Source organism: Arvicola amphibius, chromosome 6 (assembly GCF_903992535.2).
Source record: "Arvicola amphibius chromosome 6, mArvAmp1.2, whole genome shotgun sequence".
Taxonomy (NCBI): Eukaryota; Metazoa; Chordata; class Mammalia; order Rodentia; family Cricetidae; genus Arvicola; species Arvicola amphibius.
The window spans coordinates 108,797,514-108,869,602 of record NC_052052.2 but is presented as its reverse complement, the minus strand read 5'-3'; the positions used below and the strand labels follow the sequence as shown (position 1 = coordinate 108,869,602).

Below are 72,089 nucleotides of genomic sequence, written 5' to 3'. Positions count from 1 at the left end.
CGTGGCCTCTTTCTCTTTCTAAACTGTTGTTTTAGATTAATTTTCTGTGCAAATGTTTTGGCTGCATATATGTCTGTGCACCATATGCATGCAGTGCCTGTGGAGGATAGAAAAGGTTGTTAGATCACTAGAACTGGAGTTACAGGTGAACTGCCGTGTACCTGCTGGGAATAAAATCCTGGTCCCTGAAGAGCAAACAAATAAATGCTCATAAACCACTGAAGATATCTCCTGCTGCATTGCCTTCCTTTTCTTTCGGCAATTTTACCATACAAAGTAATTAAGTCCTATCATATTTCTTCAGTCTTGCCCTTTGGATATTTCTGACATGATAAGGCATAGGCCAGACAATATGGCCATTGGCATGCCATACATATCCTTGTAAAAAATTACAAATAAGAAATACATGAGTTCAAAGTTTAAAAAGTAATTCGCTTATCTTAAAATCAAAATATCAAAGATTTTAAAACATGAAATTCCTTCCAGGTTTGTAAACTGTTGCTTTTGTTCACTTCATTTCAGAGCACCTTCTGGACCACTATGCTTTAAACCTAATGTACATTAGCAAAGACCAGCATTTCACACCTGCCATTTTCACCATCATGATGTTGCAATGTCCGTCCAGTGCCCAGAGTTGGGAGTGGTGCATTGGATGCTTTATTTAACTCAGGCGCAGCATTTGCTGTGAAATACTGACCACTCCCAAAACAGAATTGCAGTCATCCTAGGACTTTTACTTTGTTTCTCATCTACACAAATATTCTACATGCTAATTTTCTTAAGTCTGGCATTTTGGGGGTATGGGGAAAATATCCTAGAATATAGAGCTAAAAAGAGGAACCCTCTCTCCTTCCAATCAGCATCAAATCAAGGAAGCTGACAGAGTTTCAGGCTGGTGACTTTGATCTCTTCTACCAGCCCAAGGCACGGTGAAGCAATTGAAAAACGATCACAAAATTAGACTTTGACACAGGACAAAGCCAAACTATCTCCTTCCTCCTATGTAGTATAGCTCTAGTCTAGAGAAACAAAACTCCGTGAGTCCCACTGAGTCCCATGGGAATGGGTGATTTGACAGCTTTATCTCCCCCATCCTCCCTTAGGCTATTTTCTCCCGAGCCCTCCACTGCAACACCATTGTTCTTACCTCTTCAGGTTTGTATGTGCCAAAGCCCAGTGCTGGAATGAAGTGGCCATCACTTAGCTTCACGCGCTGCTGGTTGGAACTCATAGTTTATCACTCTTCTGTCTAAGCAGGTTCTGATTCTCCTGCAGCCTTTGTGGAACAGTGAATATGCAAAAGCCTTATGTCAACTTTCTGGCTAATGGATAACCAGAAGCCCAGAAACTCTAATGGGTATCCTGGGTTACTGTCTGGTTAATGATTAAACAATCCTTCTGCCTGTCTAATGGCTAACCAGTGACATTACCTGTTTAACAGTTAGCCAACAGAGAAGGGAGGAGTAGGAAATTTAAAACACTACTTCACAGGTCATTTGGTTTCATTCAGAAATATCAAAGATATTTCTGTAGTGAATCACTATATAGTCATAATTTCTTTTAGTAAAATTTTTCTTTAAACTATAACAATTACTGTAAGATATTGCAATTAAGTGAACAATTAGTAATTGCTTTCTACATAGAAACCTATTCTCTTGTGGTTATGGATGTCTCAAGTCTCTGCTAGTTTCCAGCTCAGCAGCACTCTTAGTTCTTGTGCTCCTAAAAGAGACAATATGAAATACTTCACACCAACTGAGCAAACAGGCTAGCACTGAATTTTAGCAAACAAGGAAACAAGAACAGACTTCAAAATAAGAGCAGACCAAGCTTGGCGACAGTGGCCTTGTTTCTTACAGGCACGCTCTCCTCTCTGTTACCTCTTCATCTATATTTTCTTCAGTTAGGGTACTTTTAGGAAAAAGCCTGTATCTCTTAGATTTTACCCCAATTTCAGTCTAAGAAGCAAGGAGTGGAGTTTAAATAGTCCCAAAGTTGAAAAGAAAAAAAGTGACAGCAAAGGGCACTACTCCCTTGTGAGAAAATTCCGGAGGACTGTTTGAGATTATCCAGGCAGAGACAACCGCTCCTGCATGTTGTTCTTTATGACCTGTTGTTTAAGGGTCCTTGACACTGGCGCATTGAGACTGAACACTACCAAATATTATCATATCTTATTCCGTCCAGCTACACCATCTGCACAACCTTCCAAGGGCTCTGAGTTGTCCCAATTAAAATAACCACTCCAGTGATACAGTAACTATAAGTGTGCATTGGTGGAATACATACTTTGGTGGTAACAAACAACTAACTAATTGGCCTTAAAACTCAATCAACAGTGGGGAAAACAGTCCTGAAACCAGAAACCTAGCCAACTACCCAGTACTAGTGAAGCCATGGCTTTTGGAGAAGAACCTAAGTCATTATAACAACATTTTAAATTTCTGTTCTTAGATTCAAAGACAAGTGTGATCCTCAGTCCTTCCTCATCAGGGAAATGTCTCTAGGCAGCAGGCAGAGGTCTTTACAGAAAATCACAACTAATCAAAATGTCCATTTGTGGAGTCCAGTCCCAACTGATACATCTACAACATGGCCCCTGGACCTAAGGCTCAGGGATAACCGATTACTCTCTATATCCTGATGTGGAGAGACCATTGGTCAGTTCACCCCCTGTTCAACAATAGACTTTTGAAATCTTTCGGGGAAGAGAGGACGCAACTCATCTGGCTAGCTCTTCCTGGGTGAGGGCATTGTCATAAGGAACGTCTGGATAAGAGATCACAGAGTCCTCCAAAGAATGAAGTTTAGAGACTCTTTAATAGAAAAAAGTAAAGATAAGGGGCAAAGGTTAGCATCACTTGGTCACTCTCAGTTAAAGTTTTGGGTTGTTGAGCCTGAAGATATCAGTTGTACAACGATGCTAAGTGAACAAGAACCAGAGACACAAGACAAAAATCAAACCGTCAATGTTGTGGGAGACTGTTGGTATAAGAAACATGCAATTTTTTTATTTGAAAATTCTAAGAAAGACATAGGTCATTTGGTGCAATCAAGCTATGATGTGTCTGGATCTGGTCCAGAAGAGGTGCCGCACTACCTTTTGCATAACTACTTGAAAAGTAATCTGTTAGTTCATGGAACAAAGAAATCTGATTGCCCACTAAAGGAGGAGCAAGGAATCAAATAATATCATAGTAAATGAGAGGCTAACCAGGGCCGAAATGCTTTTATGGAAGTTAAGACAGGATTTATCTGAGGAGGCCAGAGGGGAAAGTGAATGTGTCATTAAGACACTTCCCATAAGGATAATTTCAGTAGCAGGAGCTGTGGAGCATAGTCCACAGATTTGCTTATCTCAACCTTGGTTCCCTTAGAAAAGAAAGCACAGTGGGTAATTGTTTATTGCTCCAGTGTGGTCCTCCCCTTCTCATTCTGAGTCTTTCTGAAACATAAGGCTGAAAAATTATCCTGAGCTGTGGATCCAGCTGTTCTACAGCCTTTTGAACACTATTCCTTTTATACTAGCTAAAACCAGTCATCTGGTTTTTATATGTCTTTATATGTGTTTGGAAGCAGAGGGGTTCCCTGGCTCAACTAGATCAAACAACAATCTTAGTTGGAGCAGATAGCATTATTTTGTTTTATGCACTGTGGAGCATTTAAGACCACATGAGAGGTCAAATAATTAAGCTCCTTAAAGAGTCAGAGAATCTCCTAGAGACTTTTAATTGTTTATACTTTCCTCTATCAACTGTGCCATCTGAAGGAATGGGGAAGTTTTTTGCTGACCATACAGCTCAACATAGAAGCACAGAGAAAACTCTCTTTTCTTTGACTCTACATATAGTCTATGTGCAGCTTAGAGTTCAGTAGTTGGAAATTCTAAGGCCTCTCCAATTACAAGGACAGGTAACTTACCAGAGAAGCCAAACATTCAGAATGGTTCCTTTTCCTTCTGTGCTCTGGCTGACTTGGGAAGATAAGGTTCAAAACACTAGCTATCCTTCTAGACATCCCATTCTTGTTGAGTAAGCCTTCAAAGTTAGGTTTTCAGCATCCAGGAGGAAAGTTTTCTCCATCTTGTGCAGTGACACATGATTTTTTTTATGGCTAACCTTTCTGTGGCAGGCAAAATTTAGATGAGAACAGATTTTTAACAATTAAGGCAGAAAATATAATTATCTTGATTAAACATAATTTTTTCTCTAACCCAAACTTTATGAATGATACAAACCAAATAATTTTACACTGAGCTAAGCCCAGGCTTTATATCAGTGCACTGAATTCTGGTCTTAGAAATTTTAGCAACCAGCGAGCCGCACGGTGGCTCATCGTGTAAGGTGCCAGCGATTGTGTGTGTGTGTCCGCAAGTTCGAATCCCATGTGTCTGTGTGCTGCTTGTGCAAACCGTGTGTGTGTGTCCCTCCCTCCCACAGCTTCTTGTGGGAAAAAAAAGAAAGAAATTTTAGCAACCTTTACTTATCATATACATGCCTTCTGTAAATCCCCTCTCCACAAATCTTTGTAACTTGCATCCTACTTTATAGTCTCTCCTTCCTAATTACGGAGTCTTTTCTAATTCCCTTCCTTTACTTAAAACAGTAACATAAACAAATATATCAACTTACTCAAAAGGAACTGAACCCAAATTATTTCCATAGGTTAACCCATAGTACTAGCCCACATGTTCTTAAACTATAAGATTCTTGTCTGTGGTAACTCCTAGGCAGACTTAATCTCTGCTTGGATAATTTAAAAAAATTTACATAATTTTTCTTGGTCTCATATGATTCTGAGGGTTTCAAAATGTTGGATTCTGGCAAGGCCAGGCTATGATAGGAACTTCCAAGGACCTCAAACAGTGAACTATCAAACAAGAAAGGGCATGAAAAAAAGCACACCCAGCCAAAACCGTGTGTATGCTAACCTTGCAGTTGTGGTTTGAGACACAAAATGTGGCTGTTCCAATGAAGGACTGTGAAAGATTGCAAATGGTTTCTTTTTCATAGGGGACTAACGCAGGAAAGAGAAACCACTAGTGCCTACTGCACAAGAGACTTGCCTTAAGTGAGAGCAGGCTGCACCCAGGAACCTTACCCTAGTTCTAACTCGCAAAGCTTTTCCCCGACATTAGAAATGGGCAATAACAAGCAATAGAAACAGGCCTTTCTCCCCTCAGAGAAAGGAAAAACACTAAACACTCCTAAACAAGGAAAAACTGCTTGGGAAGAGATTCGATGTTGAAGGCTTACCACCTGACTTTTTTAAATTTCAAATAGTTTAATGATCTCCACATTGCAACAAGACCAGATTGTACTCAATTTCATTCTCCACAGAATTTTTGAATCACTATCAAGTCTGCAAGTGCTAAAGCAGATGAGCTCACATGAATAAATGCTTGGAATTGGGATCTAATTTGCAGTTTTTGCAGAAGTTGGAGTTCTCCTTTAACTGCACACATGTGGATGAAGGAAACTTTTCTCATTTTTCCTTTTCATCTGCAAAGTAGATCAAGCAGGACAGGGATGTAATTAACATGAAAGGCTTAAACATAAAGGACCTCATTGCATTTGTCATCCCTGAAGAGCATGTCAATAACTGCAGCATGGATTCTGGATTTAGGCTCCATTCAGAGATCAAGTCTTTACACCTCTGGTTCTTAAAAGAGCCAGACAGTAATGAAAAAGAAAAAAAACAAACAAAAAAACCAAGTTGCCTTCTTTTGAGAGTGACTGGGTTAAATCTGTCCCACTTCTTTAAGATCAGGGGGGCATCTGATGAGGTGAGGATGGTCCTGATTCCCCAACAGAAGGAACATGAATCAGAAAGGTAAGCAGCATTTCAGATGAAGTGTCCCTCATATCCTATGCATCGTCTAGTCTCCAGGGGCAGTCATGTGTTCCTTAATAGTCTAGTCTCCAAGGGGCAGACATGCTTTTCTTTAGGTATCACTGGAGAATTTTCATCTAGAGACTGAACAATGATCAATCTCTGGGTCATCCTTTTAAGATACCCACCATTCTCAACTCTCTCCCTTCATTCTTGGGCTGTACTCCAGATAACACCAGCCCAGTTTGATCCTAAGCTCTATCTATAACCAAGGAGTTTCTCCCAGATAATTTTGTCCCCTTTTCAATTAAACCTGGTGTTTGAGCTTGCTGACAACACAGCTGGTGCCAATCAGCAAACAACAGAGTCATACAGTGTCCCTGCTTTGTTTAGGGGTAAGGACTTCATATAGGCTTTATAAAGAATGCACACAAGCTGGGAGCATGACTCAGTGGCATAGTGCATACCTCATATGTACAGGGACCTGGGCTCAATTCAAAATACAAGATGCAAAAAAAATTTTTGCATTTCAATGCCAAAGAAAAACAGTTTCTTTGGATCTGTGAGGGGGCTTGGCCTGTAAAGGTACTTTCTGTGCAAGTCTGGGGACCTGAAATTGACCTCCAGAAATTACCTAAAGGTGGGAGCAGAAAAACAATTTGCAGAACTATATTTATACCTCTCAATGAATGCCATTACATATGTACCCCACAAACATTATGTACATTCAAACACACACATAAAATAGCAACAACAGTAATAATAATTTTAAAAGTATTTTTTAAAGACAACCGAAGAATCCCAGCAATAGGGGCAAGGATCCCCATGAAAGCGATGAGGGTGGTTTAGGGTCACTTCCTGCCAACAGTCTTCATGTTTTCCAAGGCCATACTAGGGTTTCATAAGAAAAGAAGGCTGCTTGGTTAAAAAGACATCCTGTTCTGCAGCCCTCAGAACAAGGATCCTCTAAATTCATCCTTAGAGTTTTGCAACTTCTCCAGATAGCCAAGTGCCACATCAGAATAATCAGCTCAGGGGACTCCAGTGTCTTTCCAGGACATATTAGAGCAAGCAAAAGAGTTTCATCTCGGCAATACCATGGGAAAGAGTGCAAGACAAGGTTCTTGACCATTCCAAGTTATCGTTAATGCTCACACAAGCAAGAACCAAGACACAGCTGCCGTTTCAGCTTTTTTGGGTCAAAGAAAAGAACGAAACCAACAGGTTGGATGGCAGTGGCAATTAAACCAGGGTACAAACAGTGACCGAGAAGTGGGGGAGGAGAGAGGGGAGCCATTTAAGCTAAATGATTCTTAGAGCAGAAAAAGCAACAAGAGGAAAAAGTTTCAGTACTCTTAGGAACTAGGAAAGAAGCGAAACAATACACTTGCCAAGTCAGAGCAGAGTCCTTGCCAAAAGTGTTGGGAGGAGAATGCCTCTCTGTGCCCTTTAGCTAAAGAAAGTGGACCTGTATTGAGCACCAGATGTCCTGCAGCAGGTCTCCAGTTCTCCAGTCTCAACTCTAGCTTCAGTCTTGTTTATTCTGAATTCCAAAGTGAAGAACACACAACACAGAGAGCAGCCAAGAGTTTCATTTTAGAGGACAAGGCAGTAAGAACTCTCTTCAGAATAAGAGCTGGCTGAGCCCAGCTGCACAACCTGGCAACGGGCAGGCAGGGACTTTTATTTGTCCTCTTTTTATAACACTTGCCCTCCCTCCTCCAGGGTGGGTCCTTCTAGGAAAGAGGCCGGCTTTTCTCAGGACCCCATTTTGCTAGGATTTCCACCTAAGATAGAGAAGGTTCAAAAATATGTACAGGATTTTAATTACCCATAAAATAGAAAAGTTCACTGTGTATGCTTCCCTGAAAATGCCAAATGAAGATGACTCAGCTTCCACCACCTATTGTAATTTATGTTTTGTTTGTGGGTGCAGGCATGGGCCAGTACTTCCCTGAGCTAACCTCTTTAAGCCTGAAGTTTATGTGTGTTTAATTTTCAAAGCTTTTTACTATGATGAAGAATCTACCTTATCACACAACACAAGAAACAATGAGCTATTATTACAGTCCTAGGAGAAACTAGGATATTCTACAAAGATGCTTTTGTCCTTCCAGGGTTATTAGACTATTGAAACAACAGACCTTAAGAAATTAGATTATCCCTAGGAATTTTGAACCTGGAGAAAAAAAGGCTGTGATGACAGGACAACCAAACAACCAAATTGTCCACAGGAGAAAGATTTATGATGTAATAGAACATTTTTCAGGAGGAATTGGGCCCACAAGGCACCACATCTTGACCACAGTACCTAGTTGTACATACTGCACACTATGGGAGTGGTTATTTCAGCTGGGACCACTCAGAACCCCGTTGGGATACACAGATAGTGGTGCTGGACGAAACACATGTGTGCCATGAAAAGTTAACAATTTTAGGTGGATGACACCACTCAAAAACCTTTCAAGTTTTGCATCCTTGAATCATAGACTACAATAAATATACAAAGAATTAGGTAACGCTGTACACCATAACTATTTAAAGGTGTTTATTTATTCATCCAGTTATTTATTCATTTATTTTGGAGCTAAATTTAAAATCTTTGAAATTTTACATTTCTTACAAGCTTCTCTTTAAAACAGCATCAATGACCATTAATAAGTTTTATTTGCTTCATACACAAGTGCAACCCACATGTATAATAGCTCCATTTAAACAGAGCTACAAAAATAGACATTATAATGTTTCAGCCCAAACAGAAATTTAAATGTCCTTAGCCATTTAAAATGTGGGAAAAGTTTAACAAAAAATGTTAAACATCTATTATAGTAGAACATAAATATTTTAAACTTGGGGTTTTGTCTTAACAACTTTGGTATAAATAGATCAATTCCTAAGAATATCGATTTGCTTTAAATATAATGAATAGGAAAAATATAAGACTAACCTTTTAATTACAAACAACCTAACACATATAAATGTACTCCTATGTGCTTTCATCTTTATAAACCACCCATAGCTCAACTGTGTTAAACTTCTGTATTGTTGAGAATTTTTATAACATTTGAGATATATTATATAAAATCATGTACATGCTATTTTATATATTACATTAATATGGCTTATTGAGACACTAAATATAAACATAAAATTAAAACACCAAATATAATATATTAAAATATTTTATATATACATATATGTGCTATTTCCTCTTCAAACCATCATTTATCTTCTTTAGATCTTGATATTTAGAATCGTAAGTAAAAACTAAATAAAATTTGATGTTTTAAATCAAAATATTCTGATATTATTCGGCAAATAACACATGAAAATCTTTAGATTTGCAACTGTGTCTGCAATTGAAATTTTGACTTTTGGTAGTTTCCTAGATACTTATATTTATATAAACTCATATTTATTTGCCAGACTAATTACAGATGTATCTGTAGATGGCTGTTTCATCCATTCTTTAAGAAAAATAATATATCTGGGATATGAAAGTCTAAGTCTGAAACTCCCTGTCTGAAACAGTAGCTCAGAAGTCACCGCATATGACATGGGAACAAGGAGAGTGTGACATTGACGTTTATACTGTCTTTCCAAGGGAGAAAGATTGGAAAGACATTGACAGTCACATAGTAAGTGATAGGGTAACAGAACATCTAAGAAACACAGGCAGACTGAAATATGTGACCCACAGGAAGTCAGAAGGTAAGGTACTCACTGCTGTAGGTACTCATTTGCTGTAGCAAATTCCTAGTGAGAGAGGATGCATAAGACTTAGCTAAGCCTCCTTGTCAGAGAAAAGAGCCTGACAGTCTTGCTGAAGGGTAAGCTCACAGCTCCTGAAAGCCTTGAATCCAGTCGTACATTCTGGTAAGACGTAACTTCTCTGATGTGATGATTTTGGCCAGCAACTATCATGACGGTGAATCTCTGTTTACTGTCGAGCCATGCTGGTGACCTAATAACAGGGAACAATCTCACCTTGAGAATCCTGGAGCCTTGGTGAGATGGGAAAAGGAGTTAGTCACAAAGAAGAGGCAATCCTGGTGTAATTCTAGTGGAAGGTTTGGCTCAGACTCTGAAGGTCATGGTGAGAAATCAACATCATCCTCAGTAGCTAGATGCCGGTTCCATCCCCTTATCTAAACATGTTATAGACCGAAGCCTTACATCACCAGGTGGCCTGCCTCTGCTGCTACCTATGCCAGTTGCAGTGCACTATCAATGGGACTGAGAACTATGAAGCACCAGCAAAGTATTTGACTTCCTCTCCTCATCCCTCCTGCAGCGTGTCAAGGGCTGAGTGCGATTTGAAAGTGTATAGTGATCTATATATACAGATGTCAGTGCTGTGTTCACTTCTTTCACCCCCAGTGCAAATGGGAGAAACTCCTACCTAGAATATTAGTCATTCCTGAAGTGTACAAGGTAGGGAGTCCTGAGAATGGGAAAGAATCTGCCTGGCCCCATGCTGCAATGTTAAGTGTAGCCAAGAGAGGATTTTCATGGTCCACAGAGAAAAGAAGCAGAAAAGCACTGATAAATATGTCACACTTAGTTGGCTGAACAACAAAGTCTAACTAGTAGGAAAACCAAGAGAAAACCAAGAGAGTCCAGCTTGAAGTGACCCCCACCCCTCTACCTGACCAAATAAAAATTAAGAGAAGTAAGAAAGAACACTAATGCTTTGTCTTTTCTTTTCTAATTTATTTCTCTCTTTCTCTTATTACTATATATTTGTAGTATTTTAATTTATTTTGTTCTTTGAAAAAATGTTTATATTTTTATTTTCATTCTTTTTAGGTTTATTTGTTTTTTTACACTGAACAAATCAAGATAGATAATGGTCCAGCACATGTCTCTAGGAAAATGAAACCATTTTTGCTTATTAAGATATTAAGCATATTACAGGTATAACACATAAACCTACAGTTCAGGCAGTTATAGAAAGATCAAATCAAACTATAAACAATATCTTAAGCAAACTGAAAGAGGTGGAAATGACCCCAGAAATAAATTATATAATGATTTATTAACCTGGAACTTTCTTAACACTAGTGAGAAAGGGACAACAGCAACAGAGGGAAATTGGTTAATAGCAAAGTCTTCTGGATTAAATCAATTGGTTTATTTCAAGGGGGGGAAATTTTATAGGCTCAGGGATCCCTTTGAAAAAAAAGGAAAAATTGCATAAGATAATAGATTAGTATGAGCATACTCACACTAATAATAATAGTGAGTAATAGAGTGAATACTTGTGAGTTATTATATATAGGCAATTACATTGGTACAGATTCTTGTATATTGATACAAATTAAATTTTATTGAAAATTATATGCATGCATGCTTCTACCTCTGCTTAAATCATTTTTATATATTGATATATATTTATCACATTGCAATGTACATTTCTACCTCTAATCAATATACATTGTTTATATTTTGAGGTCATTGTCCTCACTTGTTGCACATTTGTTTATTGTATAATATTCTAATATGAACTCTTAGTCTTTAAGATATATAGGTATTAAAATTAATAGATCAAGAGTCATCTATTTTTTTCATACTGATAGTCTAATCATGTTCTTTAGATACATAGAGATTATATTCTGCATAGATAGGTAATCTTCAATCACTTCAAAGAGCTATAGAATATGGCATTAAATAAATTAGGGTTTTGTTGAAGTGAGACATGATTGCTCCTGGCAGCACTGATCTATTTCCGAGACAGTGTTGAACACTAAAGACACTCTACTTGGAGCTTGTTTTCTTCTTGACAAAACTGGCCTTTGGGAATAACTACCCATGCCTCAACCACTTGCAAGGCACATGGTATACAGAAATGGATAACCAGGACTGTCAAATCTTGCCAAGACAGGGTAAGATGGTTTTGAAAAATTTCCTGCCTCCGAAAATGGTCTGTCAGTTATTCTAGGCCTTAACCAAAGTTGGTTGCTTCAATGTTGCAAATAAGACTTTGGGTGATTGTCTAGGTAGCCAGTTGTCTCTGTCATTTGCTGCATATTTTTGGAAGTTTCTTGATTGCACTTCCTGCCTACTCAAGTAATATTATTTCCTTTCTGGGATCTTTGATGGTGTTGAAGACTAGATAGTCGTAGTTACTTTCCTCTCACGACTTGGCCAAGTTATTTGTTATACAAGATTTAAACTAGTTAGGATAAGCTAATTATAGAATATATTTGTTCTTATTGTATATAATTTTGTATTAGGCTTAGAACTCTATTATTTAAACCAAAGGTGGAGGCGCTGTAGAAAGTCTTACAGCCAGTGGTTATCTGCCCACTGGGGTGTGGCCTCATACTATTTATGCTAATGTACAGCATGCATCCAGCCTCATTTCTGGCTGCGGGATTCGGTTTCTGATTTCCATTTCAGCAGAGGATTCTGATTTGTGAGTCTACCCCTAAATAAATAACTGTCTATTTCTTAACTGTGAGCTAGTGTGGAATTTCTTTAAGTGTCTTACTACATAAACCTCCACTGATGAATCCAAAAATAATGAATGATTAAACTGCTGAAGAAAGAAAAAAATCTATCAGTAGTGGAGGAGAAAAATCAGTAATATGGATAAATTTCAAGAGGAAACAAATTTGAGAATAAAAAGCAAATTGAAATGTAATAAAATATACAGCCCAAATCCACAAGACTGGTTTAATTAAATTTAAAAGAGAATATCAGTGATAGACGACAAAGTTGCTAAAATGCTACATTCAGATATGCATGAAAAAGTGCAAACTAGAATGATCATAACATTCCAGAAATTAAGAGAACAAACCTGAGACCCCATTAGACAGAAGGAGCTGAGATCAGCAATAAAGGCACACAAAATCTACTCAATGAAGTTATAGAAGAAAATCATTCAAATCTAGAACATTCGAGCACAAGGGATATTTAAACCTTCAGTAGACCCAAATAGGCAAGAACCTGACCATGACACACTGTAATTGAGATGCCGAGACAGCAAACGTAAAAGCTGCAACTGAAAGCTGCCACTTCACTCTTATAGGCAAAACCATCAGAATAACATCAGACCTACGAGGAGAAACTGTAAATCCAGAGGAGCATGAAAGCTATTTCAAGCTTTGAAATATATAGTGCCTAACCAAGAGAAAACAAAATATTCAAAGTCCAGGACAAATTAAATTCATGACCACTAAGCCAGCACTCCAGGAGATCCTTAATACTTGCTACATAGAGAAACCATAGGGAAGCTTTTCGGTAAGTCATTAAGGTAAGGGCTCAAGGATTCAAAGAGCCTAGAAAATGAGGTAAGAACAGACAAATGGAATTGGATGAAACTTAAAAAGTTCTTCATAGGACACTTTCTAGTCTTCCGGCTGGGGCTAGTCTCCCTGGCTACTGCCTCCAACTTCCGATCCCACCCAGCTTGCACCCAGAAAAACCATCCCTTCTTCCTCCCCTCTTCGGGTTCATATAATCTCCAGCTCAGCCTGATCAGGGCTCTGGGACTGCGTAGGGAGTGCAACCGGTGGGCGGGAGTTTCTTTGTTTCAATAGCCAGCCTGCAGCAAGGTAGACCCTCTCTGGAACTCCCTGGCCAGCAAAGACACTGGATATTAGGACCAGAAGACACATCTGGGAGGTGAGTGACTTCCTGACCCCTCGGCAGCAGCCTGATGGAGCACAGCCACTCCCTGACCCCCAACACTTTCTAGTCTTCCGGCTGGGGCTAGTATCCCTGGCTACTGCCTCCATCTTCTGACCCCACCCAACTTGCACCCAGAAAAACCATCCCTTCTTCCTCCCCTCTTCGGGTTCATAACATCTCCAGGTCAGCCCGATCAGGGCTCTGGGACTGCTTAGGGAGTGCAACCAGTGGGCAGGAGTTTCTTTGTTTCAATAGCCTGCCTGCAGCAAGGTGGGCCCTCTCCGGAACTCCCTGGCCAGCAAAGACACTGGATACTAGGACCAGAAGACACATCTGGGAGCAAAGACACTGGATATTAGGACCAGAAGACACATCTGGGAGGCGTCCCCCCAGGAATCCCTGATTCAGTGCTGTGGAGTCCCATCTGGATGGCCTTCCCTAGTGTATTCAAGTGTCCTGACCCTGTACAAAAGCCACCTACCCAGAGGGGTGAGAGGCTGCCCTCCAGGCAGGTCTGTGGAGCCCAGCAAGGGAGTGCGGGCTCCTTCAGATTGTGAGGCAAGGAATAGCTCCTGCTCCGGCACTGAGGAGATCCACCCAGACTCAGTCACAGCAAAGATTGGACCAAGACACCAAGTTTCTCCTAGCTCCATTTGAAGGAAGAGATGGGCAGGCGCCAATGCAAGAACTCCTCCAACAACCCAAAAGGCAACATGACATCACCAGAATCCAGGCATCCCAAAACAACAAGAATTGAACACCCTACTCCAGAAGAAATAGAAGAAATCGACCTTAAACAGTACTTTATGAAAATAATAGAGGACCTTAAATAGGGGGTAAAAAACTGCCATAAAGAAATGGAGATGACAAACAAAAAGGTCGACGAAATAAATAAATCTCTCAAAGATACCCAAGAAAAACAAGAAAAAGCAATCAAACAGGTAAGGGAAACAGTACAAGACCTGAAAAATGAAATGGAGGTAATGAAGAAAACACAATCCGAGGGAAGACTGGAAATGGAAATTCTGAGTAAACGAACAGAAACTACAGAGACAAGTATTACCAACAGAATACAAGAGATGGAAGAAAGAATCTTGGACGCTGAAGATACTATAGAGGAAATAAACTCACAGCTTAAAGAACAAAACAAATCCAACAAATTCTTAACACAAAACATCCAGGAAATCTGGGACACCATGAAAAGACCAAACCTAAGCATAATTGGGGTAGAAGAAGGAGAAGAATTACAACTCAAAGGCCCAGAAAATATATTCAACAAAATTATAGAAGAAAATTTCCCCAACCTAAAGAAGGATATTCCTATGAAGAACCTTCACCTGGCGATGGATGGAGAAAATGACTGAGCCCCACATTGGAGCACCGGACTGAGCTCCCAAGGTCCTGATGAGGAGCAAAAGGAGGGAGAACATGAGAAAGTCAGGACCGTGAGGGGTGCATTCACCCATGGAGATGGTGGGACAGAACTAACGAGAGATCAGCAACTCCAGTTGGAACGGGACTGATGGAACATGCGACCAAACTGGACTCTCTGAATGTGGCCGACGGTGGAGGCTGACTGAGAAGCCAAGGACAATGGCGATGGGCTTGGATTCTATGGCATGGATGGGCTCTGTGTGGGCCTTGTCAGCTTGGTTGCTCACCTTCCTGGACCTTGGACTTAACATAGAGTAGGGAACCCTGATGGCTCCTTGGCCTGGAGAGGGAGGGAGTGGGGTTGTGGGTGGAGGGGAGGGGAGGGAAGGGAAAGGAGGAGGGGAAGAGATGGAAATTTTCAATAAAAAATGAGAAAAAAGTTCTTTATAGCAAGGAAGATAACTAACAGAGTAAAGGGTTGGCTAACAGAGTGGGAGAAAAATCTTCCCCAAGTATACATCTGATAGACTATTCATATGCAGAAAATGTAAAAGTTTGTTAAATTAAATACCAAAAAGTATCTCATTAATGAAAGAGAAATAGAACTGGCCAAATAGATTTCAAGGAATAAAAAAATTCCCAATAAATTTAGTTAAAAATGTTTTACCATCCCTATGCATTAAGGACATAAATAAAGATTCAAACTACACTGAGGTACCCTCTGACCCCATGGAAAATAGGTATTTAAAACAATGCTGACAAGCAACAGAGTACCCTTATACACAACTATTGCAATTGTGAGTTACGACAGTTAAGTTTCTAGTTCAGTAGACAGATTAAAAATAAACAACTAAAAATAGATCAAGCATGTGATCCCTCAAATTCACCCCTGTTTGTACACTGAAGAAACCTTGAGCCAGCATTCCACAGAAGCACTTGTACACCCATAGTGTTTGCTTGATGAATTGATGAATGAGTTGAAGAGGACATGGTATATATACACAGTGGAATTTTATTGGGCCATAAAGGAATAAATTATGTCACCTGCAGGAAAATAGATGAAAGTGAGATTGCCATATTAAGCACATAAACCAGACTCAGATAAACATACATACTTGCTTTCTCTCATATGCAGAATTTTGATTTCAAATAAGTGAACCTATTATATAACATATCAGATAGAGAAAGATTTTTAAAGAGAAGGGACCAGAGAGGACAATGGGAGAAAGAAAGACAAATATTATGTTTTCTCTTATGTTTTTATCTAATAAAAAAGTAAATTCAAAGTCAATTAAACTATCCTTTTATCACCCAACTAATTGTTCTGTGTATAATAGCTGAACAAAAATTTTTTCCCAGTCTAAGTAACTCTTCAGTTTGGTCATGTCATTTCTGAGGACCAACTTTACCACTTGAAAACCAACACTGAGAGAGACACATGTGAATCCACTTAGACCAGGTCCAGCGTCTAGCGAGATATTTTGGGGCTATTCCACAAAAATGCAGTACGACTCATATATCTTATCTTCATTACCATTTAGAAGATTAATTTCTCTTAATATCTTTTAGATAAACAAATACTGTTTTTTTCATTCCTAAACACAATAATAACATAAATTATTTCATCTAAAACTATTTCTGGGGAGAACTAAGGTTTAAAAGGTAATCCACCACATGTTTGAAACAATCTGTTCCTTTTATTTGAATTAAAATTTCTAAATATATTATGATAAAGAAACTAATCTTTTATTATGATTCTTTTTAGATTCTTTCAATCATAGTAAACTGTGCAATATATGTATTTATTGGATAAGTTACTATTTTTAAACTAGGATACGTAGCCCCTATTTTCTTGGTGACGTTTTTTGTCACTATGAAACTCTTATCTTATCTTTGTATGTGGATAGGACAGCTTGTGTCAGAGTGTGCATAATATATTCATGAACATGTGTGTAACTCTGGGTGCACACATGCCTCAGCATAGAGAATAAAGGACAACCTCAAGAGCTAGTCCTTGCTCTTTAACTTCTGCCCTTGTTGAGACAGATCTCTTGCTGTTCACTGCTGAATATGTCAGACTTGCTCACTCACAAACATCCAAGGATTTCTTCTCATGTCTGTCTCCTATCCCACTATAGAGACATGGGGGTTACAGACACAGGCTACCATACAGGTTTTACAGGAATTCCAGTGGTCAAAACTCAGATCTTATACTTACACATCAAGCATTTTACCCATTGAACCATCTCCCCAGCACATTAAGCCTCTTCCTAATCAGACATTCCTTGAAACAGTCAGATGTCTTATACTATGCACACAGTAATACATACAGAGACAGCATTAAAAACAGGACAATTGTTGTTTCTCATTTTTGACTCTTAAGAAGCTAATTTGCCCTTTAATCCCAGCACTCGGGAGGCAGAGGCAGGCGGATCTCTGAGTTCGAGGCCAGCCTGGTCTACAAGAGCTAGCTCCAGGACAGGCTCTAGAAACTACAGGGAAACCCTGTCTCGAAAAACCAAAAAAACAAAAAAAAAAAAAAAAAAAACAAAAAAAAAGAAGAAGAAGAAGCTAATTTGCAAATTGAAAAGAAAAAAATCCTTTCAATTTTCTCTTTACAAATATATTTTGCTTTGTAAGAGTTTTGCTGAATCATGGCGTGTAGTGAGAGCACTGTGCAATAAAAAGGACAGTGTAGCAGTGTACTGATTAGATGTAGAATGATTAACCACTGTTGGAAATCATACGTCAAAGGTACAAACAGAACCTTAGGACTCATTATGATTTTCACCTGTTATACAACTATGAGAATCTTTAAATATAATCAAAATACAGAAGACTATTTCATTTAATGTGTAACCTTAGTCAAAATTATTCATTCAAGAAGAATTTAGAAGCAGTTCATGATTGTATATTTAGAGGACGTAAATAGAATTTGAAATATTTCTGTCAAAATACCTTAAAATAATTGTAAGTGAAGACTACATATTTCACGTTTATATGGAGGGCTGACTGAGAAGCCAAGGACAATGGCACTGGGTTTTGATTCTACTCCATGTACTGGCTTTGTGGGAACCTAGTCTGTTTGGATGCTCACCTAGACCTGGATGGAGGGGGGAGGACCTGGACTTCCCACAGGGCAGGGAACCCTGACTGCTCTTTGGACTGGAAAGAGAGGGGAAGGGAGAGTGGGGGGAGGGGGAAGGAAATGGGCGGAGGAAAGGAGGTGAAAATTTATAATAATAATAATGATAATAATAATAGTAAAGAAACAAGAATGTTTAAATAAGGACTAGAGCTTTTAATGCATTTCTCTCAAAGAACGGGGAATATGTTAGCATCCATACTGTCATATGGTTATATGACATAGGTAATAAATGGAAAGACTGAAATTTTTAAGCGGTTTTTATTGCTGAAAGTTTGGAGTGTGGTTACTTTATGTCCAATGTGCTTTTCAGTCTTTGTAAGAAATTTTTATTATTTCAACTCTAAGAACAGCTCTTTTAAAGCAAGTAAGGAAAGCTGAGAGCATGAGAAATAGTCTTCTTGGTATGCTATACCAAATGGTAAGTCCCTGAAGAAATTATGGAACTTTCTATAGACTCAGAGAAATGTAATTATGTATTTAGAAATATACATGTATGTAAACTATAATTAATTTTCAAAGGACATGAATTTGAAAGAGACCAGGTGGGGTATATAGAAGGCTTGGAGAAAACAAAGGGGAAATATATATATATAAATATATATATATATATATATATATGTTTTTAAAAGATAAAGCTATATCTTATATGGGAATAGAATGGAATATCACAAGCAGAAACTAACATTTTTAACTTTATTTCAACTTCACTTACTCAATACCACAAACTCAGTGTCCTTTTGTCTATTTTACTACATTCCTGTTCTTTTTAAACTTCTCTAACCTCCTCTCAGAAATCTAAATGTAGATTATGATAATGTCTAAATACTCTTTGGATGGACCCCAGTAAACTGCCTTAATTATCAATCTCTCTGGTGATTTGAATATTTTTGTTTTAAATCCTGGCACCCAGTTGATATATGTAGACATTATACTGTATACCCACACATCTGTTTGAAGGCCCTGGGCACAGAAAAAGAACTACTGCGCTCCATGGACAGCAATATCAAGGTCATACTGCATCCTACTCACAATCTACATTGGTAAATGCTCATCTTTTTAGACTTTGGAATATGGGAAAAAATTGGAAGCAAATTTAAATAAAATTTAAATGAGACTACAGCACAAAACTGTTATGCCTATAATTAAAGATCTTTATTATATAAAGAGTTTGTATAAATTATCAAAATTCTCATAATCTTATACTATAAACTCTTAGGTCTTCCTTTGTGCCTAAAACTGTGACACATCTGAACTGAAATTATGGGTGAAGTTTTTAATATCTATGAACTAATTTATGGGGTAAATTTTTTAATATCTAGGAACTAATAGGACAGCAATTATTTCTATGTACATGGCTATCATTTTATTATATTATATACATATATATGTTGTATATAAATATATATATTATATACAAAAAACTCCATCCGTAAACCCATTTAAGTGTGAAGGCCAGCTCTCTCTTTTGTTGTGACCAATCACAATTTTATTATTTCCACATTGATCTGTTTTGACAGATGTCAAAGAATAAATTTAGTGCTTCAAAGATCAAGGTGGTCATCTGGTCATTAAACATTATTTCTCATGTTTTATCAAGCTATTGAATTTATCTATTGTAAAAATGTGTTCCATGTACTAAAAGTGATCAGTTCCCATGTAAGTCTAAGTGTTCAGATTAATTTAAATCATGAACTCAGTAACAGGTGAGTAGATTCTGATAATTTTTCTCTATCATCTGTTATTTATAATTTTTTATTTTATTACAAAATAATATTTTATTTTATGTTTTGGTCATATGTAGAGCCTTTGTTTCCAACTTATTTTCAACTGCAATTGAAGGTAAAAATTTGTCTTTGACACATCTGCCACTACATTTTTTTCCACACTTCCCAAAACACCTAGAATTTCTGAGCATTTGCAATTCCATAAGGAGATTAAATGCCCCTGTGAATCTAAATGAAAAACAAAATATTGAGTAACAGGGGCTGGAGAGATGGCCCAGAGTTTCAGAGTCATTGCTTCTTTTTCAGAGGACTTGTGTTAAATTCCTAGTACACACATGATGATGATTCACAACACTCTGTAATTCCAGTTATAGAGGACGAACACTGTCTTCTGATCTCCCTAAGCACCAGACATTCATGTGGTACACAGACATACATGCAGACAAACACACTTTATACAGAATAAAAAATTTTCAAAAAAAAATACAAATTAAATAGAAAAAAGAATGAATATGGAAAGGGTTATGGTATATTAATTATATATTAAAAAGCACTAAAATATTAAATTAAGGTCAACTTTCTAAGCATTGAGAAAAGGCTGTTTGTCATCATTTAATCAGTTGATCAAATGAAAAGAAAATCATATTTATCTTTTATGTGCATAAAGATTCTGTGGGGAACTTGCTAGCAACTGCTATTTATAAATTTAGGCTTCATGTGAGAATGGAAGTATGAAATAAAAATTACATATTTGTATATTGGGACCTATATGATCAGTTGCTACAACAGTTTTGAATTAAAAATTAAATGGTAACTGCTGATGCCACCTACATGCCAAGACAACATGGTACCAGGCAGGCAGTTCTTCCCAGTGTTAGATATAAAACACAGTAAAACTACCTATTTGAGGATCCTGTTGTTACTAATTGTTGCCTCTTTACTTGGTTTCTGTAGATAGCTGACCCCTTAGGAGAGCCTATATGTCAGTTAGCCTAGGTTACATGGCATTTCTGATGTTTCCATGGGAAAACTTGATGTTTGCTACTCCAACATGGTGTTGACATTTTTACACACTAAATTTTCAGGTATTCATAAATCACATTGATCAATGCATCACAATTCTTATAAGTATTTCTAAATTTATTAAAATTAAAGTTGGTTCTGTTTTTATTTTTAAAAATAATGTTAGGAATAGCTCTCTGGCATGTCAATGGATTAAATTTCTGAAAATCTCTTTGTTTTCAAGATGTGATTATATCAAAAAAAGAAAGAAAAGCGAAAAGTTCTGAAAAAAACAACCTTGGCATTATTGCTAGGTAAAACTATGATCAACTGAAGTCTCCCATCCTGACTTTTAAAGGTCCTACTAGGCTGGTTCTCATGCCCCCTCTTTAGCCTAACCTATTTCAGAAATGCTTCACCCTCCAGTTCAGAGACTCTAATGTTAAGCAACTAGAGAGAGCCTGGGAATAGTTGGTCAGCCTTACTATGTGTGTCTCATGTTCCTGATTGAGAATCACAGAAAGTGTGCAGGGTTTTCTTGTTGACTCATGGCTAGAGGACCTTTAACTCATAGACAACTGCTAAGCATCATTCTCTGGTCTGGAAAAACCACCTACCCCAAGTCTGAAAGGTTTATAAAAAGGAAATCATCATCTCCAAACACCAGTCACATACTTACAACAAAACCAGATTTGTGTCATAATGACTCATTTAAAAACAAACAAACATATCTTTTGAGGAGAAAATGTTATGTTTATTTTGAGGCGTAATAAAATTAAATCCCTTTCTTTCAAGACCATTAGTTGGAGCTTCAGTTGAATGTGAGAGTTGCTAAGCAGTTTAGGTTGACCAGAAATGAGGCATCCACCAAACAGCATCTGAGTCACATCACCAACACCACTGCACACAGTGACTTCAGGCAGTCATGACTAGGTCCCCATGTTAATATTCCTCCAAAAATGGATATTCAGGGTGGGCAGCCAAACTGAAATAGGAAATAAAAGCAAACATTCACTGTTTGATCCATAATTACAGTCTAAACTGTGACATTTAAGAAGTCACTATTGAGGAGAAAGTTAATTGTTTTATTCCCTGATTAGCTGCAGAAGGTGATATTCTTTTTCATTGTTGTTGAGATTCATTTCTTTATTACAAAGAACAAAACATTTTATTTTTAGTTGCATGTTATTTGAAACATACCCAAATCTTCATGTTCTCTCAAAACAAAAACAAACTAGCAAAAAAAAACCTTACATGTAAGAAATTACAATTTTGGCAATGATACTCAAATCTCAGTTTCAAGTATTTTTCTTCTCTTGCTTTCTTTATTGCCTCTGTTGCTTAATTTTTGTTTATAAATTCATATTTTTTAATTTTCTTCTTTTTTCTTAATTTTTCTTACAACTTTTACAATTCATTTACAAACCAATTCCAGTTCTTTCTCCACTCTTTTCCCTTCTCCTGCCTCTCTACCTACCCCCATTGCCATTTCCCATCTATTCCTCAGAGGGTTTAAGGCCTTACTTATGGAGTCAACAAGGTCTGGCATATCTACCTGAGACAGGACCAAGTCCCTCCCCCCAGCCCCCTTATCTAGGCTGAGCAAGGTATCCCACCATAGGGAATGGACTCCAAAAAGCTAGTTAATACGTCTTGGATAGACCATGGTGTGACTGCCAGCCCCCCCAACTTCAATATTTCTCAGAAAATTGTTATACAGTCTGGTCAACAAAACATAAAAAAGCACACACTGTTAGATCCATTTCTACAATGTAAAATGTGACATCTAGTAAGCTACCATCATGGTAAAAGTTAATCATTTTATTCCCTGATCAGTTGCAGAAAGTGATATTCTTACCTTCATTTACAAACATATATAAGAAATGTTTCTAAAATATAATTTATAAATTATTTTCTAATTATGTCCCTTAAGCTAGAACAGAACATGCAAAGACATGTGTTCATTAACATTTATCTCCTTTAGCTTCATCTATGCATCAATCAATGAAGAGTCAAAAATCCTTCCCAACTCAGTCTCCTGAGAAAGGAGAAAATTATAAGTCATCTTTAGTTCAAGGTAACTCTGCACATTGAACAACACAAAAATATGTTAATATGCCTTAAAATATCATTTATGTCTACTACTTCTACTTTCATTTAATTATTAGTAATTCATTAATTATTCACTCACTGCCCATCAATTAAAAAGTAATGCATTTGATTCAGTTAGGAAATTAATAAGATAGTCTCCTATATCAAAGGAGCATACAGTATAATTTGTAGACCTCTCTATATAAATAACTTTTGAAAATATGCATTTATTAAAAATAATTGTTAAAGTGTGAAAAAAACTATTCATTATTTACAACAATGACTCACTGATTGAGTTGTATATTTTCATTGACTTTATTCTCCTATATAGTAACAAAAATCTTAATAATGCTAACATATATACCAATTTACACAGTATTGTAGATTTTATAATCCTCCTTCTAACACTATCATATATTTATTAATATTAAGAATTAAAATTCTAACAAACAGAAGATATAGAAGATAGATAGATGATAGATAGATAGATAGATAGATGATAGATAGAAGAGAGATAGATAGATGATAGATAGATGACTATGAACCTAGAAGTACCTATGTAGTCTTTCTAATTTATAACCTATTTCTCATATCAAATTTTGTAACCATAGAGCAGGAAAGAAAATTAAGATCGTTAGTTGGTTATTTATCTTCCCATGTAACAGTGCTTTCCTCTAAAGGTTCTTTTCTTACTTTTAAGCATGAATTCAAAACCTTCTCCATATTTTGAAATGACAAATTCATGTTTTCAAAACTCAGAAACAAATGTTGTATTAATTATCTCCATGGGAGAGTTGCTAAAGACAAATAGGGCAGTTAGTGTCTGGGACATCATGGATGGTAGAGGGAGGGAGAGACTTGGACATAAAATTAACTGAGATGAGGTTACTTACAACTCAACTGGAAGATATCGAAAATTTTTATTCAGGCCATCTAGGGTTTTCATATCCTCAGGAGACAACTGGAATTCAAAAACCTTCAAAAAAATAAAAGAGTTTTAAGCATTTGAATGAATCAGAGTTTATGACTCAAAAGCAATGTGATTAGTATGTATGCTCCTAAAAATGTTGAACATTGTTTATTAAAGCGTTCATGGTTATTAAATACCAAGCAATAATTAAAGAAAACTGTTTTTGAGATATATTAAAATTGCACAATGCTATAGACAAGAGGAAATTTCATAGTCGTTTTGAGAAAAAAAACAAAAACAAAGAAACAATTAAACAAAAACAACGCATTTAACATCATATTAAAGACCACAGCACCACGTAAAGAGTTACCAAGAAATCTAGTGAAAAATTTTGAAATACATCAAACACACAGCGATTTGCATGGAGAGTTACATTTTATAATCTATCAATAAATCATTAAAATGTAAACAATTGCTCTTTTCAACATAATGTATATAAAGATTTAGCCAAATTCTAAAATTTTAACTTCAAAATAATTTTTGCTAATTGTTCAAATCTTTTTTATAAAATTAGATCTAATTTTATTAAGGATTTTAAATTACATACTTTAGACTTCTAGAATGGAATAGAACCATTTGGGGAATGACAAAATGTCATAATAAACACTGACCCCCATGTCCAAAGCACATTCCCATTATACAACAAGAAGCAGCTACCTGTTCACTTTGGCAACAGCTCCTTCCTAAGTAAGAAAAAGACTGTGCTAGATCTTTAAGTTCACCGAAAATGGGATTCTATCTTTAGATTACAAACTTTAATGTTTCAGAAAATAAGCTGTGTTTAGATGAACTATGATTACAGAAAATAGCACAAACCATCCAATAGAAAGCAACCAAATCATTTTTAAAATAAAGAAATAATATAATTGGTTAAGGATTTCTATTAGTTAAAAATCTCAGGAAGAGGTTAGATACAGAATGTGTTCACATCCTAAGACGTTAATAGTAAAATTCACAAAGAGAATTATCACCTCTCCAAAAAAGGGAAAAATCTTGATGTAAATTTTATTGACAGCAGGAAAAATACGAAAGACTGTCCTCCAAGTACAACCAAATTAATACACCATGTGAAGCAAAGTTCCTTCCCCCGAAATGAACCATAATTAGCCTGAAGTATTTTAAATGTGGCTCTTAGCATCTAAAAGTTAAATGTCATCATTCTCTACAATGGACTCATTACCACTTTGGGATATTACAACGTGGTCACTTTAAACACCCAAAAGGAGGAAAAGCAAATAAAAGACAGAAACCCTTAAATCTCTGGAAGTTGTGTACTGATTTAATCCAATCGCACTAGATAAGAGCTACACACTCAAATCTAGGATAGAGGTGTTTAACTTCATTCTCCAGTTTAATGATTCAAGCTTGGTGTGAATATAATGCTGAACATTATAATATAATGTTATATTATTATAATATATATTACATAAAATATATAACATTATATTATAATGTTCAGCATTATATTCACTTGTGGTACAGAGGCCTAATTTTTTTGAGCATTTAGTTAAGATTCAGAGTTGGGGATTTAGCTCATTGGTGAGTGCTTGCCTCTCAAATGCAAGGCCCAGAGTTTAGTCCTCAGGGAAAAAAAAAAGAAAAAGAAAAAATAATAATTGTTCACATCTTGAACATATGCAGGATAAGTCCTTTGGTGCCTTAAAAATACAGAAACAGGCCATGCAGTAAGGGTGCATGCCTTTAGTCCCAGCACTTGAGAGGCAGAAGCAGAGGAAGAGGCAGGGAGATCACTTTGAGTTTAAGGCCAACCTGGCCTACAAAAACTAGTTCCAGGACACTCTCGAAAAACAAAACAAACAACAAACAACAAATACAGACACAGAGAAAAATGGAGGGTAGGGTAAGGAGATTTGTCAACAGTTTAACAATAGATAAATCTAACAAGAAACACAATTTGGGTAGTGGGAGTAAGTAAATAAAACAATTGAACAGAGAAAAAAACTCGTAAATGTAATTACTCTGAATAATTTATTTTAAATTACACATATCTTTCTGGATGAATATTTTACAACTTATTAAAAATGACATTTTGAGAACAGTTTAGGGGTGAATGACATAAAGCTCTGGTAAACTAGTGAAGGAAATGCTTGCCCGACAGGTGAAACGATGTGATGATCAGAGTAAAACACGAACACTCTACCAGGTGCCTTTTTTCATGAAGTAATAAAAAGAGAATAAAAGCAAGCAACACTTGGGAGAAGGCAATTCAGCAAACTCTTCTGAATCTGCATAACAATCATTAGTGAGGCTATGTAAATGCAGCAAAAACATAATCCATATTCTTTTCTTTTTGAGAAAACAAAACATCTTTTTATTCGCTACTTAGATTTACAATTTATCTCATTGTTAGATTCTACACTTGAACCAAGAGTGTTCATTTGTGTGTGTGTGTATATATATCATTTTCCAATGATCATATATATATCATTTTCAAATAATAGTGTATATTATACTATACATCTATATTTATATATGATGAGTATTACATGTATTTAATATATGATTTAACATATATATTTATTGATCATATATGTATATGTATATTTATATATCATAAACTGCTCACCCTGTGCATTTCTGCACACTTCTACAGGTATTTATTACAAAAATGGGCTTATTCTCCTTCTCCAGCAGTGTTTCAAGGAACACCAGCAACCATTGCCTACAACAGTGAGACAGCTGTAGCTGTCTGCCAGGCTTAAGTATCAGAGAAATCTTAGGTTCAATTTCTGCTCTGGTCTAATATCATATTTAATTAGATTTATTCATTTATTTTACATCCCGATTACAGATTCTCTTTCCTCATCTCCTCCCATTCCTTTCCCTCTCCCCTTCCTTTCTACCCAGTAAATCCACTCCTTCTATTTCTATTCAAAAAAGGACAACCACAAAGCATGGCATATCAAGTTGAGGAAGGACTAAACTCCTCCCCTTGTGTTACAGGCTACATAAAGCAATGTACTCACTTATAAGTAAGTATGAGCTGTAAAGGATAGCCATGCTACAATTCACAGATGTAAAGAGGCTAGGAACAAGGAGGGTACAATGAAGGAAGTATGGATCTCCTAGGGAAGAAGAAATAGAAATGATCAGGTAGACTAGGGTAAGTGGAGATGGGAACATGAGGGATCTGATTAAGATTAGATAGAGGAGAGAGTATTGAAAGAGACGATTGGTGGGGTGCATTTCTGGATCAGGCCAAACCTGGTGAAAGGGAAACTCAGGAATCTACAAGGACAACCACAGCTAAGGCTCCTGGGAATGATGGATTCTTAGACTGAACTGGCCATCTCCTGTGACAGGGTTAGACTTCTAGTAGAGGGATTGGGATGCCAGCCAAGCCACAAAACTTTTGACCCACGGTCTGTCCTGCCTATGGAAAGTGCATGGGAGGGCTGAAAGGGAAATTGTGGGACTGGCCAAGCAGAACTGGTCCAGCCTCAAACATATACAACAGTGAGCCCATCCCTGACACTGCCTGGAGCACCAGAACCCAGAGGTTGAAATGCCCAGAGACCTAGAATAGAACCTAATATGATTGGTGTAAGAGAATGTCAAAGTAATGCCGCTAATGATATTCTGTTATTCTCAAGGTTGCTGACCATCCCAGTGGTCATGAGAGAACCTTTATCCAGTAACTGGTAGAAACAGATGAAGAGACATATAACTAAGCATTGAGCAGAGCTTGGGAAATCCTGGTTAAGAGAAGGAAGAAGTGTTATGTGATCCAGGAGGGTCAAGGACATCAAAAGGGAGCCCACAGATAAAACTAATATGGGCTCCTAGGAGCTCTCAGAATCTGGAATGACAACCAGGGATCCTTCTTGGGACCAACTGAGGTCCTCTATACATATGTGACATGTGTGTAGCTTTCTATTTTTTAGGGACCCCTACTAGTGGGAAAAAGGGGTGTCCTTAGTGCTTTGACTGGCTTTTAGGACCCAATCCACACTTCTTCACCCACACTCTGCTGAGGTGTTTTTACATCTTTACACACTGAGGTGATTTCTAATTCTAACCACTTGAATCTTGGCTGCTGTGTAAATCACATTGGACATTTGACCTATATGGACTGAGGAAATGCTCAGTCTACTAAGCTTAAGAGGCCTCATTGTCTTGAAAAATGTACAAATGATCTTTAAATATATGTGAAGCAACTTAGCATAGACATATAATTTCCACTGAGTTCAGGCTAAAATAAAGGAAATTTTTAAATCAAAGAACATGAAGGTAAGTAAATGTTATTCATAATAAATTTCTAATTAAGAATGAGTTCTTTAGTAATTGTTAAGATTTTATGCTATAATAAAGTATATTTGAAATTTTGAAAAATATCAACTTAGGTAAGGAGTAACATAAACTTACAATTAATCAGTGTGTGTGTGTATATATGTATATATTAGAATATCTGAACATGCAATGAAATAAAATTAAAGGGATAGAAATGTCTAGAATCAAATTTACTCAGTTCAGATCCCTCATTTCAGAATATAAAGAATAGATCTATGTGAGAGGGGTATGCAATACTTGACTGACAAGGCAAAGCAAATTTTACATCATCTCCAGCACTAAATCTATGAAGTCATGCTGCTGTTTATGTTATAGACAAAACATTTCTCAATGCACGTGAAAGTTCACATGTATAGAAAATGCTAGAAATATTGGCTTGATCTCAAGAAAGTATACAGAGATTTGAAGGAAACAGGCATATGGAAGATACTACTTAACAATCCTAAGGAGCAGAGCTCATCACCTGCAAATTCTCTTTCATCTCATTTTCTTTGAAACTCTGGGCCAGGGGCACAACCCCACGCTGAAGCAGGTATCGCAGAGCAATCAGGGCAGGGCTTCGACTGTTCTTTTTGGCAACATCACAAAGAACTGGATCATGCAAGAGAACTGGAGAGTTCTGATCCACCCTAGTAGGAAAGTAGAAATAAGCTCAAGAGGTCAAAAATTTGGGTTGGTTATGGTGCTGCAAAACACAATAGAGAGTGCATTCTAGACTAGACATGATGGTTATATATGATTATGAGCTGGACAAAATCAGGAATCACCTTAAACATGGGCTCTAGAATGCCTGTGAGAGATTATCTTATTATAAAAATTGATGTAGGAAAACCCATTTTAATTATGGGTACAACCAAGTAAGGGATCCTGAACTGTATAAATGGAGAAAATGATCAGATCATTAGTGTTCATTTCTCATTTTCTGCTTCTTGATTGCAATGTGAAGGGACCCCCTGCTTCCAGCTCCTGACACCCTGTCTTGCCTGCTATTATGTTCTGTACGCTGGAACTGTGAACCAAAGTCAGCCCTATCCCCATGAAGTTACTCTTGTCAGAGCATTATACTAGAGCAATCAGAAGAAAAAAAAGACTCCAGGGCTACACAGAAGTCCCTGAGCTCCCAGCTTCTCCTTCACTTGGTTCTTCTAAGGACAGCTCTCTACTTGAAAACTGAGAAGTGTGATGCTAATTGACAGTCTTGCTTCAGGTAAACTCTTCATCTTCTTACCATTCTTTATATCGTTGGGTTCCCAGAGCACCATAAGCAACCAGAACAATGTCTTTTGATTTGCAGTAATCCAGCAGCTTGCTCTGGTTTAAGTAAAGATGACATTCAACCTGTGAAAAGATATGATAGAGATCAGATTATATCAAATGCTCATATTAAGACAAATAAAAGTGTTTAAAGTCAATAAAGGAGACTAAGAAAATTATATGCAACATCACACTTAAATTTAAAAGATCAAACTGTTGAAATATTTCTTGAAAAAAGAACTAATTTTGGAAGATTCTGTAAATAACTTCTGGCTGGGCAAGTTTTTGTGTCAAATAATGGCTTATGTTCAGCAAGGCAGTTCAGTGGGTAAAAATGTCAGCTGCTAAACCTAATAAAATCAAGAGGAAGGATAATAGTAAGACCGAGAGAAGCATCTAAGCTCCACATAATTCCTGGCCACACAGTGATTTTTTTTTAGCTCAGTCTTTCAAAGCAGTATCTATCGCTATTCTCTACCCTCAGTTCAAGGGGAGGTCACTTTCCTCTGCCCTCTGCTGTTGCCTGCTGAACCAACTTTAAATCTATACATTCTCCGTAAGTGGGGTATTATATAGTCTGTCCCCATTCTTACCAATACTTAAGAGTACAAGATAAAGTTTAGAATCCCCCATGTCTTTTCAAACAGCGGCACTGCTCTCAGAATCGGCTTTTCCACAGTATGAAAATCACTTGGGCAGAGGACAAATGAACGGTTTCAATAGTACAGGGCGAGGAAAAGCATGAGAGATGGGGAGGGAATGAGAATCCTTACCTGATTGCAGACAGGCTTGTACTTAAGCCCTGGCTTACTCAGGATTCTCTCTAACTGCTTGTGGTTAAAGTTGGACACCCCAATAGACTTGACCAATCCTGCATCCTTACACTTCTCCAATGCCTGGTGATGAGAAAGGAGTTATGAAATGTCATACTTGCAATCATTACATCAGTATAAAGAGAAATTGGAGCAGTTACAAAGAAAACTGTCAAGAGCTGGGCATTCAGTTCTGTATTAGAATACTAACCTGTGTTAAAAGGCCCTAAGTTTGATCATAGACACTAAAAAATATGGAGAGGACTGTATTGCCCAAATGATGATAGAACTAAATATGAAGATGTCAGGATAATGATAATGGTGAATATGGTGTCAGCCAAGGAGGAATTTCTATGACATCACTAGTAAATTGAGAATGCTGCTACATAAGGTGGCAAAATAACACATATTCCTATTATCCTGAGTACTTCTTCATTTTCCCTCCCTTACATTTTAGTAATGCATTCCTCCCCTTTCACTCCAGCAAATATGTATAAATAATTTCTATACCCATAGGAAAATGAACTGATTCTCCCTCCCTCTGCTTCATTTATTGTCCTTTTGAAAAGTACTCACCTCCCACGTGGCACAGAAATCCACTGTGTCCAATAGCAATTTCCCTTTTTCATCTACTGGATAATCAATATCCCCTGGCTGGAAGAAAAGTGTTTGTTAAAGAAATCTCACAAAACATGTGTCTCACCTCTAGTTATGTTTTTAAGAATATCCAGGTAGCTTAGTATTAAGCACTGGCCTCTCTTTCAGAGGACCTGGGTTCAGTTGCCAGCATCTATATGGTTGGTGAGAACAATTTTTTAAATATTTTTATTTATTTATTTATTTATTTATTTATTTATTTATTTATTTATTATGTATACAATATGTGCCTGCAAGCCAGAAGAGGGCACCAGACCTCATTACAGATGGTTGTGAGCCATCATGTGGTTGCTGAGAATTGAACTCAGGACCTTTGGAATAGCAAGCAATGCTCTTAACCACGGAACCTTCTCTCCAGCCCTGTGAGAACAATTTATAAACAAGCCCATGGGGCCTAGTGCTATATTCTGTTCTCCAAAGATACTACAGCATAGACATATAATTTAAACATCCAAACACATGAAATATTTTTTTAAAAATATGGAATATCTTTGAAATAAGACAGTAAGCAAACAAAGAGGAAGTGAAGCATTATCTTATACACTGCATTTACAAGTGATAGATATGAGGAGTTGTAAAACTTTTCTTTAGGAGACCTGTTTTGCTGTACTCTCTTACGTTACCCATAGGAATAATTAAATTTTTTCTTTCTTATAATTTTCTTTTTATTTTTGAAATTATACTATAATTACATAATTTTGCTTCTTCCCTTTCCTCAGTCTAAAACCTGCAATGTATTCTCCTGCTGGCTCTAAATTCATGGCTTCTATTTCTTTAATTGTTATTACATACAAACACAGACACACACATACACACACACACACACACACACACACACACACACAATTCCTGCACCTACATAATATTTACAAACAACAAACTGAACTCTCCTAATTGACTTACATTCTTTTGTCTACTCATATTTTGGGAAAAAATGAAAATGTTTCATTTTCACTGGGAAGCATGGTCATTATATGTCCTTGAATACCAGGAAGAATTTATATCAATCCTGTCCCAAGATAAATAATAAATATGGATGCATGTGGGCCCAAGGGCAAACATGTGAGCCAATGATACTACTCAGGACTGTGTGGAGGATTGATTGTGATAAGAAAAGATGCAGAGAAGCCACAATGTGCCAAGACCTTGAAGCTGAAACTCTCTGGGGCCAACTTTGCCACTAAAAAAATAGGAACAAGACCCAAGAAAATATCTAGTAGCACAAATAAATTCAAAAGATGTGTAAATACAATTCTGGAAGTTACCTCTAATCTGTGATTCTGATCGTTTCTTGGTTACTTCATTTCATAATCCAGTAAGCCCTTTATGAAACCTACTCAAAAGTTTTGTATCATAAATTTATATGAAATTATAATAGAAACTTGTCTCAATGATCCAAATGATATCCACGCCCCCATAACAACATATGTTTATTTGACAAAGAAATCACTACCTTCATTGGCACTGGGTAGTGCATAATGTAAAGGTCAACATAGTCCAGTTGAAGCTTCTTCAGTGATTTTTCCAAAGCAGGCTGGACCAGCTCTGGCCGAAAGCAAGTACACCAGAGCTACAGAAGTTGAAGAATGGAAGTTGTGAACAGTTAATAGATTGCCCAAACATGCAACTTATTTATCCTAACACTAAACTATTTTTGTATTTAAAGGAAAATTGTAATCATTAGCTTTAACGCAGGATTTACATTACTCATACTTAACAGTGTGAACTCAGTTACATATTTTTGTTATTGTTAGCTCATTTATTGAACAATGAAAAGGAGTTACTCAAGAAATAAAACACAGACTACTAATAAGGTCTAATAACTAAATTAATTTCATAAAGATTATAATCTACCATTACTTCCTCTCACCCATTTGTACAACTGATACCTTTAACCAGCTTCTGATCAAGTAATATAATTTTAACTTCTTTATATATCTTTCAGTAATTTCCCTCTTGCATGCTATAAAAACTCTACCTTTGTAGTGATGAACATGTCTTCTCTCTTTATAACTCCAGCTTTAATATTGCCTTGAATGGCCTGGCCTATCTCCTCTTCTACTTGATATGCATAAGCAGTATCAATATGGCGGAACCCAATACCTATAGCTAGGTTGGCAGCCTCCAGTGACTTGCTCTTGTGAACCTAGAGTAGCAAACAAAACAGGTATTTAGAGATACATCTTCTGAGTGAGCTTAGATGGGACCTTGCTAGACAAGAATTTGTTCTTTCAAAATCATCATCAGACTACGAGGCAGGACCCTAGTCCCCTGATCTTTGTATTCCTACATTTTATTCCATAAAATGAATGAATACCGAAGAAATATTATAAATAACACAGAAAACTAAACATCTCCACAGGTTCCTTGTTTGCCTACTTTTTGTCCCACATTTGAGGCAATGAGCCACAATGCATTTTCTTGGAGTTTCTTTCCTAACTAAGAGTAAGAATTTCATATCCAAGAACCTCTTTATACCCACACAATCCTGGTTAGTTATTGGTACTGATGAATGCCAAGCTCACAAGGATTCAAATGTTTGCTTGAAAGTCACACTCCATTCATGTATGGGGTTACTAAGCAAAATGTGCACAAGAAAGTCTACTTGGGACAAAGCACTTCCATCCAAACATATTTGCTTTTAAAAGGTCTGACCGGAATTAAATAAAAAAATCACTGCCTCAACTGTGAGATTTGGATAAAGATATGACAGTTCTTTTATTACAGAATTTAAGGTGTGGACTGAGAAGATATCTCAATCAATAAAGTGTTTACTAACAACTCTCAGAATCTTAGTTCAGACCCCAGCCCTCATGTAAAAGCAGAGTATGGCATGGTGGCACACATGTGTAAACCTAGTGTCTGGAGAAGCAAATTCAGGGTGATTCCAGGATGTCACTGGGTTGCCTTCTAGCTGAACCACTGAGTTCTAGACTTAGTAGGACACCCTACCACACATAAAATAAAGAGGCGTGGAGGAAGACTTTGACCTCTGGCATACACAAATACACAAACACATATAGTCATACAACATATGCAAAGGAGTAAAAAAGGAAATCAGACTACCGCTTTTGATTATTTTAGTAACTTCTACAGTTTTCTGTCCATAATAAAACACAGTGACAGAAATTCTGGATTGTACCTCCTTCTCTGAACAACAGCTCTGACTTAGCTAAGAATAAGAATCACTCTGTGAGTTACCAACACTGATGGTTTAACAGGAGCCTTGAGACCTGTTGCTGTTTTTCTTTCTGTCACTTTGTAAAATTAAGTAATCCTGTATATAGCTCCAGATTTATCTTTGTAAATATGCATAAATCTAATAGGAAGAAAATTATGAATTTGAAATTATGGGAAGTAGTCCTTTGTCGTAGAATTTAAAAGATTCAGGAAGTTTACAAACAATAGTCTTTTTAGGTTAAGAAACAGTAGACCTTGATAGTTTCAGTTCTGGGGACCACCATGCTCTAACATGCATTAATGAAGACCAATAATTTAACTTATCTTTACTAGGTCCGGCTTCTCCCAATTATAAGGATTTATTATACATTCCAGTAGTTTCATACAGTTCAGAATTTGTACATGGGGAAACTTACTTAGCTCTAGTGCATCATTCCCTGTGTGGTGCAGAAGGCTACCCCAAAACCAAAGTGAGATAGTGCTCAAATAATTGTTTCATGCATTACTACAGGAAGACACCATGAGTTATCACATTGATTTCCATGACTCTTGACTTCTTGAAAGGAAATATCATGCTGTGGATTGTAGACATAAACTGCAACCAATAATGCTGATATGCAATCTGGTGACTTTCTTCCCTTCTATCAAGTCAAGAAACATAGACATAGGAAAAGCATAGTGCCCACAATTGTTAGGTCATTAATATGCCCCTTGAAGCCTGGGGCTCACAGACAGAAGATTCATTTCAAGTTCACTCCTAGAGCTGACAGGCCCCAAACAAACATTAAAACAAACATCACAGGCAGGCCTGAACCAGAAGAGCAAATCTAAGAAAAAAAATAAACACAGCCACATTCAGCCAAGACCAGAGAGCCTAGCCTCCAGCAAGAAATCCAGGGGACATAAACTTTCTCCCTATCCCTGAAGTCCCTGACTAAATTATAGTAAATATCTCAGTGCCTCTGAGGCATGTGCCCTGTAGCTCCATCATACACAACACTAGCACCCATCCTCAGAAAAAGTGTTCCAAGAGTTAGGCCTTCCCTTTGTTCTCCATTAAGCCTTCCTCCCTGCTGGCTCACAAGCAGAAGTACAAACATGTATAAAACCCTATTCTGACAGAATTCTGACTCAGCCTATCTGGGAAACAGATTAGTTTCCTACCCACAGCCACCAATTGCAGCAACTGCTCCAACATCCATTTAACAGGAATGATAAATAGGCTGCAACTCAATCAAGCCCTGATGTAGGCCAAGCCTAACTATTTGCCTTCTTGTACATGGAATAGCTAGCCGGAAAATACTGAGAACCATGCATGCTTACCTCTTGGGGTTTGTAGGTGCCAAAACCCAGGGCAGGAATGAAGTGGCCATCGTTAAGTTTGACAAACTGCTGTTTGGAACTCATGGCCTGTCACTCCTCTGCCTAAGCACGTCCTGAATCTTCTGGTGCTGCTGGCCTAAAGTGGAAGTTGGGAAACATCATATATCACTTTCCTGTCTAGTGACTAACAAGTGGTACTCCCATTCTGGTGGTTAGCCATTCCTACATCCTGGCTATTCTTTAACTATTTCTACTCCCTAGCAAATGAGTAACTAGTGCTATTGTCTGAGTAATGGTTAAACATACTGCTGTATGCCTACTGTTTAAGTCCTACTGTTTACTGTCTAATGGACAGGCAGCAGAAAGGAGAAGACAGTTGTCGCATGATTGTTAATTGATCTTAACTATAAAAATCTGGAGTCCGAATTTAAGGGATGAAAGCTGAATTATCAGAGAAGGAGAGCACCCAGCCACTACTTCCTACCTCAATGAAATCCTAAGACCAAATGGGGTACCCTATCTCTGCAAGTCCTAAGACTGAATACTGATTCTATGAAACATCAGACTGAAACCTCAGCCGGCCTTATTCTTTCCACCCAGCCATACCACTTCCAGTGCTGAGATTAATAGTTTGAGCCACCACCACTTGCCTCTTTTCTTTTTAAGACGGGATCAATCTCGTGTAGCCCAGGTTAGCCTTGAACTCACAAAGGTCCCTCTGTCTCTGCATCCCAAGTGCTGGGATAAATGTATGTGCCCCTACTGGCTGACTGTCTCACAGGGAATGTTAAATACTCCCACCCTGTATTGTATGTCAGCCATTGGAAATGATATGCAAGCAGTTTCCGCAATCCATTATATGGATGATATTTTACTAACAGATTCAGATAGATACCCTAGAGAAAATGTTTGAAGAATCAAAGAAAATTTTGCATTATTAGGAATTACAAATTGGTCCTGAAACATTACAAGAAGGAGATTCTATTAGTTACTAAATATATAAAATAGGTCTACAAAAATGGACCCCAAAGGGTACAAATTAGAAAAGATCAACTGCAGATTCCTATTGACTTTCACAGACTACTGGGACGTTGCCTATGTACAACCCACTATTGGAGTAAGAAATCCAGAAATAAGTAATTTGTTCCAAACTTTGAAAGGTGACAGGACTTAAATAGTGTCAGAGAATTACCAGCTGAAGATGAGAGAGAATTAGTTTTGTTAGAAAAGAAATTACAGGATACACATGTGGATCATCCGGATACAGAGTTTAATTGCATTCTTGTTATTTGACCCTCTATGATTTCTCCACCAGGGATCTTATCAAAGGGAAGATAACATCTTAGAATGGATATTTGTACCATGTAAGCAGAGGAAAAATTTATAAACTTACTTGGAAATATTCTGAATTGCAGGAACAGACCCATCAGAAATTGTAGTACATTTTCTTTATGATAAAATTGACTCATTGTGGGCAGAAAATGAATGTTGGAAAAGAGTTTAAGAAATTTTTTGGAAAGATTAACATTAAATATTCCAAATGCAAGAGAATTCAATTTAAGAAAAAATAATTAGATTCTTCTTTTTGTATGTAGAAAACTAGTATCTGTAGCCCCTACATGCTGCCTGATACAAGTAAGTCAGGAAAGGCAAGTTACAAATCAAGAAATTAAGTCAATTGGCTCAAAGACCTTATGGTTCTGTCCAAAAGTTAAAATTAATTGCTATGCTCATGGTATTATTGGATTTTCCATAACCTCTTTTAAAACTTACTGAATCTCAATATGCAGAAAGAGTTTTGTTGCATATTGAAACTACTGAATCTATAATAGATGATACAGAATTGACTTTATTGTTTATGCAGTTACAAGTAATAATCAGGAATAGGAATCATTTCAGCTGGGGCAAAAAGGACTCCATAAGTATATGCAAATAGTGGTGCTGGGTAAAACAGACATGTGTCCCATGAAAAGTGATTTTTGAAAACTTTAAGTGGATGACACCAGCTAACAGAATATTTTAAGTTTTGCATTCTTTGAATCATAGACTACAACAAGAATACAAAGAGTTTGTAAAAGATAGCACTGCAATTATCAAAATATTTATTTATTTATTTATTTATTTATTTATTTACTTGGAGCTAATTTTAAAATGTTTGAAGTTAGAAATATAAAATGTTTGAAATTTAAAAATTTCTTACAAGTTTATTTAAAGAGTGTCAATGACCACTAATAAGTTTTCATTTTGCCTGGTACACAAGTACAGCCCACTTATATACTAGCTCCATTTAATGAGAGTAATAAAAAGGAACATTAAAAAATTTCAACTCAAATAGAAATTTAAATAATCATAAACTCTATTAAGTTATGAATATTTTAAGATAAATTGATAAAAATCTATTATAATAGAACATAAATTTTTAAGCTAGAGGTTTTGCTTTAAAACTTTGATATAAATAGATCAATTACTAAGAATGTCAACTTGCTTTAAATGTAAACAATAGGAAAAATATATAAATAACATTTTGATGATAAACAACACATATAAATTTACTCCTATAGACTTTCTTCTTTATAAGCCTTGTGTAGTACAACTGGGCTAAATGTCTATGTTAGTGAGATTTATATAACAACATACATATATTTATCTTAGTATTTCTGTTCAAACATTCAAGTTGCCTTCTTTAGATTTTTATCTTGAGATAAATAAGTGAAAACCAAATAAAATTTGATGTTTTAAGTCAAAATATTAAGATATATTTTTGCAAATAACACATAAATATTTTCAGATTTCCATTTGTGTCTACAATAGAAATGAAGCCTTCTTGGTAGTTTACTATATATATATATATATATATATATATATATATATATATGTATACTCATAATTACTTGTCATACTAATTACAGATACCATATATAGATGTCAGTTTCATCCATTCTTTAAAAAGGATACCATATCTAGAATATGAAAGTCTAATTCTGAGACTCCCTGTCTAAAGCAGAAACTTAGAAGTCACCTACATGTGACATGAAATAGGGAGAGTCTGAAAATAAATAATATAATCTCTTCCCAAGAGAGAAAAATTGGAAGGACAGTGACAGTAAGTGATAGGGCAACAGGACACCTAAGAACCATGGGCAGACTAAAGTATGGTAGCCACAGGAAGTCTGAGGTTACAGTATTCACTGCTGTAGCCACCAGTCAAATTTCTAGTGAGAGAAAAGACTCAAAAACCATAACTTAGGCTCACTGTCAGATAAAAGAGGCTGACAGTCTTGTTAAGGGGTAAGCCCACAGCTCTTGAAAGCCTTGAATCCAGTTGTAAATTCTAGATAGATCATGACTTCTCTGATGTGATGATTTTGGCCAGCAACCATCATGATAGTGGATCAGTTATTTAATATTGATCCATCCTTGGGAGCCTAATAGCAGTAAACAATCTCGATTCAGTGAACCTGAATCCTGGGTGAGATGGGCAAAGGAGTTAATCACAAAGAAAAGGCAAAACAGGTGTCAGCAACTGAAAATTCAAGTAGAAGATTTGGCTCAGACACTGAAGGCCAGAGAAATCATCCTCATTCTCAGTAGTAGCAGCTAATCACCTCATCTTATCTATGTGTGTTATAAACCCAAACCTTACATCACCAGGTGGCCAGCCTCTGCAGCCTCCTATGTGAGTTGAGGTACGCTATTAATGGGACTGAGAACTATTAAGCACCAGCAAAGTATTTGACTTCTTCACCTCATCCCTCCTGCAGCGTTTCTATGGCAGAGTGTACAGTAGTCTCTATATACAGATGTTGGTGCAATGTTTACTTCCCTCGCCCCCACTGCAAATGGGAGAAACTCCTACCTAGAATATTAGTCATTCCTGAAGTGTACAAGCTAGGGAGTCCTGAGAATGGGAAAGAATCTGCCAGGCCCCAGGTTGCAATATTAAGTGTAGCCAATAGAGGCCACGGCTGGAGAAGAAGAAGGAGGAGGAAGAGGAGGAGGAGGCAGAGGGGGAGGAGGAGGAGGAGGGGAGGGGGGGGGAGAAGAGGAGGGGGAGGAGGAAGAAGAAGAGGAAGAAGAGGAAGAGGAAGGAGAAGAAGAAGAAGAAGAAGAAGAAGAAGAAGAAGAAGAAGAAGAAGAAGAAAGAGAAAAAGTAGAGACAGGAACAGAAGAAGAAGAAGAAGAAGAAGAAGAAGAAGAAGAAGAAGAAGAAGGTGGACAAGCACTGGTGGACATCTTGCTCTTATCTGGCTGAACAACAAAGTCTAACCAGTAGGAAAGGTGTCAGCAGCACAGGAGTAATAGCAGCTGACAACTAGTATTCAGATGTAAACCTATCAGAGTTGGCTATCTGATGGAGGTTTATTCTGTCCAGAAATCATTTTCAAGAACATTGACTCTGACTTGTTGTTCACTTTGGCTAAAGTAGCTTAGTGTCTCCACAATACCTACACAATACCTACATTGTAGTGTATACTCTCATGTAATGTGTATATGAAATCTCATGGTTGCATCTTAATCTTATAGGCACATATATCTGTGAGTGGTCAGGTAGATGAATTTTCATTTATCTGTAGAGTTTTGATATGCATAATACATACTGGAACATGCTTCATAACTGGACCTATTTGTCCCACAAGGACTGTGGACACTGAAAAACGTGCCTTGCTCTTTTGCTTATTGGGTGACTTCACCCACAATCTGTGGGACCTCCGGTGAGACAATTTAGTCACACAATCAAAAAACTTAATTCCCACAATCAAATCTCTGCTCCATTTCCTGAGATAAAACTTAGAGGTCAATGCCTTACAATTATTTTTATTTGGCAGAACATTTAATTAGGAAAGGAGTCTTTCAAATAGATCACATTTTAGAACATAAAAGATAAAGGGATTTCCAAGCTCGTTTGAGACTGAGTGCACTAAATTCTCCCATAGCCAACTTGGTAAAGTGCTGACCTCAGTTGACCCACAACTCTACCCTAAAAATAGCTGTTAATATTCTACACTTACTCCTAGTTTAATTAAAGCATACCTCAAATGTAGTTTCGTGCACCAACTCATCTGCTCCCCTTTTAGAATTTAAAACCTCCTATACCAGCCTTTCAGTCTCTTAGGTGTTGCCTAGATTTCCGTCTAGCTATGCCTCTCCAGAGCCATAAATATATTGACAGTGTCACTCAGGACAACCCTTATCTGTTTCTGGGCCCTGAGAAACTCAAGCTCTGCTACTTGTGATTTCCAGAGAATTACCTTTGTTTGTGCATGTATATAGAAACTGGAAACCTTGCAGCAAAAGAAAGGAGAATAAAGAATATAATTTGAATAACACGTCTGTAAACTTGATTCATACTTCTTAGATTATCCTTTAACTGCACACATATGAACGAAGGAAACTTTCCCCTCTTTACTTTTTCACCTGTAAAGTAGACCAAGCAGGACAGGGATGTAATTAACATGAAAGGCTTAAACATAAGGGATCTCATTGCATTTGTCATCCCTGAAGAGCCTGTCAATAACTGCAGCATGGATTCTGGATTTAGGCTCCATTCAGAGATCAAGTCTTTCCATCCCCAGTTCTTAGGAGAGCCAGGCACTAATGCAAAAGAAAACAAGTTGCCTCCTTTTGAGAGTGTTTTGGTTAATCTTGTCCCACTTCTTTAGGATGCAGTCCGGGGGGGGGGGGCATTTGATGAGATGAAGGTGAATCTGATTCCCCAAAAGAAGGAATATGAATCAGAAAGGTAAGAAGCATTTCAGATGGGGTGGCCCTCAATTTACCTATGCATCCTCTAGTCTCCAGAGGGCAGTCATGCGTTTCTTTAGGTATCATCAGGGAATTTTCATCTAGTGATTAAACAGAAACCAATCTCTGGGTCATTTTTTCCAGATGCCAACCATTCTCAAATGGTCCCTTTATGCTTGGGCTGTCCCCTAGACAGAAACCAGCCCAGGTTGATCCTAAGTTCTATCTATATTCAAGGAGTTTCTCCCAGACACTTGTGGCCCCTTTTCAATTAAGCCTGGTGTTTGAGCTTGCTGATGTCCTGAAAACACAGTTGGAGCCAGTCAGCAAACAACAGAGTCAAAGAGAATCCCTGCTTTGTATAGGGATAAGGACTTCATATAGGCTTTTTGAAGAATGCACACAAGCTGGAAGCAGGACTCAGTGGCACAGTAGATGCCTCATATGTAAGGGCCCTGAGCTCATTCAAAATGCAAAATGCATCAGTCTGTGATGTGGCTTGGCCTGAAAAGGCACTTTCTGTGCAAGTTTGAAGATCTGAGATTGACCGCCCAGAACTTACATAAAGGTGGTAGCAATAAACCAATTTGCAGAACTATATTTATAGCTTTCAATGAATGCCATGACATATGTACCCCCACAAACATTATGTACATGCAATCATGCACATAATATAACAACAACAGTAATAATAATTTTTAAAAATATTTTAAAAAGACAACTGAAGAATCCAAGCAATACGGATAAGGATCCCCATAAAAGGGATGAGGGTGGTTTAGGGTTACTCCTGTCAACACTTTTCATGTTTTCCAAGGCTATTCTGAGGTGTCATAAGAAAAGAAGGCTGCTTGGTTAAAAAGACATCCTGTTCTACAGCCCTCAGAACAAGGATCCTCTAAACTCATCCTTAAAATCTTGCAACTTCCCCAGACAGCCAAGTGCCACATCAGAATAATCAGCTCAGGGACTCCAATGTCTTTTAAAAACATATTAGAGCAAGCAAAAGGGTTTTACTGTGGGAAACAGCTGAAGACAGGTTTTTGACCATTCCAAGTTTTCAATAATTGTCACACAAGCAATAAACCAGACACAGCTGCCCTTTCAGCTCTTTTGGGTCAAAGAAAAGAATGAAAACAACAGGCTGGATGGCAGTGGCAGTTAAACCAGGGATACAAGAAGAGACAGAGAAGTGGGGGAGGAGAGAGAAGAGCCATTTGAGATAAATGATTCTTAGAGCAGAAAACACAACAAGAGGAATAAATTTCAGTACCCTGAGGAGATAGGAAGGAAGTGAGACAAGCAGAACCAAGTTCTGGCCAAGGGCATTGGGAGGAGGAGAATGCCCCTCTGTGCCCTTTAGCTAAAGAAAGTGGACCTGTATTGAGCACCAGATGTCTTGCAGCAGGTCTCCAGTTTGCCCTGGACTCAACTCTAGCTTCAGTCTTTATTCTGAATTCCAAAGTGAAGAACACACAGCACAGAGAGCAGCCAAGAGTTTCATTTTAGAGCACAAGGAAGTAAGAACTCTCTTCAGAATAAGAGCTAGCTGAGCCCAGCAGCAGAGCTTGGCAACTGGAAGGCAGGGACTTTTATTTGTCCTCTCCTTATAACACTTGCCCTCCCTCCTCCAGGGTGGGTCCTTCTAGTAAAGAGCCCTGCATTTCTCAGGACCCCATTTTCCTAGGGTTTTCATCTAAGATATAGAAGGTTCAAAAATGTGTGTAGGATTTTAATTACCCATAAAATAGAAAAGTTCATTCTGTATGCTCCCCTGAAAATGCCAACTTAAGAAGACTCAGCTTCCTCCACTTATAATTTATGTTCTGTTTGTGGGTGCAAGCATGGGCCAGTCCTTCCCAGAATTCACCTCATGCCTGAGCCTATGTGTGTTTAATTTTCAAAGCTTTTTGCTATGATGAAGCATCTACTTGGTCACACAACACAAGAAACAATGAGCTATTATTACAGGCTTGAAGAAATTAAGATATTCTACAAAGATGCTTTTGTCTTTCCAGGGCTATCAGACAATTGAAACAACAAACCTCAAGAAATTAAATTACCCCTAGGAATGTTGAACTTGGAGAAAAAAACGGCTGTGGTTACAGGACAGCCAGAAGAAAAAAAAATGGTCACCAGGAGAAAGATTTATAATGTAATAGAATGTCTTTGAAGAGGAATTGAACTCACAAGGCACCACATCTTGACCACACTACCTAGTTGCACATATGCACACTATGGGAGTGGTCATTTCAGCTGGGATACACAGATAGTGGTGCTGGATAAAACAGACATGTGCACCTTGAAAAGTGACCTCAAACATTTTCAGGTGGATGACACCACTCAAAAACCTTTCAAGTTTTGCATCTTTGAATCATAGACTACAATAAGTATACAAAGAATTAGGTAAAGGTGTACACTATAACTATGCAATCGTGCTTATTTTCAATCCAGTTATATATCCATTTATTTTGGAGCTAAGTTTAAAATCATTGAAATTTTACATTTCTTACAAGCTTCTCTTTAAAACAACATCAATGACCATTAACAAGTTTATTTTGCCTCATACACAAGTGCAACCCACTTGTATAATAGCTCCTATAAAACAGAGCTACAAAAATGGACTTAAAAAGGTTTCAGCCAAAATAAAAATTTAAAATGCCCTTAAAGATTTTAAACATGGAAATTTTTAACAAAAAAAATTTAAGCATCTATCATAATAGAACATAAATATTTTAAACTTGGTATCTTTTTTGACATCTTTGGTACAAATAGATCAATTTCTAAGAATGTCAATTTGCTTTGAATATAATGAATAAGAAAAATAAAAAAACCTTTTGATTACAAACAACCTAACACATATAAATGTACTCCTATGTGCTTTCATCTTTATAAGCCACGCATAGCTCAACTGTGTTAAACTTCTGTATTATTGAGAATTTTTATAACATTTGATATATATACTACATATTATATAAAATCATGTACATGTTATTTTATATGTTATATTAATATGACATATTAAATATAATTAATAGGGATATTAAATATAGCCTAAAGTTAAAATGCCAAATATAATATATTAAAATATTTTATATATACATATGTATGCTATTTCCTCTTCAAGCCATCATTTATCATCTTTAGATTTTGATACTAAGATAAATAAGTAAAAACTAAATAAAATTTGATGGTTTAAGTCAAAATATTCTGATATTATTCTGCAAATAACACATGAATCTTTTCAGATTTCCACTTGTGTCTACAATTGAAATGAAGCCTTCTTGATAGTTTCCTAGACACTTACATTTATATAAACTCATATTTATTTCCCAGACTAATTACAGATGCCATGTATAGATGTCAGTTTCATCTATTTCTTAAAAAGAATGGCGCCGGGCGGTGGTGGCGCACGCCTTTAATCCCAGCACTCGGGAGGCAGAGGCAGGCGGATCTCTGAGTTCGAGACCAGCCTGGTCTACAAGAGCTAGATCCAGGACAGGCTCTAGAAACTACAGGGAAACCCTGTCTCGAAAAACCAAAAAAAAAAAAAAAAAAAAAGAATGGCATATCTGGGATATGGAAGTCTAAGTCTGAAACTCCATGTCTAAAACAGTAACTCAGAAGTCACTACATATGACATGGGAACAAGGAGAGTGTGACATTGAAGTTTATACTGTCTTTCCAAAAGAGAAAGATTGGAAAGATATTGACAGTCACATAGCAAGTGATAGGGTAACAGAACACCTAAGAAACACAGACAGACTGAAATATGGGACCCACAGGAAGTCAGAAGGTAAGGTCCTCACTGCTGTAGGTTCTCAATTGCTGTAGCAAATTCTTAGTGAGAGAGGATGCATAAGACTTAGCTAAGCCTCCTTGTCAGAGAAAAGAGCCTGACAGTCTTGCTGAAAGGTAAGCTCACAGCTTCTGAAAGTCTTGAATCCAGTCGTACATTCTGGTAAGACGTAACTTCTCTGATGTGATGATTTTGGGCAGCAACTATCATGACGGTGAATCTCTGTTTACTATTGAGGCATGCTGGTGACCTAATAACAGGGAACAATCTCACCTCTAGAATCCTGGAGCCTTGGTGAGATGGGAAAAGGAGTTAGTCACAAAGAAGAGGCAATCCTGATGTTATTAACTGAAAAATTCAAGTGGAAGGTTTGGCTCAGACTCTGAAGGTCATGGTGAGAAATCAACCTCATCCTCAGTAGCTAGATGCCGATTCCATCCCCTTATCTAAGCATATTATAGACCCAAGCCTTACATCACCAGGTGGCCAGCCTCTGCAGCCACCTATGTCAGATGAGGTGCACTACCAATGGGACTGAGAACTATGAAGCACCAGCAAAATATTTGACTTCTTCACCTCATCCCTCCTGCATCGTGTCTATGACTAAGTGTGCTTTGAAAGTGTATAGTGATCTCTATATACAGATGTCAGTGCTTTGTTCGCTTTTTTCACCCCCAGTGCAAATGGGAGAAACTCCTACCTAGAATATTAGTCATTCCTGAAGTGTACAAGCTAGGAAATCCTGAGAATGGGAAAGAATCTGCCAGGCCCCAAAGAAAAGAAAAGAAGTAGAAAACACTGGTAGGCATGTCACACTTAGCTGGCTGAAAAACAAAGTCTAACTGGAAAGACAAGCAAGAGAGTCCAGCTTAAAGTGACCCCCACCCCTCCACCTGGCCAAATACAAACTTAGAGGGGTCAGAAAGAGTACTAATGCTTTGTCTTTTCTAATTTATTTCTATTTTTATCTTATTACTATATATTAGTAGTATTTTAATTTATTTTGTTTTTAAAAAAATGTTTATGTTTTTATTTTCATTTTTCTTAGGTTTATTTATTTTTCTTACACATTTTTGTTGACCAGTTATATATATCTCACCCTTTGGGCAACATCCTTATGATATTCTTCTATAATCGTTTTATCTTTCCTTTATTAAACAGTAACTAACATTTTTATTTCTTTTTTGTACCTTTTCACTTATACCATTGATTTACTGCATACACTTTTACTCTAAATAATTTTAATCCCTTATGTTTTTTCTATTTTTGTATTCCATGGCCATTGTTTTTGATGGTATAGTCTTTAGTTGGTTTTTAGTGTTTCTATATTGTGTTTAGTTAGTGTTATTTTGTTACAGTAGCTTGATTTTATGCTCATGACGACAGTAAGGATTGAGTCCTTAAGACAGACTGCTCACTAAAAAAAGATGTCCTAATAAAATACTCAGTACACAGAACCACAGGAACAAACACCAAAACAAAAGCAAAAGGCAACATGATACCACCAAAACATTATAAAACCTCCAATGATGAATCAAAAAATAATGAAATTATTAAACTGCTGAGCAAAGAAAAAATATCTATCAGCAATGTAGAAGAAAAATCAGAAATATGGATAAATTCTGGGAGGAAACAAACTTTGAATGCAAAGCAAATTGAAATGTCGTAATAAAAAACACAGTCAAAATCCACAAAAACTGTTAATATTAAGCTTAAAATAGAATATAAGAGATTGAAGACAAAGTTGTGAAAATGCTACATTCAGATACAAATGAAGAAGAGAAACAAGAGTGATTATAGCATTCCAGAAATTAAGAGAACAAAACTAAGACTCCATTAGACAGAAGGAACTGAGATCAACAGTAAAGGCACAGAAAATCTACTCAATGAAGTTATAAAAGAAAATCATTCAAATCTAGAACATTTGAGCACAAGAGACATATAAACCTCCAGTAGACATAAACCTGACCATGAAACACTATAATTGAGATGCCAAGACAGCAAACGTAAAAGCTGCAACTGAAAGCTGCCACTTCACTCTTATAGGCAAAACCATCAGAATAACATCAGACCTACGAGGAGAAACTGTAAATCCAGAGGAGTATGAGAGATATTTCAAGCTTTGAAGTAAATAGTGCCTAACCAAGAGAAAACAAAATATTCAAAGTCCAGAACAAATTAAATTTATTACCACTAAGCCAACACTCCAGGAGACCCTTTATACTTGCTACATAGAGAAACCATAAGGAAGCTTTTCAGTAAGTCATTAAGGTAGGGGCTCAAGGTAAGAACAGACAAATGTAATTGGATGAAATATAAAAAGTTCTTCATAGCAAGGAAGATAAGTGACAGAGTAAAGGGTTGGCTAACAGAGTGGGAGAAAATCTTCCCAAAGTATACATCTGATAGACTATTCATATGCAGAAAATGCAAAAGCTTGTTAAATTAAACACCAAGCAGTATCTAATTAATGAAAGAGAAATAGAACTGACCAAATAGATTTCAAGGACTAAACACAAATTCCCAATAAATTTAGTTTAAAAAGTATTTATTATCCCTATGCATTAAGGACATGAAAATCCAAACTACACTGAGATTCCCTCTGACCCAATGGAAAAAAGTTATTAAAAATGCTGACAAGCAACAGGGAACCCTTATACACAACTATTGCAATTGTGAGTTACTGCAGTTAGTTTCTAGTTCAGTAGGGAGTTTAAAAATAAACAACTAAAAATAGATCAAGCATGTGATCCTTCAATATCACCCATGTTTGTACACTGAAGAAACCTTGAGTCAGCATTCCACAGAAGCACTTGTACACCCATAGTGTTTGCTTGATGAATTGATGAATGAGTTAAGAGGACATGGTATATATACACAGTGGAATTTTATTGGGCCATAAAGAAGGAATAAATTATGTCACCTGCAGGAAAATAGATGAAGCTGAGATTGCCATATTAAGCACATAAACCAGACTCAGAAAAACAAACATACTTGCTTTCTCTCATATGCAGAATTTTGATTTCAAATAAGTGAACCTATTATATAACATATCATATCATATAAAAGAGACTCAGGAGTATCTTGTAGAGAAAGATATTTAAAGAGAAGGGACGAGAGAAGACAATGGGAGAAAGAAAGACAAATATTATGTTTTTTCTTATATCTTTATCTAACAAAAATGTAAATTCAAAGTCTATAAAACTATCCTTTTAGCACACAACTAATTCTAGTAAAATAACTGAATAAAAGCTTTTTCTCAGTCTAGGTAACTCTTCACTTTGGTCATGTCATTTCTGAGGACCAACTTCACCACTTGAAAACCAACCCTGAGAGAGACACAAGTGAGTCCATTTAGCCCAGGTCCAGTGTCTAGTGAGAGATTTTGGGGTCACTCCCCAAAAATGTAATACGACTCATGTATCTTATCTTCATTACCATTTAGAAGATTAATTCCTCTTAATATGTCCTTATTGGAAAGAAGAAATATTTTCTGACTCCATATAGAGAATTTACCATCATCCTATTGCAATCAATATCAAAACCAGAAAGATGACAAGCAATAGTAAACACAGAATAATTGTATTTTTCTGCAAAGCTGGAAAATAAACTGACATAGGATAAATGGTACCTAGAATATTTAATAGGTGATGACATGATCAGACCCTGAGGCAGACCAAGCCCGAACCACCTTGTCTCCTGTTCATGGACTAGTTCTAGCGTAAAGAAACTGAGAACCAGAAGCAGGTGACTGGACAAACCAACTGAGTCACCACTCACTTTACATCCATTATCCTTGGATCTTGTAACACCAACACCACTACTCTTGCTTCCTATAGTTCCACAAACTGACGTGTGAAATTTATTTCCTGTCACTTTTTTAGATAAACAAATACTGTTTCTTTTTTATTCCCAAACACAATAATAACATAAATCATTCATCTAAAACTGTTTCCGTGTTAAACCAATAACATGGGGAGGACTGAGGTTAAAGCAGTAGTCCACCACATGTACCACTGAGTTTGAAAGAATATGTTTATTTTACATTAGTTAAAATTTCTAAATATATCATGATAAAGAATCTTATTTTTAATATGATTTTTTAGAATCTTTCAGTCACAATAAACTCTGCAATATATGTATTAATTGGATAAGTTGCTATTTTTAGACTAGGATGCATTAGGCTATACATTCTTGGTGACTTTTGTCATTACTGTGAGAGTCTTGTCCTATCTTTGTATGTGGATAGGACAGCTTGTGTCAGAGTGTGCATAATATATGCATGAACATGTGTGTAACTGTGGGTGCACACATGCCTCAGCATGGAGAATAAAGGACAACCCCAAAAGCTAGTCCTTGGTCCTTAACTTCTGCCTTTGTTGAGACAGATCTCTTGCTGTTCACTGCTGAATATGCCAGACTTGCTCACCCACAAACATCCAAGGATTTATTCTCATGTCTGTCTCCTATCCTACTACAGAGACATGAGGGTTACAGACACAGGCTACCATACAGGTTTTACAGGAATTCCAGTGGTCAAAACTCAGATCTTATACTTACACATCAAGCATTTTATCCACTGAGCCATCTCCCCAGCACATGAAGCCTCTTCCTAATCAGACATTCCTTGAAACAGTCAGATATCTTATACTATCAAATGGTAGCACACAGAGAGACAGCATTAAAAACAGGACAATTGATTGTTTCATAATTCTTGACTCTTAAGAAGCTAAATTGCAAATTGAAAAGAAAAAATACTTTCAATTTTTTCTTTACAAATATATTTTGCTTTGTAAGAGTTTTGCTGAATCATGGCGTGTAGTGAGAGCACTGTGCAATAAAAAGGACAGTGTAGCAGTGTACTGATTAGATGTAGAATGATTAACCACTGTTGGAAATCATACGCCAAAGGTACAAACAGAACCTTAGGACTCATTATGTCTTCCACCTGTTATACAACTATGAGGATTTTTGAATATAGTCAAAACGAAGAACACTATTTCATTTAGTGTTAGATCTTACTCAAAATTATTCATTGAAAATGAATTTGGAAGCACTTTGTAGCTGTAAATTTTAGAGGACTTAAATAGAATTTGAAATATTTCTGTCAAAATACCTTAAAATAATTGTAAGTGAAGCCTATGGATTTCACATTAATAAAGAATGTTTAAATAAGGTCTAGGGCTTTTAGTGCATTTCTCCCAAAGAGCGGAGAATATGTTAGCATCCATACTGTCATATGGTTATATGACATAGGTAATAAAAATGGGAAGACTAGCCGGGCGGTGGTGGCGCACGCCTTTAATCCCAGCACTCGGGAGGCAGAGGCAGGCGGATCTCTGTGAGTTCGAGGCCAGCCTGGTCTACAAGAGCTAGTTCCAGGACAGGCTCTAAAAAAGCTGCAGAGAAACCCTGTCTCGAAAAACCAAAAAAAAAAAAAAAAAAAAAAAAAAAAAAAAAAAAAAAAAAAAAAAAAAAAGGGAAGACTAGAATTTTTAAGCAGTCTTTATTTCTGAATGTTTGGAGTGTCGTTACTTATGTCCTATGTGCTTTTCAGTAATTGCAAGAAAATTTTATTATTTCAACTCTAATAACAGCTTTTTTAAAGCAATGGAGAGTTGAGAGCTGTATGCTGTACCAAATGGTCAGTCGCTCAAGCATGTATGGAACTCTTTACAAACTCAGAGAAATGTATTTATGTATTTAGAAATATACATGTATGTGTATAATTATAATTAATTTTAAAAGGCCATGAATTTGAAAGAGACTAGAGAGGGATATGTAGGAGGGCTTGGAGAAATGAAAGGAGAATTGTGTGTGTGTGGGGGGGGGGGGGGGGGATTAAAAGATAAAGCTATACCTTAATCTATGGGAATAGAATGGAATATAACAAGCAGCAAACAACACTCATTAATTTATTTCAACTTCACTTACTCAATACCACAGATTCGGTGTCTTTCTGTCTTTTTTATTATGTTCCTGTTCTTTGCAAACTCATCTAACCTTCTCTCATAAATGTAAATATAGATTATGATAACTTCTGAGTGCCATTTGGATGGACTCCAGGATGCTGCCTCAATTGTCAATCTTTCTGGAGATTGGAGATTGTTTTAAATACTGGCACCCTGTTGTTCTACAGGGACATTGTACTATATACACACATATCTGTACAGAAAAAAAAAAAACACTGCACTCCACGGTTGACAATTTCAAGGTTGCTGCCTACTAATCACAATCTACATTGTTAAATGCTCCTCCTTTTAGAGTCTTGGGAATATAGGGAAAATTTGGAAGCAAATTTAAACAAAATTTAAATGAGATTGCACCATAAAAAACTGTTATGCCTATAAGTAAAGATCTTTATTATATAAAAAGCCTGTATAAATTATCAAAATTCTTATAATCTTATACTATAAACTCTTAGGTCATCTTTGTGCCTAAAATTATGTCACATCTGAACTGAATATATTAGTGAAGTTTTATGTATACAATATAGTGAGGATTTTTTAATATATAGGAAGTAATAAAACAGCAATTATTCCCATGTACATAGCCATTTATATACATAAAACTCCATCAATAAACTCATTTATATGTGAGCACAGCTCTCTCTTTGGTTGTGACCTTTCATAATTTTACTATTTCCACATTGATCTATTTTGGCAGATGTCAAAGTTTAAATTTAGTGACTCAGAGATCAAAACTAAGGCCTTGGTGGTCATCTGGTCATTAAACATTATTTCTCATGTTTTATCAAGATACAGAATTGTCTAATGTAGAATTGTGTTCCATGTACTCAAACTGATCAGTTACCATAAGTCTAAGTGTTCAAATTAATCTAAATCATGAACATAGGAACAGGTGAGTAGATTCTGATCATTCTCTCTATCATCTGTAATTCATAATTTTATTTTTTGGTCATGGGTACAGCCTTTGTTTCCAGATTTTTTTCAACTGCAAGTGAAGGTAAAAATTCCTCTTTGACATACCCATCTGCCACTGCATTTTCCCCCACATATCCAAAAACACCTAGAATTTCTGAACATTTGCAAATACATAATGAGATTAAAGGCCCCTTTGAATCTAAATGAAGAACAAAATATTGAGTAACAGGGGCTGGAGAGATGGCCTAGAAGTTAGGACTAATTGCTTCTTTGTCAGAGGACTTACGTTAGATTCTTAACACACACATGGTGGAATTACAACCCTCTGTAATTCTAGTTCTAAATGAAGATTACCATCTTCCGATATCCCTAAACACAAGACATTCACGTGGTTCACAGACATACATGCAGACAAACACACTTAATACAAATTAAAAATATTTTTAAAAGACATATTGAACAAGAGTAAATAAGAATTAATATGGAAAAGGTAATGGTATATTAAAAAGCACTGAATTATCTCCTAAAATATTAAATTTTGGTCAACATTCTAAGCATTGAGAAAAGGCTGTTTGTCATCATTTAATCAGTTGTTCAAATGCAAAGAAAACAAAATTTATCTTCCATGGAGCATAAAGATTCTGTGGGAACCTTGCTAGCTAATGCCAACTTCTATTTATGAAGCTAGGCTTCATGTGAGAATGGAAGTATGAAATAAAAAAAATCACATATTTGGTATATTGGGACCTATATGATCAGTTACTACAACTGTTTTGAATTAAAAATTAAATGATAACTGTTGATGCCACCTACATCCCAAGACAACATGGTGCCAGGCAGGCAGTTCTTCCCAGTGTGATATATAAAATACAGTAAAACTACCTATTGGAGGATCCTGTTGTTACTAATTGTTGCCTCTTTGCTTGGTTTCTGTAGATAGCTGACCGATTAGCAGAGCCTATATGTCAGTTAGTCTAGGTACATGTTTCCATGGGAAAACTTGATGTTTGCTAGTCCAACATGGTGTTGACATTTTTACACACTAAATTTTTAGGCATTCACAGATCACATTGATCAATGCATCACAATTCTTATAAGTATTTCTAAATTTATTAAAATTAAAATTAGTTCTGTTTTTATTTTTAAAAAATGATAGGAATAACTCTGCTGTGTCAATGGATTAAATTTGTGAAAACTTCCTTTTGCTTTCAAGATGTGATTATATTTATAAAAAAGAAAGGGAGGAAGGAAATAAAAAGAAAAAAGTTCTGAAAAAAGCAACTTTGTCATTATTTCTAGAAAAACCTATGATCAACTGAAGTCTCCCTTCCTGAGTTTAAAGGTCCTATTATGCTGGTTCTCATGCCCTCTCTTTAGCCTAACCTATTTCAGAAATACTTCACTATCCAATTCCCAGACTCTAATGCTAAGCAACTAGACAGAGCTTGGGAATTATTGGTCAAACTTCCTATGTGTGTCTCATCTTCCAGACTGAGAATCACAGTATTTTCTTGTTGACTCAGGGCTAGAGGACCGTTGACTTATAGACAACTGCTAACAGTCATTCTCTGGTCTGGAAAAACCACCTACCCCAAGTCTGAAAAGTTTATAAAATGGCAATCATCATCTCCAAACACCACCCACAGATTTCCAGCAAAACCAGTTTTGTGCCATAATCATTCATTAAAAAAAAACAATTGTATCTTTTGAGAAGAAAATGTTATATTTATTTTGAGGCATCATGAAAATTAAATCCCTTTCCTTCAAGACCATTAGCTGGAGCTTCAGTTGAATGTGAGAGTTTCTAAGCAGTTTAGGTTGACCAGAAATGAGGCATCCACCAAACAGCATCTGAGTCACATCACCAACATCACTGAACACAGTGACTTCAGGCAGTCATGACTAAGTCCCCACATTAATATTCCTCCGAAAATGGATATTCAGGGTGGCCCGTCAAACTGAAATAGGAAATAAAAGCAAACATGCACTGTTTGATTCATTTTAATAATGTAAACTCTAACATTTAAGATGTCACTTTCAAGGAGAAAGTTAATTGTTTTATCCCCTGATTAGTTGCATAAGGTGATATTTCTTTTGTTATTGTTGTTGAGATCCATTTTTTATTACAGAGAACAAAATATTTTATTTTTAGTAGCATGTTATTGGAAACATATAGAAATCTTTATGTTCTCTCAAACAAAAAGAAACAAGCAAACAAACAAAAACCCTTATATGTAAGTAATACAGTTTTGGCAATGATACTCAAATCTAAATGTCCAAGTATTTTTTTTATTCTCTTTCTTTCTTTATTGGCTCTGATGCTTAATTTTTATTCATAATTTTTGTATTTTTAAATTTTCTTCTTTTTTCTTAATTTTAATTAACATTTCATCTCATTTTATAAACCAACCCCGGTTCTTCTTCCAATCCCTCCCTTTATCCTGCCTTTCCACATACCCTCATTGCCATTTCCCATCCACTCCTCAGTGGTGCAGGAGAATTGTCTGTAATCTGTCAATCATGTTTTAAATAAAATGCTGATTGGCCAGGCAGGAGGTAAAGGTGGGAAAACCAGACAGGAAGTAGAAATGATGCAATGAGAACAGGAGAACTCTGGGAAGGAGAAAGTTGATTCCTCTCTCTCCTGCCCAGATGACCAAAGCAGCAGGATGTGATCTGCAACTACTGAAAAAGGTACTGAGCCACATGGCTAACATAGATCAGAAAAATGGGTTAATTAAGATGTGAAAGTTGCCAGTGAGAGGTTAAAGCTAATGGGCCAATCAGCTTTATAACTTAAAGAGATCTCTGTGTTATTTCCTTGAGGCTTGCTGGCAGTGGGGTATAAGGTGGGACAGAAACCACCAACAAGCAGGCCTGGCCCCCTCATGTTACACCTCAGGGGGGTTAAGGCCTTACTTTGGGAGTCAACAAGGCCTGGAATAGCAACTTGAGGCAAGACCAAGCCCTTCCCCCAAACCCTCTTATCAAGGCCGAGCAAGGTATCCCACCATAGAGAATGGACTCCAAAAAGCAAGTTCATACATCTTGACTAGATCCTGGAGTGACTGCCAGCCCCCCTCCCCATGTCAGTATTTCTCAGAAAATGGTTATTCAGTGTGGTCAGCAAAACTAAAATAGAAAATAAAAACAAACACACACTGTTTGATCAATTTCTACAATGTAAATTGTGACATCTAGGAAGACACCATCAAAGTGAAAGTCAATCATTTTTTCCCTGATGAGTTGCAGAAGATGATATTCTTGCAGTCATTTACAAGCATGTATAAGAAATGTTTTTAAAATATAATTTATAAATTATTATCCAATTATGTCCCTTAACCTAGAACAGAATATGCAAAGACCTATGTTAATTAATATTCATCTCCGTTAGCTTCATCTATGAATAAATCAATGAAGAGCTAAAATCCTTCATAAATTTAGTCTCCTGAGAAAGGAGAAAGTTATAAGTCATCTTTAGTTCAAGGTAACTGTACAGAATGATCAATATGAAATATCTTAATATGCCTTCAAATATCATTTATGTCTACTATTTTCACTTCCATTTAATTATTAGTAATCCATTAATTATTCACTCACTGTTAATCAATTAAAAAGCAATTTTAGATTCTGTTAAAGAATTAATAAAATGGTCTCCCATATTCAAGCAGCTAACTGCATAATTTGTAGACTTGTCTATATAAATAACATTTCAAAATGTGCATTGATAAAAATAATTAATAATTAAGGTGTGACAAGAATTATCCATTATTTACAGCAATGATTCTCTCATTGAGTTGTATATTTTCATTGACTTTATTCTGCTATATACAAATAAAAATCTTAACAATGCTAATATATATTAATTTTCATGGCATTGTAGATTTTTCTAAACCTCCTTCAAACCTTATATTTATTAATATTGAGAAATAAAATTCCAACAAGAGAAGATATAGATAAATGATAGAGATAGATAGATAGATAGATAGATAGATAGATAGATAGATAGATGATAGACAGACAGATAGAAGAATATGCACCTATAGGTACCTACGCAGTCTTTGTAATTTATAACCTATTTCTCGTATCAAATTTTCTAACCATAGAGCAGGAAAGCAAACTAAAGATTGTTAACTAGTTATTAATTCTCCCATGCAGTAGTGCTTTTCTCTAAATGTTTTCTCTTACTTAATTCAAAACATTCTCCATGTTTTAAAATGACAAATTCACATTTTCAAAAACTCAGAAATATATGTTGTATTAACAATCTCCATGGGAAACTTGATACAGACAAATAGGGTATTTGGTGTCTGAATCATCATGGATGGAAGTGGTAGGCAGAGACTTGGACATGAGATTAACTGAGATGAGGTGTTTATCAACATTACTTACAACTCAGCTGCAAGATATCGAAAATTTTTGTTCAGGCCATCTAGGGTTTTCATATCCTCAGGAGACAACTGAAATTCAAAAACCTTCAGGAAAATAAAAGGGTTTTAGCATTTGAATGAATCAGAGTTTACGCCTCAAAAGCAATATGATTAGTATGTATGTGCCTAAAAATTATGAACATTGTTTACTAAAGCATTCATGGTTACTAAATATTAAGTAATAATGAAAAAACTGTTTTTGAGATATATTAAAATTGTACAATGCTATAGACAAAAGGAAATTTCATAGTCATTTTGAGAAAAAAACAAAAAAGAAACAATCAAACAAAAAAATACATTTAACATCACATTAAAATCACAGAAACATATAAGTAGTTTCCAACAAATCTAGAGAAAAATTTTGAAATACATCAAACAAACAGCAATTTGCATTGAGAGTTGCATTTTATAATCCATCAATGAATCATTGAAAAGTAAACAATTGCTCTTTCAACATAATATATGTAAAGATTTGTCCAAATTCTAAAATTGAGACACTTTAACTTCATAATGATTTTTTGCTAAATGTGTGAACAACTGGATCCACATAAAGCCTGAGAGAGTTTGGGATGTCAGTGTAAACAGAAAAGGGTAGAGTTCATCATGGCTTATTGATAGCAGCATTTTCTCAGGTGGGCTCTGCTTACTAGAGGCAAGAACTCTCATTTAAGAGAGGCTTCCTGACTTAGTTTTAGCTGTAAAACCTTTCAGATCTTATAAGAGGTCCCTACCACAAAATACTTAAGTGGTGTTGATGACAAACTGACTGAATGCTTTTTTGTTTTCAGTCATAGCAGGAAAAAAAGTCATGCCATTTTAAAATGCTGGATTTCTGGGCAATCCTGCCAGCACAAACTCTAACTCTTTCAGGCAGGAGATCTGGCTACAGAGCATTTGAATGTGATTTGTTAGCAGACTGCTGCAGCTTGCTTGATGCCAGGCAACTTTAAGTGCCATAGAGTTTTGGCAATAAACATGGCTCTGGCCAGTACCTCTGCCATGAGCCTGAAATCTCAGAAAGCTAAGGAATGGGCTGGATCTAGCAACCAAAGCCATGATTTTAACCTTAGCTATATCACTTAGCAAATTAAACACTCATGTAGTTATAAAGAGAAAGAGATGCAGTAAAGAGAGAGTCAAAGATAAAGAAAACCTCTAAAATGGTTTACAGCATATTAAAAATATATGTAGGCTAAAGATTAAAGTCCTTAAATTAAAAAAGAGAGTAGTTGGGTGTGGTGGCACACACCTTTAGTCCCAATACTTGGGAAGCAGAGGTAGACTGACCTCTATGTTCAAGGTGTTGTAGCATGCAACTTTAATCCCAGTACTTGAGAGGCAGAGGCAAGTGGATCTCTGTGAGTTCACAGACAGCCTCATCTATAGAGTGAGTTCCCAGGACAGCCAAAGAGACACAGAGGACCTGTCTCAAAAGCCAAAAATTAAAAGTAAAAATAAAAGAAATAAAGGTTAAAATAAAGCCATGTAAAGATGAAGAAAACATAGAGAGTCTGTATACTGTATGTTATTATGTTCTCTATGAATTGTTTGAATGCTGAGGAAGGAGCAACAGCTGTCAAAAGATATTTGTTTATAAATGCTGATAAATTAATTCACAATAGGTATTTTGAAATACCTTGACTTCAAAATTGAAGTCAAAAGATATGTTGCTTTGGAGAAGAGATTTTGCTTTTGTTTCCACAGAAAATGAGAGGTTATGGATTTATTCTGAGTTAAGAAAAATAAGGTTTGATCAAGGAAGACCACCTGAGAAATCTCCAGTAGAAGAGATAGCCCAGATGTCTGAGTTCTACATCCAGAAGAGATTTAAGACTGTTGCTTGAGATGAACAAACCTCATAGGAAACTACAGTCAGAACTTGATCATAATTCTAAATTTTCCTCAGGTCCCCATAAGATTATCAGCACCCCCAACCAGCAGGAAGTAGCATGGAAAACTATGCCCACATTCCCCAAAAATGGACTATGGATATATTCCTTTGTTTAGAATGTTCGTTAAAAGTTAATATGGTTAATGGTCAGGAGAAAAACTAAAAAAGGATATTAGATTCAGAGTTTTTGGTTTTTTTAAGAGGGTTAAGTGCTGTGGTACAAAAATCTTTATTCAGTCAATTATATTTTAAATAAATGCTGATTGGCCATCACCAGACAGGAAGTATAGGTGGGACAACCAGACAGGAAGTAGAGGCAAGTCAATGAAAACAGGAGAATTGTGGGAAGAGAAAAGCTTGGTGTGTATTCCTGACCCAGAAACAGAGCAAACAAGATGTAACTGCCTCACCAAAAAAGGTACCAAGCCACGTAGCTAACATAGGCAAGAATAATGGGCTAATATAAGTTATAAGAGTTATTTAGAAGCCTAAGCTAATGGGCCAATCAGTTTATAATTAGTGTAGACCTCTGTTTGATTTCTTCGGGACTTAACGATTGTGGGAACCGGACAGGACAGAAACTCAGACAACACTAAATGTAGAGGTAAAACCTAGAAAATTTGTCAGTTGTATGAAACCTATATAGAACTGAGGAAATGCTCAATCAGTCTACTGAGCTTATGAGGCTTCATTGTCCTGAAAACAATGTACAATTGTTCCTTAAATATATGTGAAGCAACTTAGCATAGACAGATTATTTTCACTGAGTTCAGGCTAAAGTAAAGCAAACTTTTAAATTGAAGAACACTAAGGTAAATAAATGTTATTCAAAATAAACTTCTAATTAAGAATTGTTTCTTTAGTAATTATTTTTTTCTCTTTTTTTGTTGTTTGTTTATTAGTTTTCGAGACAGGGTTTCTTTGTAGCTTTGGAGCCTGTCCTGGAAGTAGCTTTTGTAGACCAGGCTGGCCTTGAACTCACAGAGATCCAACTGCCTGTGCCTCCTGAGTGCTGGTATTAAAAAGTTGTGCCACCACCACCCGGCATTCTTTCATAATTATTAACATTTTACAGTATAATAAAGTATATTTGAAATTTTGAAAAGAATCAATATTGGTAAGGAGAAACATAAACTTATAAATTAATCAGTATGTGTGTGTGTATTAGAATATCTGAGCATGAAAGGAAATAAAATTAAAAGCATAGGAGTGTTTAGAATCAAAATTACTCAGTCCAGATCTCTCATTTCAGAATATAAAGAAGAGGTCCATGAAAAGGTGTATGTAATACTTGGCTGACAAGGCAAAGCAAATTCTAAATATCTCCAACACTAACTCTGTCAAGTCATGCTGTTGTTTATGTCATAGACAAAATATTCCTCATGCACCTGAAAGTTCATATGTACACAAAATGCTAAAAATATAGGTTTCATCTCAGAAAAGTTCACTGAGATTTAAAGAAAGAAAGCATGCGAAGATAATACATAACAACCCAAAAGCATACAAAAGATTTTAAGTAACAACCATATGGAACAGAGCTCATCACCTGCAAATTCTCTTTCATCTCATTTTCTTTGAAACTCTGGGCCAGGGGCACAACCCCACGCTGAAGCAGGTATCGAAGAGCAATCAGGGCAGGGCTTCGATTGTTCTTTTTGGCAACGTCACAAAGAACTGGATCATGCAAGAGAACTGGAGAATTCTGATCCACCCTAGTAAGAAAGCAGAAATAAGTTCAAGAGGCCAAGGGTTTGAATTGGTTGTGGTGCTGCAAAACAAAATAGAGAGTGCAATCTAGACTAGTCATGATGGTTATATCTATTATCAACTGGACAAAGTCTGGGATCACCAGAAAGATCAGCCCCTAGAATGACTGTGAGAGATTACCTTATTATGAAAATAGATATAGGAAAACCCATGTTAATTATAGGTGTGACCAAACAAGGAATTCTGGACTGTATAAATGGAAAAAATGATCAGATCATTAGTATCCATTTGTCATTCCCTGCTTCTTGATTGCAATGTGAAGGGACCCCCTGCTTCCAGCTCCTGACACCCTGTCTTGCCTGCTATTATGTTCTGTACCCTGAAATTGTGAACCAAAGTCAGCCCTATCCCCATGAAGTTACTCTTGTCAGAGCATTATACTAGGGCAATCAGAAGACAAAAACACCTCCAGGGCTACACAGAAGTCCCTGAGCTCCCAGCTTCTCCTTCACTTGGTTCTTCTAAGGACAGCTCTCTACTTGAAAACTGAGAAGTGTGATGCTAATTGACAGTCTTGCTTCAGGTAAACTCTTCATCTTCTTACCATTCTTTATATCGTTGGGTTCCCAGAGCACCATAAGCAACCAGAACAATGTCTTTTGATTTGCAGTAATCCAGCAGCTTGCTCTGGTTTAAATAAAGATGACATTCAACCTGTGAAAGGATATGATAGAGATCAGATTATATCAAATGCTCATATTAAGACAAATAAAAGTGCTTAAAGTCAATAAATTAGACTAAGAAAATTATATGCAATATCACATCTGAATTTAAAAGTTTAAACTGTTGCAATTTTTCTTGAAAGACAAAATAACTAATTTTGTAAGATTCTGTTAACAGCTTTTTTAGGACAAGTTTTTGTGTCAAATAATAGCTAGTGGTCAGCAAGGCAGGTCCGTGGGTAAAAATATCAGCTGCTAAACCTAATAAAATCTTGAGGAAGGATAAGAGTAAGACCGAGAAAAGCATCTAAGATCTATATAATTCCTATCCACACAGTGATTTTTTTAGCTCAGTCTTTCAGAGCAGTATCCATGCCTATTCTCTACCCACAGTTCAAGGGGTGATCACTTTTCTCTGCCTTCAGCTTCTGCCTGCTGGATGAGCTTTAAAGCTATACATTCTTCAGAAGTGGGAAACTATATAGTCTGTCCCCATTCTTACCAATACTTAAGAGTACAAGATAAAGTTTAGAATCCCCCATGTCTTTTCAAACAGTGGCACTGCTCTCAGAATCTTCTTTTCCACAGTATGACAATCACTTGGGCAGAGGACAAATGAACAGTTTCAATAGTACAGGGCGAGGAAAAGCATGAGAGATGGGGAGGGAATGAGAATCCTTACCTGATTGCAGACAGGCTTGTACTTAAGCCCTGGCTTATTCAGGATTCTCTCTAACTGCTTGTGGTTAAAGTTGGACACCCCAATAGACTTGACCAATCCTGCATCCTTACATTTCTCCAATGCCTGGTGATGAGAAAGGGATTAGAAAGTGTCATACTTGCAATTCACTACATCAGTATAAAGAGAATTTGCAGCAGTTACAAAGAAAACTGTCAAGAGTTAGACATGTAGTTCAGTATTATAATACTTACCTGTGCCTAAAAGGCCCTAAAATTGATAATAGACACTAAAAATTATGGGGAGGAATGAATTGCCCAAATGATCATAGGACTTAAATATGAAGTAAAGATAATAATGATAATGGTGAAGATGGTGTCTACCAAGGATGAATTCTATGACATCACTAGTAAATTGAGAATGCTACTACATAAGGTGGCAAAATAACACATATTCCTATTATCCTGAGTACTTCTTCATTTTCCCTCCCTTACATTTTAGTAATGCATTCCTCCTCTTTCATTCCAGCAAATATATATACATATAAATCAATATCTATACCCATGGGAAAATGATCTGATTCTCCCTCCCTCCACTTGATTTATTGTCCTTTTGAAAAGTACTCACCTCCCACGTGGCACAGAAATCCACTGTGTCCAATAGCATTTTCCCTTTTTCATCTACTGGAAAATCATTATCCCCTGGCTGGAAGAGAAGTATTTGTTAAAGAAATCACACAAAAAAACATGTCTCACCCCTAATAATGTTTTTAAGAATATCCTGGAGGAGGCTGACAGATAACTTACTGATTAAGCACTGGCCTCTCTTTCAGAGGACCTGGGTTCAATGCCAGCACCTACATGGTTGGTCAGAACAATTTGTAAGCAAGCCCATGGGGCCTAACGCCATCCAAAGACAGTACTGCACAGACATACAAATAAAATATCCGAACACATTAAACAAATAATGTTTTCAAAAATAAGGACTATCTTGGAAATAAGACAATAAGCAAACATAGGGGAAGGGAAACATTATCTTTTTCACTGCATTTACAAGTGATAGATATGAGGAGCTGCAAAACTTTTCTTTAGGAAACCTGTTTTGCTGTACTCTCTTATGTTATCTATAGGAATAACTTTCTTTCTTATAATTTTCTTTTATTGTTGAAAGTATACTATACTTGCGTCATTTCCCTTCTTCCCTTTCCTCAGTCTAACACCTCCTATGCATGCTTCTTCTGTCTCTCAAATTGATGGCCTCTCTTTCTTAAATTGTTATTAAATAAACACACACACAAACACACACACACACACACCATTCCTGCATCTAAATAATATTTTTAAACAACAAACTGAGCTCTCCTAGTGGACTTGTATTATTTGTCTACTCATTCTTTTGGAAAGAAAGAAAGAAAGAAAGAAAGAAAGAAAGAAAGAAAGAAAGAAAGAAAGGAAGGAAGGAAGGGAAGAAAATGTTTCATATTCACTGGGAAATATGGTCATTGCTTGTACTTGAACATCAGCAAGAATTTATATCAATCCTGCCCCAAGATAGATAATAGGTATGAACGCCTGTGGGCCCAAGGTCAGGCATGTGAGCCAAGGATGGCCAATCAGGACTGTGTGCAAGATTTATTGTGGTAAGAAAAGATATAGAGAAGCCACAAAGTGCCAAGACCTTGAAGCTGAAGCTCTCTTTGGCCACCTTTGCCACTAAAAAAAAAAAAATAATAAGGACAAGACCCAAGCAAATATCTAGTGACACAAATAAATGTAAAAGATGTGTAAAGGCATGTTTTCTGGAAGTTACTTCTAATCTGTGGTTCTGGCCATTTCTTGGATACCTCATTTCATAATCCAGTAAACACTTTGTGGAACCTACTCAAATGTTTATTACCATAAATTCATATGAAATTATAATAGAAACTTGTCTCAATCATCCATAAAAATGATATCCACACCCCCACAAAAACATATGTACATTTGACAAAGAAATCACTACCTTCATTGGCACTGGGTAGTGCATAATGTAAAGGTCAACATAGTCCAGTTGAAGCTTCTTCAGTGATTTTTCCAAACTAGGCTGGACCAGCTCTGGCCGAAAGCAAGTACACCAGAGCTACAGAAGTTGAAGAATGGAAGTAGAGATCAATTAATAGACTGCCCAAACATGCAACTTATTTATCCTAACACTGAACTATTTTTGTACTTGAAGGAAAGTTGTAATCATTCATTTTTAAAACAGGATTTACGTTACTCATACACAACAATGTAAACTCAGTTACATGTTTTTGTTATTGTTAGCTCATTTATTGAACAATGAAGTTGCTAAAAAATAAAACACATACTACTATAACGTCTAATAACTAAATTAATTTCATAAAGATTATAATCTACCATTACTTTCTCTCACCCATTTATACAACTGACAGCTTTAACCATCTTCTGATCAAGTAATATAAATTTAACTTTATATATCTCAATAATTTGCCCTCTTGCATGCTATAAAAACTCTACCTTTGTAGTGATGAACATGTCTTCTCTCTTTACAACACCAGCTTTAATATTGTTTTGAATGGCCTGGCCTATCTCCTCTTCTACTTGATATGCATAAGCAGTATCAATATGGCGGAATCCAATACCTATTGCTAGGTTGGCAGCCTCTAGTGACTTGCTCTTGTGAACCTAGAGAAAAAAAAGAGGTATTTAGAGATGTATGTTCTGGGTGAGCTTAGATGGGACCTTGCTAGACAAAAAACAATTTTTTCTTTTAAGGTCATCCTAAGACCACAAGGCCAGAGCCTAGTCCCCTGCTCTTTGAATTCCTACGTTTTAGTCTATAAAATGAATGAATACTGAAGAAATATAATAAATAGCACAGAAAAATAAACATCTCCACAGGTTCCATGTTTGCCTATTTTTGTCCCACACTTGAGGCAAGGAGCCACAATCCACTTTCTTGGAGTTTCTTTCCTAACTAAGAGTAAGATTTTCATATCCAAGAACCTCTTTATACCCACACAATCCTAGCACTGGTGAATGCCAAGCTCACACGGGGTTCAAATGTTTGCTTGAAAGTCACATTCCATTCATGTAGTGGGGTTACTAAGCAAAACAAGCACAAGGAAGTGTACTTGGGACAAAGCACAATTAGATAGACACTCCTCTTTAACCCCAACAAAGACACTGTCCGAAAAGGATGAGAAAGCAAATATCTCAGATAATAAGCAAGGCTAAGTTAATAATAGGAAGTTGAACAGAGAATAGTATCCTATGTTTGTCTTTCTACATATCCATTATCTTTATCTGACATACCTAAATACTGTCAGGAAAAAGAAAATCTACCCTATGAATATGTTCTCATTAAAAATAAATTTCCTACATCATGTTGGATATTATTCACTTGGAGGGTCAGCCCTTCCATCCAAAGACAAAGGCTTTTAAAAGATTTGACTGGTGATATGCAAGATATTCATGAGTATGGCAATAGGATCTGGACATTTCTGGCACCCTCTCCTCAGCTGCCCAAGGACCTAGCTGGGGGCATCTTCCTGGACACCTGGGAACCCCTCTAGAGTCAAGCCTCTGCCAACCCTAGAATGGCTCCCTTAAGAAAGATATATAATTCCTTGTTCCCATATCCACCCTTCCTATATCCCAACCATCCTATTCCCCCAAGCTCTTCCCATCCTCCACTTCACACTTTTCTCACCCCATCCCCCCTCCCCCCAAGTTCCCATTTTTTGTCCGGCAATCTTGTCTACTTCCATAGAACCTTCACCTGGCATTGGATGGAGAAAATGACAGAGCCCCACATAGGAGCACCGGACTGAGCTCCCAAAGTTCTGATGAGGAGCGGATGGAGAGAGATCATGAGAAAGAAAGTCAGAACCATGAGGGATGCGTTCACCCACTGAGACGGCAGGACAGAACTAATGGGAGACCACCAAGTCCACTTGGAATGGGACTGATGGAACATGCGACCAATTCGGACTCTCTGAGGGTGGCTGATGGTGGAGGCTGACCGAGGAGCCAAGGACAATGGCGATGGGCTTGGTCTCTACGACATGGACGGGCTCTGTGTGAGCCTTGTCAGTTTGGTTGCTCACCTTCCTGGACCTGGGGGGAGTTGGGAGGACCTTGGACTCAACATAGTGTAGAGAACCCTGATGGCTGTTTGGCCTCAAGAGGGAGGGAGTGGGGGTGTGGGTGGAGGGGAGGGGAGGGAAGGGGGAGAAGGAGGGGAGGAGATGGCAATTTTAATAAAAAATAAATAAACTGGAAAAAAATTAAATTAAATTGGAAGAAAAAAAAAGATTTGACTGGCCAAACAGTGGTGGTGCATGCCTTTAATCCCAGCACTCGGGAGGCAGAGGCAGGAGGATCTCTGTGAGTTTGAGGCCAGCTTGGTCTATAAGAGCTAGTTCCAGTACAGACTCCAAAAGCTGCAGAGAAACCCTGTCTGGAAAAACAAACAAACAAACAAACAAACAAAAAAGATTTGACTGGAAACAAATCTAAAATCACTGCCTCAACTGTGAGATTTGGATAAAGATATGACAGTTCTTTTATTACAGAATTTAAGGTTTGGACTGAGAATATATCTCAATCAATAAAGTGTTTATTAACAACTCTCAGAATCTTAATTCAGACCCCAGCCCTCATGTAAAAGCAGAGTATGGCATGGTGGCAAAACACGTGTAATCCCAGTGCCTGGAGAAGCAAATTCAGGGTGATCCCAGGATGTCACTGGGTTGCCTTCTAGCTGAATCACTGAGTTCTAGACTCAGTGGGACACCCTACCTCACAAAAATAAAGAGGAGTGGAGGAAAATTTTGACCTCTGGCATACACAAATACACAAACACATATACAAAAATATATACAACATATACAAAGGAGTAAAAAAGGAAATCAGACTACCTTCTTGATTATTTTAGTAACTTCTACAGTTTTCTGTCCATAATAAAAACACAGTGATGGAAATTCTGGATTGTACCACCTTCTCTGAACAGCAGCTCTGACTTAGCTAAGAATAAGAATCACTCTGTGAGTTACCAACACTGATGGTTTAACAGGAGCCTTGAGACCTGTTGCTGTTTTTCTTTCTGTCACTTTGCAAAAGTAACTAATCCTGTATATATCTCCAAATATGCATAAATCTAATAGGAAGGAAATGTGTGAATTTGAAGTTAAGGTAAGTGGTCTATTGTCCCAGAATTGAAAAGATTCTGGAAACTTACAAGCAAGAAATTCCCTTTAGGTTAAGAAACAGTATATACCTTGATAGTTTCAGTTCTGGGGACCACGCAACATGCATTAATGAAAACCAAGAATTTACACTTATCATTATTAGGTCTGCCTTCCCCCAATCATTAGGATATATTATAAATTCCAATAAATTTCTTACAGTTCAGAACTTGTTCGTAGGAGACATTACTTGGCTCTAGTGCAGCATTCATTGCATGGTGCAGAAGGCTAACCCAAACAAAGTGAGATAGTGCTCAAATAATTGTTTCATACATTACAGGGAGACACCATGAGTTATCACACTGATTTCTATGGATCTTGCCTTCTTGAAAGGAAATATCATGCTGCGGATTGTAGACATAAACAGAGAAGTTCCTCTCACAACAACTAAGAGCGCTGATAAGAAATATGGTGACTTTCTTCTCTTCTTTCCAGCTGAGAAACATAGACATAGGAAAAGCATAGTGCCCACAATTGTTAGGTCATGGATATGCCCCTTGAAGCCTGGAGGTCACAGACAGAAGATTCATTTCAAGTTCACTCCTAGAGCTGACCAGCCCCAAACAAGAACTTTAAATTCACAGGCAGGTCTGGACCAGAAGAGTAAATCTAAGAGGAAAAAAAAAACAACCACATTCAGCCAAAACCAGAGAGCCTAGCCTCCAGCAAGAAAAACCAGGGGACATAAACAAGCATTCTCCCTACTCTTGAAGTCCCTGACTAAATTATAGTAAATATCCCAATGCCTCTGAGGCATGTGCCCTGTAGCTCCATCATACACAACACTAAGACCCACCATCAGGTAAAATGAGAGTTAAGCCTTCCCTTTGTTCTCCACTAAGCCTTCCTGCTGGCTCACAAGCAGAAGTGCAAGCATGCATAAGACCCTATTCTGACAGAATTCTGACTCAGCCTATCTGGGAAACAGATTAGTCTCCTACCCACAGCCACCAATTGCAGCCACTGCTCCAACATCCATTTAACAGGAATAATAAATAGGTTGGGACTCAATCAAGCCCTAATGTAGGCCAAGCCTAACTATCTGCCTTCTTGTACATGGAATAGGTTTAGCCTGGAAATACTGAGAACCATGCATTCTTACCTCTTGGGGTTTGTAGGTGCCAAAACCCAGGGCAGGAATGAAGTGGCCATCGTTGAGTTTGACAAACTGCTGTTTGGAACTCATGGCCTGTCACTCCTCTGCCTAAGCACGTCCTGAATCTTCTGGTGCTGCTGGCCTAAAGTGGAAGTTGGGAAACATCATATATCACCTTCCTGTCTCATGACTAACAAGTGGCACTCCCATTCTGGTGGTTAGCCATTCCTACATCCTGGCTATTCTTTAACCATTTCTACTCCCTGGCAAATGATTAACTAGTGCTATTGTCTGAGTAATGGTTAACAATACTGCTGTATGCCTACTGTTTAAGCCCTACTGTTTACTGTCTAATAGACAGGCAGCAGAAAGGAGGAGACAGTAGTACCATGATTGTTAATTGATCTTAACTATAAAAATCTGGAGTCAGAATTTAAGGGATGAAAGCTGAATTATCAGAGAAGAAGAGCACCCAGGCACTAGTTCCTACCTCCATGAAATCCTGAGACCAAACGGGGAACCCTATCTCTGCAAGTCCTAAGACTGAATACTGATTCTATGAAACATCAGACTGAAACCTCAGCCGGCCTTATTCTTTCCACCCAGCCATACCACTTCCAGTGCTGAGATTAATAGTTTGAGCCACCACCACTTGCCTGTTTTCTTTTTTAGATTGGATCAATCTCATGTATCCAGGTTAGCCTTGAACTCACAGAGGTCTATCCACCTCTGCCTCCCAAGTGCTGGGATGAATGTATGTGCCCCTACTATCTGACTGTCTCACAGGGAATGATAAATACTCTCACCCTGTGCCAATCTATATATTGCATGTCAGCCATTGGAAATGATATGCAAGCAGTTTCCGCATGTCAGCCATTGGAAATGATATGCAAGCAGTTTCCGCAATCTATAGTTTACCATTATATGGATGATATTTTACTAACAGATTCAGATAGATACCCTAGAGAAAATGTTTGAAAAATTAAAGAAAATTTTGCATTGTTGGGAATTACAAATTGGTCCTGAAAAATTACAAGAAGGAGATTCTATTAATTACTAAGGATATAAAATGGGTCTACAAAAAATTCAATCCCAAAAGGTCCAAATTAAGAAAGATCAACTGCAGATTTTTAATGACTTTCACAGACGACTGGGACATTGCCTATGTACAACCCACTATTGGAGCAAGAAATCCAGAAATAAGTAATTTGTTCCAAACTTTGAAAGGTGACAGGACTTAAATAGTCTCAGAGAATTACCAGCTGAAGATGAGAGAGAATTGGCTTTGTTGGAAAAGAAATTACAGGATATACATGTGGATCATTCAGATCCAGAGTTTGATTGCATTTTGGTTATTTAACCTTCTATGATTTCCCCTACAGGGATTTTAGCAGAGGGAAGATAACATCTTAGAATGAATATTTGTACCATGTAAGCAGAGAAAAAAATTATAAATTTACTTGGAAATATTTTGAATGAGGAAACAAACCCATCAGAAATTGTAGTACTTTTTTCTTATGATGAAATTGACTCATTGTGGGCAGAAAATGAACATTGGCAAAGAGCTTACAGAATTTGGGGGGGGGGGGGAGATTAACATCAAATATCCCAAAGGCAAAAAAATTCAATTTGAGAAAGAAATAACTAGATTCTTTCTCACATTATAAGGGGAACACTATAATAGCTCCTACTATGTAGCTCCTACCTTCTATCCTGTTGCAAGTAAGTCAGGAAAGGCAGGTTACAAATCAATAAATTAAAGTAAATTGGCTCAAAGTCCTTATGGTTCTGTCCAAAAGTCAAAATTATCTGCTAAACTCAAGGTATTATTGGATTTTCCAGAAACTCTTTCAAAAGTTCTGAATCTCAATATGCAGAAAGTGTTTTGTTACATATGGAAACTATTGAATTTATACTAGATGATACAGAATTGAATTTATCATTAATTCAATTACAAGTAATAATCAGGAATAGGAATCTTTCTTCTCGGGCAACTCAGGACTCCATGAGGATACGCAGATAGTGGTGCTGGGTAAAACAGACATGTGTCCCATGAAAAATGGTTCTTAACAATTTTAAGAGGATGATACCAGCTAACAGAACATTTTCAGTTTTGCATTCTTTGAATCATAGACTACAATAAAAATACAAAGATTTGGTAATAGTTAGCTCTGCAATTATGAAATTATTTATTATTTGGAGCTAAATTTAAAATTTTTTAAATTGTAAGAAATTTTTGCGTTTCGTACAAGATTTTTTTTTTAAGAGCGTCAATGACCATTAATATTTTTTCATTTTGCCTGGTACATAAGTACAGCCTACTTATATACAAGCTCCATTTAATGAGAGTAATAAAAATGAGCATTAAAAGTATTTCAACCCAAATGGAAATTTAAATAATCCTTAATTCTATTAAGTTATGAATACTTTAAGATAAATTGTTTAACATCTATTATAATAGAACATAAATATTTTAAGCTAGGGGTTTTGCTTTAAAACTTTGATATAAATAGATCAATTACTAAGAATGTCAACTTGCTTTAAAGGTAAAGAATAGGAAAAATATATAAATAACCTTTTGATGATAAACAACTTAACATTTATAAATTTACTCCTATGGACTTTTTTAAATAAGCCTTCTGTAGCACAACTGGGTTAAACATCTATGTTAGTGAGATATATGTAATAACATACATATCTTTATCTTATTATTTCTGATCAATCAATATGTTTTCTTTAGATTTTTATCTTGAGATAAATAAGTGAAAACCAAATAAAATTTGATGTTTTAAGTCAAAATATTCTGATATTTTTCTGCAAATAACACATAACTCTCTTCAGATTTCCATTTGTGTCTACAATTGAAATGAAGCCTTCTTGGTAGTTTCTTAGATCCCTAATTTTATATAAACTTATATTTACTTGCCATACTAATTACAGATGCCATGTATAGATGTCAGTTCCACCCATTCTTTAAAAAGAATAGCATATCTGGTATATGAAAGTCTAATTTTGAGAATCCCTGTCTAAAACAGAAACTCAGAAATCACCTACGTGTGACATGGGAATAGGGCGAGTTTGACAATAAAGAATATAAACTCTTCCCAAGAAAGAAAAAGAAAAATTGGAAGGACAGTGAAAGTTACACAGGAAGGGATAGGGTAACAGGACACCTAAGAACCATGGGCAGACTGAAGTATGGTAGCCACAGGAAGTCTGAGGTTACAGTATTCACTGCTGTAGCCACCAGGCAAATTCCTAGTGAGAGAAAAGACACAGAAGCCATAACTTAGGCTCACTGTCAGATAAAAGAGGCTGACAGTCTTGTTAAGGGGTAAGCCCACAGCTCTTGAAAGCCTTGAATCCAGTTGTAAATTCTAGATAGATCATGACTTCTCTGATGTGATGATTTTGGCCAGCAACCATCATGATAGTGGATCAGTTATTTAATATTGATCCATCCTTGGGAGCCTAATAGCAGTAAACAATCTCAATTCATGGAACCTGAATCCTGGGTGAGATGGGCAAAGTAGTTAATCACAAAGAAAAGGCAAAACAGGTGTCAGCAACTGAAAATTCAAGTGGAAGATTTGGCTCAGACACTGAGGGCCATAGAAATCAACCTCATTCTCAGTAGCTGGCAGCTAACCAATCACCTTATCTATGTGTGTTATAAACCCAAACCTTACATCACCAGGTGGCCAGCCTCTGCAGCCTCCTATGTGAGTTGAGGTACGCTATTAATGGGATTGAGAACTATTAAGCACCAGCAAAGTATTTGACTTCTTCACCTCATCCCTCCTGCAGCGTGTCTACGGCGGAGTGTGCTTTGAAAATAGACAGTAGTCTCTATATACAGATGTTGGTGCAATGTTTACTTCCCTCGTCCCCATTGCAAATGGGAGAAACTCCTACCTAGAATATTAGTCATTCCTGAAGTGTACAAGCTAGGAAATCCTGAGAATGGGAATCTGCCAGGCCCCATGTTGCAATATTAAGTCTAGCCAGTAGAGGCCGCTCCTGCTCGACAAAGAAAGTGGACAGGCATTGGTGGGCATGTTGCTCTTAGCTGGCTGAACAAGAGTCTAACTGGTAGGAAAGGTTTCAGCAGCAAGGGAGTTATAGCAGGTGACAACTAGTATGTAAACTTATCAGAGAAATGGCTATCTGATGGAGGTTAATCCTGTCCAGAAAAGGTCTGCAAGAACATTGACTCTGAAAGTAGTTGCTCACTTGGCTAAAGCAGCTTGGTGTCTCCACAATACCTACATTGTAGTGTGTACTCTCATGTAATGTGTATATGCAATCTCATGGTTGCATCTTAATCTTATAGGCACATATATCTGTGAGTGGTCAGGTAGATGACTTTTTACTTATCTGTAATATGCATAATACATACTGGAACATGCTTCATAACTGGACCTATTTGTCCCACAAGGACTGTGGACACTGAAAAACGTGCCTTGCTCTTTTGCTTATTGGGTGACTTCACCCCAATCTGTGGGACCCCCGGTGAGACAATTTAGTCACCCAATCAAAAACCTTGATTCCCACAGTCAAATCTCTGCTCCGTTTCCTGAG

At 36.8% G+C, this 72,089-nt stretch overlaps 3 protein-coding genes across 6 annotated transcripts in view; all 3 read right to left on the bottom strand.

Annotated features, from left to right (window-relative positions):
* Positions 1-7,451, bottom strand: part of LOC119817675 (aldo-keto reductase family 1 member C13-like) — a 19,819-nt gene extending 12,368 nt beyond the window's left edge. The window contains exons 1-2 of one of the 4 annotated variants that reach the window (XM_038335033.2): positions 7,301-7,451; positions 1,148-1,276 (exon numbers count right to left, since the gene is read on the bottom strand). In XM_038335033.2, coding sequence (XP_038190961.1) covers positions 1,148-1,231 — 84 coding nt within the window. In that variant the 5' untranslated portion in view covers positions 1,232-1,276; positions 7,301-7,451. Of the gene's footprint in view, positions 1-1,147; positions 1,277-3,921; positions 4,118-7,223 lie in introns of those variants that run through there. The other 3 variants (XM_038335032.2, XM_038335035.2, XM_038335034.2) reach the window with 3 other exon arrangements.
* A 13,996-nt stretch (positions 7,452-21,447) lies between these two features.
* On the bottom strand, positions 21,448-49,577 carry LOC119816241 (aldo-keto reductase family 1 member C13-like). The gene is made up of 10 exons (XM_038332706.2): positions 49,412-49,577; positions 35,314-35,449; positions 32,789-32,956; positions 32,264-32,380; positions 30,730-30,807; positions 30,115-30,237; positions 29,316-29,425; positions 28,551-28,716; positions 23,700-23,782; positions 21,448-21,700 (listed from the first exon to the last, which is right to left on the bottom strand). The coding sequence occupies exons 2-10, from the start codon at positions 35,395-35,397 to the stop codon at positions 21,658-21,660; spliced, it is 972 nt and encodes a 323-aa protein (XP_038188634.1). The 5' UTR covers positions 35,398-35,449; positions 49,412-49,577; the 3' UTR covers positions 21,448-21,657.
* Positions 49,578-53,437: 3,860 nt separating this feature from the next.
* On the bottom strand, positions 53,438-67,686 carry LOC119816240 (aldo-keto reductase family 1 member C13). The gene is made up of 9 exons (XM_038332705.2): positions 67,515-67,686; positions 63,681-63,848; positions 63,166-63,282; positions 61,792-61,869; positions 61,168-61,290; positions 60,368-60,477; positions 59,603-59,768; positions 56,128-56,210; positions 53,438-53,693 (listed from the first exon to the last, which is right to left on the bottom strand). The coding sequence occupies exons 1-9, from the start codon at positions 67,596-67,598 to the stop codon at positions 53,651-53,653; spliced, it is 972 nt and encodes a 323-aa protein (XP_038188633.1). The 5' UTR covers positions 67,599-67,686; the 3' UTR covers positions 53,438-53,650.
* Between the last annotated feature and the right edge of the window lie 4,403 nt (positions 67,687-72,089).

Bases quoted from the DNA above. Each gene is read 5' to 3' on its own strand.
- LOC119816240 (XM_038332705.2), bottom strand. From the start codon at position 67,598: ATGAGTTCCAAACAGCAGTTTGTCAAACTCAACGATGGCCACTTCATT. The intron at 63,849-67,514 runs GTAAGAATGCAT...TTTTTTCTCTAG, and splicing joins GCACCTACAAACCCCAAGAG to GTTCACAAGAGCAAGTCACT. The intron at 63,283-63,680 runs GTAGAGTTTTTA...CAACTTCTGTAG, and splicing joins ACATGTTCATCACTACAAAG to CTCTGGTGTACTTGCTTTCG.
- LOC119816241 (XM_038332706.2), bottom strand. From the start codon at position 35,397: ATGAGTTCCAAACAGCAGTTTGTCAAACTTAACGATGGCCACTTCATT. The intron at 32,957-35,313 runs GTAAGCATGCAT...TTGCTACTCTAG, and splicing joins GCACCTACAAACCCCAAGAG to GTTCACAAGAGCAAGTCACT. The intron at 28,717-29,315 runs GTAAGAAGATGA...CTTTCCTACTAG, and splicing joins ACCCAACGATATAAAGAATG to GGTGGATCAGAACTCTCCAG.